This window comes from Pelobates fuscus, chromosome 7 (assembly GCF_036172605.1).
Source record: "Pelobates fuscus isolate aPelFus1 chromosome 7, aPelFus1.pri, whole genome shotgun sequence".
Taxonomy (NCBI): Eukaryota; Metazoa; Chordata; class Amphibia; order Anura; family Pelobatidae; genus Pelobates; species Pelobates fuscus.
The window spans coordinates 148,766,121-148,838,209 of NC_086323.1; the positions used below are offsets into that span (position 1 = coordinate 148,766,121).

The 72,089-nt window shown below is 42.4% G+C and overlaps 1 protein-coding gene across 2 annotated transcripts; it reads left to right on the plus strand.

Annotated features, from left to right (window-relative positions):
- Window positions 1-20,821: 20,821 nt before the first annotated feature.
- Window positions 20,822-56,926, plus strand: TMF1 (TATA element modulatory factor 1). Of its 2 annotated transcripts, none has more exons than XM_063426799.1 (17): window positions 20,822-21,058; window positions 29,514-30,721; window positions 32,020-32,123; window positions 40,699-40,825; window positions 42,441-42,546; window positions 44,079-44,221; window positions 44,811-44,977; window positions 45,976-46,132; window positions 47,351-47,443; window positions 48,939-49,095; window positions 50,458-50,650; window positions 51,693-51,762; window positions 52,666-52,758; window positions 53,275-53,394; window positions 54,264-54,416; window positions 54,767-54,892; window positions 55,981-56,926. In XM_063426799.1, exons 1-17 carry the CDS (start codon window positions 20,917-20,919, stop codon window positions 56,122-56,124), a joined length of 3,303 nt encoding a protein of 1,100 aa, XP_063282869.1. In that variant the 5' UTR covers window positions 20,822-20,916; the 3' UTR covers window positions 56,125-56,926. The 2 variants fall into 2 exon arrangements, with proteins under 2 accessions (XP_063282869.1, XP_063282870.1); XM_063426800.1 differs by lacking the exon at window positions 20,822-21,058 and adding an exon at window positions 24,898-24,970.
- Window positions 56,927-72,089: the final 15,163 nt, after the last annotated feature.

A 72,089-nucleotide genomic window follows, 5' to 3' on the forward strand; every position in this document is an offset into this window, starting at 1 on the left:
ACATGCCATTACTTCCTTTTGCACAATCGAGTACAGGTTGGGGATTGGCTTTTGTGCAAAGAAATTTCGGCCGGGTACCTTACACTGCGGTGTCCCAATAGCTACAGATTTTTGGAACGCCTCAGACTCCACCAGCTTGTATGGTAAAAGCTGGCGGGCTAAGAGTTCAGACAAGTCAGCTGTCAGATGCCGGGCAAGGGGGTGACTTTGTGACATTGGCTTCTTACGCTCAAACATGTCCTTGACAGACACCTGACTGTGGGCAGATGAGCAGGAACTGCTCAAGGCGAGAGACGGAGTGGCGGATGGTTGAGTGGGGGCAAGGAGGACAGCAGTGGTTGACGTGGCTGAAGATGCTGGACCAGGAGGAGGATGGCGGCTTTGAGTTTGTGTGCTGCTTGTACTCATGTGTTGATCCCATAGGTGTTTGTGATGTGTGATCATGTGCCTTCGCAAAGCAGTTGTACCTAGGTGGGTGTTGGACTTCCCACGACTCCGTTTCTTTTGGCACAGGTTGCAAATGGCATCGCTGTTGTCAGAGGCAGACACACAAAAAAAATGCCACACTGCTGAGCTCTGCAATGACGGCATTCTGGTGGTGGCAACAGCATGCGTTGATTGGCGTGCTGTCTGGCTGACCCCGGGTGCCGATGCATGCTGTCTGACTGTGCCACTAGCTCCTTGCGACGACCTCCCCCTGCTTCCAACTCCTCCTCCTCTCTGTCTTCCCATCTGAACTGTTCTTCTTCTCTTCTAGCGGGCACCCACGTGACATCCACGGACGCATCGTCATCATCAACCGCTTCACTTGTATCTGACAACTCAGCAAAGGAAGCAGCAGCGGGTACAACATCATCATCATCACACCGTACGTCAATATGTGTAATGGTGTGACACTGTGCCCTGGCAGGCCCTGAAACGCACACGTGTGAAGGAAACTGACTGCTATTATTTCACAGTCAAATTTCTAGTTTTTTTTGTATACACCAGATATGAGTTGCACTGATGTGATACTGTGCCCTGGCAGGCCCTGAAACGCACACGTGTGAAGGAAACTGACTGCTATTATATTACAGTCAAAAAAGGGTTTTTTTTTGTTTTTTTTTAATGCAAGCTATTGTGACACCAGATATGAGTGGTGGCACTGGGCCAGTGGAAACAGTATACGCTGTGATACGCTGTGAAAAAAAAAAAAAGCAGACTGATGTTCTAGCCCTAAAAAGGGCTTTTTGGGATGCTGTCTTTACAGCAGAGATCAGATGAGTCCTTTAGGACTGTAGTGGACACTGAATACACTAGCCTAGCTATCGATTTCCCTATTAAATCAGCAGCAGCTACACTGTCCCTCCTCTCACTAAGAATGCAGCTTCCGAATGAATCTAAAATGGATGCTGTCCAGGAGGAGGGAGGGTCTGCTGCTGATTGGCTGGAATGTGTCTGCTGACTGTGAGGTACAGGGTCAAAGTTTACTCAATGATGACGAATAGGGGGCGGACCTAACATCGCATATGTTCGCCCGCCATGGTGAACGCGAACAAGCTATGTTCGCCAGGAACTATTCGCCAGCGAACTATTCGGGACATCTCTATTTGTTACACATGTGCACAATGGATGTGCTTGTTTCATTGTTGCAAAGTTTATTTATTTATTTTAAATTCTTTATTTTTTGTGTGCAAGATTTCACAAATGAGCCGTGATGCCACAATAGCAGTCACGTGCACAATTTCAACATACATTTCACATATGGCACATGTAATGTCTGCACAATTTTTATAATGATAATGGTAGAGTATTAAGCTTAAGCATGTGGTGCTCCCGCTATATTCGTCGCTAGTATTGTCAGTTTTAACAATTGGTGCATAAACACAGGTATACTTAAGATTACGGTTTGCCTGGCATATAGTTAAACATATACAGGTTCTAATCATATGATTGTACAGTCGGGTGCCACCTTGGAGTGTGTGGAGTTCAGTGGTGTTAGTCTGCCTTCACTCCTCCGGACAGGTCTGGGGTCTGCTTGGTTAGTATCAGGTGAGTTTGTCAGGGCTTGTGTGTATTGTAGCTGTCTGCGGTAGTGTGTGTCTGCCTTGAGTAGTGTCTTTGTTTGCGTGTATGTGTTTCTCTCTGCCTATTTTTGTGCTGGTTGGTTGCTGTGTAAGTCCTGGTGTGTGTGGGTCTGTGGGTACCGTCTGTTTCAGTATGTGCAGGATTGGAGCAGCGTCCCAGTGTCCAACATAAAGTCCAGAAAAAACGGTGACTAGCCTCTGTAGTGGGCATATAGGGCATCCGGGGGACCCGGTAGCAGAGTCCAGTCAAGCTTTTCTCGTAGCCGTGGGCACTCCTGGGGGTCTGCTTCTGCGGCTCGTGGTTTGAGTGCTTTCTTTGGAGGCAGCGTAGGGGCTGTCATGGATCTCAGCGTGGCGTTTCCTCCTGTGCTTTCGGGTTCGCCGCTTCTGAAGCTGAAGTTTGAGGTTGAAGTTTCTGGGCAGCTGCAGTCTGGGAGGGCTTGTCCGATAAGGTTTCATGGTATGTGTGCTACAGGCGTCCGGGGAGAATTCCCTTGTTTCCCGCTCTTTGTCTTTTGACATGCGGCTACTTGCCGGTGTTTTTTGCAACTTAGGGTAGGTTGCTGGTTTATTCTGGGAGCCTGTGCGGACTGCTAACCGGTTCTTCCATTTGATGGTCCTTGCAGGACTCGGTGAGTCATTCTTTATTTGCCCATGTGGTTGCAGGCTGTCTGCCATTTTGCAGCGCAACGTCCGGGTTGTGCTCTGTGGCCCTGTTGGCGTTTGGGCTCGGCAGATTTCATTGGTGGTCACCCGTGGGGACCGGGATGACCCCCACCGGTCCAAAGGGGGGGGGGGGAAATCGCAGGACGCCGTTCAGAGACCCGGGGGAGCAGCCGTCTCTCCCCGGCTCAAGCTCTCGTAAGCCCCAGGCCTTGGTCGGGTGACTCCAGTGCCGCACCAGACCGTGAGTGGTATCATCTTGTGTGTCCCCATCTTGTGGGCAGTTTGGGGGCCGGTTTGGGTTGGTGGCTGCTTGTGGCACTGAGTTGGCTCCGATTCTCTGGCCCAGATCCTGGACCTCAGACGAGACACGTCTGATCTGTTCAGCGGTCAGGCTCCACCCCCCAGAGTTTATTTTTAAAAGGCAATCTTGTGTATAGTCATGGTCTCTGATCATTACCTCGTCTTATTTGCCACTTTCTTCTTGAACATCTGATGATATTCCACAGTCAGCTATTTTAATGTCATCTTGACCTTTTGGCTCCCCATCATCTATTTTGCGTAAAATCTTGGGTTTATGGAAAATTGTTTGATTTTGCCATAAACTTTAACTTTCTACGCTTTACTCCCCCGCTGCAAAACATTTCAGGTGCAAAGTTTAATGGGTTTAATGTCAGCATCAATATTTTCAAATTCATCTCCAGTTGCTAACAGCCATTCCTTTATTCTTACTGGCATGCCCTAAAGAATGTGCAGTCTTCTGCTGTTCTGACTTTACTGTTTCTGCAGCCCATTACAATACACCTTGGCATTTTTGGTCTGTTTAAAGATAAGAAAGTGAACTTTGGTTATTTTGAGCCTGTGATTCAAAGTCACACTACAGAGCTTGGAATACAAATGTGTATTTCAAATGCTATAGTTCCCTGGTGTCTGTTTCTGTGATAGGTTACCAATTTCAGTGATTTAAAAAATTTGTAAAATAAACACTGTAGTCACCCAGACCCCTTCAGCTCACTGAATTGGTCTGGGTGCAGAGTCCTTTTGCCCTTAGTGCTGCAATATTAATCATTGCAGTTCCAGAGAAACTGCAATGTTTCATTGCAGCACTAAGTCTAGCTACCAGACAGCCACTATAGGCGCTTCCTGGATTGAAATGGACCTTTGGTCCGGTAACTGATGCTCGATGTCCTCACGCTCTGCATGAGGACATCTAGCATCAGATTTTTACCCATACAAAAGCATTGGTTCATTGCTTTTCTATAAGAAGGTCCAATATGTACACCATCCTCACTTATGATTTCTCCGGAGAGGCCACCCTCAGTTATGTGAAGTTCAAAATGGATGACGCCCTTCACAGCACTGAACATGGCAAAAGCCTCCCTCAGCAAGCCTGTTGTGGTTTAATTGGATACTACAAGACGCAGCTCGATGAAATATTACAGCGCTTTTGGGTAAAGATAAGTTTACACTGCCCATCTCCCAAGCCTAAGAGGAGACCTGATGACCGCAGCAAAAAGCAGCAGGGAGAGCTGAGGCACCCTCAAGGAAAAAAAAAACGCGACACAACCCAAGTGACTAGTTAATCTCCAACATGGTCCGAGAGCCAACTGAGGCCTGCGCAAGTAAAATCGCCCACAGGCATAGTATCACCCGCGAAAAGCGGCGTTAGCTACATTAATCCTCCGTCCTCCCCCTCAGGGGAAAAGACTTTGCCTACTGCAGCACCCAAGTTGGTGTAACCATGATGTGAGCTCTACCATTGGCCTGGTGCCAGAGTGCACTATAGAATAGAACCTTTTCAAATAATATCAATTTTAATTACATAAAACAAAAAATAAATATAGAATGTTTGCCTACCGTTATTCCAAGCACACGTGTCAAATATAGAAAATGATAAATAAATTCCCTGTAAGAAAAAAATGGAAATATCTGTTTAGAATAAACAAATATGCATTCTTGCAAAAAAATTTTTAACTTTGCTGTAATAGACAGTTATACTCAAAAACAAACAAACAAACAAACAGGGAAAGCCAAGCATGTCTGCCACTAAGCAAATGAGAAAGGCTGCACTGGACTTGTGGCAATCCAGGGCAGCACTTTTCAGGCACTGAGCAACAGTGAAGCTTTGTCCTGAAATATTCATAAGGATTTTAACAGCAGCAGGGGCATTTTCGTACTGCCACAAAGGGAATGCACAAGAGAGGAGCCAGTGCCAGCCTGCTGCACAAGATGCCGGCAAGCTCCACTCCTGAGCACCCTGAGGGGGGGTCACGAAACGGCACAACTGCAACACTGGAAGATTTAGATATCACTAGACAAAAAACAAAGAACATGACAAAAAACAGCAAAAGTACATGAAAGCACCAGACAACACAACCAAACAGGAAAAGCCAAGCATGTCTGCCACTCAGCAAATGAGAATGGCTGCACTGGACTTGTGGAAATCAAGAGCAGCACTTTTTAAGTGCTGAGCAACAGTGACGCTTTGACCTAAAATATTCCTAAGGATTTTAACAGCAGCAGGGACATTTTTGTACCGCCCCAAAGGGAACGCACAAGAGAGGAGCCAGCGCCACCCTGCTGCACAAGACGCCGGCCATCTCCACTCCTGAGCACCCTGAGGAAGGTGCATGAAACAGCACAACTGCAAGTTGTCTAAAAATAAATAAAAATATAAAAATATTTTTATATTGAATAAACTATAACTTATAATATATATATTAAAAAATTAAATGAGGGAAAAAATTACTGAAACTCAAGAAAGGGATAACAATTAAATATATGATAGATAAAAGTCATACAATCAAAAAAATAATAATATTAATAATATAATAAATTATTACAAATAAAATTAAAAAAAAAATTTAAAGTACAAGAGATGAATGTACATTATAATATGTAATATTTATAATATAAATTATTTTAAAAATTAATAAAAATAATAATTATATAAATATATAAACAATTGTTAATGGTTAAAAGGGTAAATTAAATTAGAAAAATGATTTATTATATATTAACTCATAAAAACTAAATAGGTATTCAATAATAAGAAAAAAGGGTACTTGCTGTCTAATGCAGGCGCGCTCACATCGGCACTCCCTGCATCAGACGCATGTGACGTTAGACGTCCTCATGCAGAGCGTGAGGATGTTGAACGTCATTTAAGCCACTTTTAGTCCGGTAAGAGAGACAGCAACTAGAGGTGGGATTAGCCCTGTAATTAAAACACTGTGGTTTCTCCAAAAGGGGAGAGGGGCAAGGGAGAAGTGGTCTGGGTGCCTACAGTGTCCCTTTAACAACCAGGAAGTAACAGGACTGGTGGTCTGCTTGAAAATTAACAAGGTTAATTAAAAAATGTACCAATTTCTTTTGAAATCTGCACTTTTTGTAAAATGAAAAAATAAGACTTTTCACACACAAACCACTTCAGCAAGCTGAAATCCAAGAGTTCAGTTCCCCCTGATGCCCTCACAACTATTTTCAGGCCCTGGGATACTCTTTAACCCCTTGAGGACCGATGACGGTTCAGGATCGTCATCGGAAACATCCCCTTGAGGACCGATGACGGTCCTGGACCGTCATAACGGTCTTGGGGTACTTACCTGATCGCCGTCGGTCCCCCGGCAGCGATCAGCATTTCACCCGGTCTGGGGGGGGACTGCCTGTCTGCCCAGGCAGTCTCCCCACGGCAGATCAGGACCCCGCGACCACGTGATCGCTGATCTCATGGCCGCAATAGGTGACTGTGTATCTGCCTGCAGGGGGACTGTCTTTGCTGACAGGCAGTCTCCCTGCAAGCAAAAAATCCTATAATAATGTTTAAAAAATAGCAATCAGGGGGGCGGGGTCTGAGCACGGAGCTGAGCGGACGCATGCAGGCACAGCTCCCGCTCTGCACGACACTCAAACCGACTAAGAGACATATTACAGACCAGAAACAATGTAAAATGGGCTACCGGCAGAAAGGCGAAGCAACACTGAACGTTTCGGTACCTCACACGAAGCAATAGCAGCCGTCTGGCCGGGAACCGTATTTGAGGCCTAGCATGACAAGCAACCTGATTGCCGGGGGGGCGGCCGACCTCCCGACACAGGGTCAGCACTGCATGGCAGCTCTCCTGTTCCCCTGCAACCCCCCCCTATGGACCGGTGGGGGTTATCCCGGTCCCCGCTGGAAACACATTCTCGCCCGACAAGGGGACAATCATTGTCTGACGGCAAGTCACGAGAGGTTCCCAAGATGGCCGCCATACTACACCCTGAGCAAACAACGGAGGATCCAGGGCTCCAGCAATGGAGACGGCTCTTCGAGGCTAGGTTCAATCAAATTTGCCAAGCATTTTGGAGAAACCTACAACACAGGACTCCATCTCAAGCCTCACTCGTGAAGCAGCAGAACGTACCGGCAGCGGTCCGCCCGACCCACTCCAGGCGGGGGGACCCACGCTGGGGCGCACTCACACCGCCACCCTCTCAGCCGGAAGGCCCCTCGCAAGCCGAGGAACCCCGAGAACCTGGCACACACTAGGCTAAGAACTGCCGCACTTAAATCAACCAGGCGACACCTCACAAAGCAGCAAACCACTAAGAAGCAACGGAGAGTAGTCGGTTACAGCCAGCAAAGGAGTCTCCACTACAAACGTACCTCTGACTACTCAGACCAAATGGAGGTCTACCGGAGAGACCCGAGCGGCAACTCCCGCCAACGGGCCATCCATCAAGCGTAGGGACCCTCCACGGAGGAGAACAAAGCAGCCACCTACCTCTTCACATGTCCTAAGAGCTTCCCGAGTCAGGGGATTGGCTGAGTCAGAGACTCTCTCAGGACAGCGGACAGTATTATTTAACTCTGAATCCGCCATGATACAGATGGACACCATTTTACCTGAACGCTTTACCATGCCGTAAGGACTAAACCGTATTCCAGCGGTCACTCTACCCAATATGCGCTGATTGTGTGACCTTATGTCTCTCACTACTATTTGCCTATGAATGCAGCACATTTTAATGCTAGTTAATGTAGCCCATTGAAGTATATACAGCAGGTTGTTAATCCCATACATAATCCAATGAGCCTGATTATAACGCCTACAAAATGTACACTAGCTTGGTAAATTAAGCATACACTTAGTTACCTACTGACACAGCAGAGCATTAACATGTCTAGAGAGACTAGCGATGTGACTCTATATGGAAGGCAAATCTTAGCACTGTTAGCCACTATCTAGCCTATAGACCTCCTAGCCTATACACTCACAGCATGACTACCATATTTTAATTAGCTACTGCTAAACTAAAAAACAGGCTCAAGCATTGTGACTACGCTAGCATAGCAAAATTAGTACCGACGAGCAACTACTATGTTATTTTATTTCATTGTATTCTAGTTAAGCTTACTCTATCACTTTAGATGTTTAATCGATATACCTAGAAAATATAAAATTGTGCGACTTATCATGCCACTGTCTAACTGATATGAACCTTTAAGTACGCTGTTGTGGCGTCAGCTGATAACGTGTAACCACCTGCACAACAAAAATAAAGAATTTAAAAAAAAAAAAAAAAAATAGCAATCAGTGTTAAAAAATAATAATATATGTATCTTATATACATAATGTCAAACTAAGTGTATTTTTATATTTATATACAGTTGCAAGAAAAAGTATGTGAACCCTTTGGAATGATATGGATTTCTGCACAAATTGGTCATACAATGTGATCTGATCATCATCTAAGTCACAACAATAGACAATCACAGTCTGCTTAAACTAATAACACACAGAGAATGAAATGTTGCCATGTTTTTATTGAACACACCATGTAAACATTCACAGTGCAGGTGGAAAAAGTATGTGAACCCCTAGACTAATGACATCTCCTAGAACTAATTGTAGTGAGATGTCAGCCAACTGGAGTCCAATCAATGAGATGAGATCGGAGGTGTTGGTTACAGGTGCCCTGCACTATAAAAAACACACAAGTTCTGGTGAAAAAGAGGCACAGCACACCAACATCAAAACCTAATCCCAACTGTGAAGTATGGTGGTGGGGGCATCATGGTTTGGGGCTGCTTTGCTGCGTCAGGGCCTGGACGGATTGCTATCATCGAAGGAAAAATGAATTCCCAAGTTTATCAAGACATTTTGCAGGAGAACTTAAGGCCATCTGTCTACCAGCTGAAGCTCAACAGAAGATGGGTGTTGCAACAGGACAATGGCCCAAAGCATAGAAGTAAATCAACAACAGAATGGCTTAAACAGAAGAAAATACGCCTTCTGAAGTGGCCCAGTCAGAGTCCTGACCTCAACCCGATTGAGATGCTGTGGCATGACCTCAAGAAAGCGATTCACACCAGACATCCCAAGAATATTGCTGAACTGAAACAGTTTTGTAGAGAGGAATGGTCAACAATTACTCCTGACCGTTGTGCACGTCTGATCTACAACTACAGGAAACGTTTGGTTGAAGTTATTGCTGCCAGGTTCAACCAGTTATTAAATCCAAGGGTTCACATACCTTTTCCACCTGCACTGTGAATGTTTACATGGTGTGTTCAATAAAAACATGGCAACATTTCATTCTTTGTGTGTTATTAGTTTAAGCAGACTGTGATTGTCTATTGTTGTGACTTAGATCACATTTTATGACCAATTTGTGCAGAAATCCATATAATTCCAAAGGGTTCACATACTTTTTCTTGCAACTGTATACATATATTAATATAAAAATACACTTATGGGGAGGGGCCGGACCGCCGAGCGGGATGGTCGCATGTCTAAGCGGCTCCTGTAACCAACCGCAATATACGCTGTGTAAACCATGTCTTACCGTCAAAATATGGATCGCCAGTACAGTTACCCAAAGCTGAGAGACTACGGGACCCGGGGAGAGACTGGCTCAGTGAGCTTCAGTCCCCTGGGGGAGGACAACACGCTACCCCAAATGGGGCCTTCTCCTGCGGTGAGTGGGGTAGACGGCCGCTGCCCCACTATCCTGCACCACGGAGCCCAGCTAGGGATGCAGACCGGCGCAGACCCGGCCCCGTTCCCCCCCCCTTTGGACCGGTGGGGGTGATCCCGGTCCTCACCCTGTGGCCCTGGCCATGACACCGCAATTGAGGTTGTAGAGTCCAACCGCTGCACTTAAAATGGCAGGCGCCATGTGCGCAGACGGCGAGGGGAAGGCCTGCTCCCAACCCGCGCAGACGGCGAGGGGAAGGCCTGCTCCCAACCCGCGCTCACAACCACCAAGGCTCCTGCCTCCCACTCAAACCGCACAGAGAGACGGCAAAAACAGCACGATTTAAGTGCGCGAGGGACAACAGCTGCACTGAACATGCATCACACAAAGCAGCAAACATACCCATCGGCAGCTACCGTGCAAGCCGTCAAGAAAGGCTCCTCTATTGGCGGACTGCCCGGCAATCACCAACACTCCAGCCCACAACGGGAAGATTCAGCAAGCGGCAGCACTCCGCAGTATACACCCAGCTCCCGATAAGGGCAGACACCAGCATGCGGAGGACCAAGGGAGGCAAGCCCATTAACCTGCATCGGCAACACTGGGAAACCCTGCGAGACCCACATGATAAGCTGCGGACCAACTTCGCCCTGCAGCCTGCTCGGAAGGACACTCACCCCATGCAACCAAGACCCAGCAGGGCAGGTATGGGATTTAAAAACAGGACTGCCCCTGTCTGTCAAGCCTTGAGCCCGCCAGGACACTGAAATCTTCCCACTGAGGCGGCTTGGGAAACTCTGCTTAATCAGGGTGATAACTTCACTATGATCTTGCTTTGTATAAGAAGTCCTACTTAGACCTAGCTTAACTTGCAGCTACATCTAATGAAACAAGTCCAAACAATATATTAGATATGTGTAATCGTTTATGTCAGCCTCATAACAATTAACTCATTAACTGTTTGAAGCTAGGATGCAGATGCATGTCATGTTTCCCCCCTTTGTCACTCCTCTGTTTTCGACCTTCTGACATGTCCTTCCTACTATCTATCCAAGCGAGAACCTACACCATTATACATTGTCTTTCCTAATATTACCATGTACCTATTTAGCGAACGCCACGACGATTAATGCTATGTTTAACAAAGTTTAAAAAATGTGCTTGTACCTTAATGCCACATAAGTATAAACCTGTGAACTTACTGTGATTATGTTTGCTGCTGTGGCAACGTACATCATTTTGTCAAACCATGCACGACAAAAATAAAGAATTCAAAAAGAAAAATAAACTTATATTTAAATTACCGGTGTATATATACAATATATATAATAAGTATATATATATATTATTATAAAATATAAATAATATGCAAAAAAAATGTAAAAATTTTTTTTAATAATTAAAACAAAAATGATATATATATATATATATATATATATATACAAATCCAGAGAACCCCTGCACTCCAACTTCAATAATGGAAAAAATTACCTGGTGCTCTGGTGGCTAAATAATACAAGATACAAAATTACCGGCACTCAAGGATTGACAGTACTTCAAATCTTCATTTATTTCGAAGACAAAGATCGACGTTTCAGCTCCTCACAGGAGCTTTCATCAGGACACAAAATATCAAAACACTGAAAACACTCTTATATAGGACAAACAATTACTACTAATGGGTACTTACCACCAGGTGCACTGCATTTGCGCTCGCCGCCGGAACCGCCGAGACCGCCTTCACAGACAACCTTACTTCCGGGTTTACGGTCATGTGACCCCCTAGGACGTGTCAATTAACCAGGCTGTGTACGTTGCTGGGGCAACACCAATGAACAATCTCAGGTGGTTGCTCCCAAAGTACCAGCGCCGGCGAGGACCAAATTTCTTTATGACACTTAATGTTGTCATGGCGACCAGGACGCGTTTCCGGCGAGCGTGCCAAAACGCATAGAATCTGAACGAAAAACCTACAAGACACATATCTGCATATAAATGTATATACATATGTAAAAAATGTGTATGAGTAGTGGTGAAAAATGGAAAATGTTAATAAACAGTAGAGAGTGCATATAAATCCTCGAAACAGCAAACATAAAACTTGTGTAAAATATCAAAGTGATGTGTCTAGTATGTTGAAGTGATAAGTGGGGGGAGGCCCAAAGGCTGCAGAAATGTGAACAATATGTGTGTGAAGATAATCTTACTCCTAAGTGATAATACTAAATCTGAATATGTGAATAAGATGCATATATAGTGCTCGGTAATTGCGCACCTGGGGTAAGTCCCTTAGATACATACTTGTTACATATAACATTAAGTAAGGTTAATATGGAATTAAAAGAATAGTCAGCAGTACTGGAACATAAGAAAAAGACAGAAAAACGCAAAATAAAATTAAAAAAATAAAAATAAAGATCAAAATAAAAATAAACATAAATATAAAAATAAAATAAATATAAATAAAAATAAAATAAAAATAAAAAATAATAAAGAACAAAATAAGAATAAAAATTAAAATAAAAAATAAGAATAAAAAATATATGAAAAATAAAAAATAAAAATAAATATAAAAAATAAATAATAAAAAAATAAATAATAAAAAAATAAATAAAAATAAAAATAAATATGAAAATAAAAATAAACAAGAAAGTAAAATGAAATGATACAATAAAAAATAAATAAAAATAAAAATGAGGAATGAAAAATAAAATAAGTCAGAATGAGAGTAATAACGAATAAAGTAATAAACAATGATAATATACGAATGGAAAAAAAAAAAAAATAGCAAAATGACGGATGTGGAGGTAAACAATCCCATGACATGTAGATATTGATAGTGAAGGTCAAGGCTCAGATCCTTATAGGAAAGAAGCAAATGAACATTTCTCATTGAGGCCTCGAGGTGCTAGGGTTCCTAACTGGCAAATCCAGTAGGTCTCTCTTTGTAATAAGAGCCTAGCTCTATCACCCCCTCTGGCAGACAATGGAACATGTTCAATTGCAACGCATCTGAGTGAAGCTAGTTGATGCTTAAGTTCTAGAAAATGTCTGGCCACTGGTTTGTCCGATTTGCCATCACGGTAGGCAAGCCGGATACTAGACCTGTGGCCTCTTATTCTTTCACAGAGTGCGGTTTCTGTTTTACCTATATAGTTGAGCCCACAAGGGCAAGTCAATTTATAGATAACAAACTCAGTTCTGCAATTAATACGTTGTCTGATCTTGTAGGACTTGCCTGTAAACGGGTGTGTAAAGGTTTTGGAGGGAATGAGGTGGCCACACGTCACGCATCCCAAACCATTTCATTTTTCACCACTACTCATACACATTTTTTACATATGTATATACATTTATATGCAGATATGTGTCTTGTAGGTTTTTCGTTCAGATTCTATGCGTTTTGGCACGCTCGCCGGAAACGCGTCCTGGTCGCCATGACAACATTAAGTGTCATAAAGAAATTTGGTCCTCGCCGGCGCTGGTACTTTGGGAGCAACCACCTGAGATTGTTCATTGGTGTTGCCCCAGCAACGTACACAGCCTGGTTAATTGACACGTCCTAGGGGGTCACATGACCGTAAACCCGGAAGTAAGGTTGTCTGTGAAGGCGGTCTCGGCGGTTCCGGCGGCGAGCGCAAATGCAGTGCACCTGGTGGTAAGTACCCATTAGTAGTAATTGTTTGTCCTATATAAGAGTGTTTTCAGTGTTTTGATATTTTGTGTCCTGATGAAAGCTCCTGTGAGGAGCTGAAACGTCGATCTTTGTCTTCGAAATAAATGAAGATTTGAAGTACTGTCAATCCTTGAGTGCCGGTAATTTTGTATCTTATATATATATATATATATATATATATATATATGTAATTTTATTCTAACGGTATTTTGATAATATATATATATATATATATATATATATATATATATAATAAATATATATAAAAATACACTTAGAATGTAATGATATATATCTATGTATAAATAAAAATAATACGAAATATACTCCTCTAGACTCTAACTGCAGAAAAGAGTCTATCGGATATGGGAGAAATGCCTCTTGTGCTCAAGTAGTTGCTAAACAGCACACCAGTGTGGTTGCAGAACTGCTGCACTAGTAGTAAAGAGACAAAGAATGCCTGTGAACCAGGAGGTATAAGAGGCAGTGGACCGCTAGGATTTGTAGTTGCTATCAATAGAAATATAAAGAGTTGTATAGTCCTAACGCTGGCTTTAGGTAAAAAGTCCAAGTGCCTTCGAGGGCACCCCTTAATAAATACCTATACTGCTCCTCTTAACCCTCCATAGAAAAATGGTAGACAGAGTACAGGACTAAGAGAACGGATGCCTAGATGTAGAAGCAGGTTCGCTGGTGAGATCGCAGCTGTGTGAATACAGCAGCAGAGGTGTAGCTGACTAGGCCTGGTTCACAGGCATTCTTCGTCTCTTTACTACTAGTGCAGCAGTTCTGCAACCACACTGGTGTGCTGTTTAGCAACTACTTGAACACAAGAGGCATTTCTCCCATATCCAATAGACTCTTTTCTGCAGTTAGAGTCTTGAGGATAGAAGCACTCTACACTCCCCTTTACCATCTCAGCTACACTGTTTATAGCAAGTGTCACATTCTATATTATTCATTATCTTACTTCTTCTTACTAATACTTTCCTTGCTATATTTCTTATTGGAGGGTGTAGTGCCTTAGCCAGATTATAGGACATAGATTTAGCCTTGAGCTTTTTGTTTTTATCATTTCCATTTTAGTATATCTATTAAAAGTTATGTTTGAACGTTCATTTCAACTGTGACAATATCTATCATGATGTTGAGACACTTAATGGTAGGTTTTTCCTTTTTTTATTCATACCTATATATATTGAAACAACAATTTCCTACTTGTATTTACATTGTATCTATAACTTGCAAAAAAAGCAATAAACCATGTAAACACTGGGTGTTTTTAAACTCAGGACAACATTTTTAATCTATTTAGCAGTTTTTTTCATTAGCTTTTGTAGATAAGTAAAAGATTTTTCACCATATTTTATTATTTTTTTAAAGTAAAATATATGACATGATACAATTAGTGGTATGTAAAGAAAGCCCTTCTTGTCCTGAATAAAACAGTATATAACTTGTATGGGAACCGTAAATGAGAGAGCGGAAACCACAAAAGTGTCAAAACTGCTCTGGTCCTTAACGTACATCACAAAAACAGGCCGGTCCTTAAGGGGTTAATTGCTGTTATTTATGGAGTGCCGAGTCTTATTTGTAGGTGCTGCCATCTTCAATCTTCTATGGTGGAGATGCCCGGAAATCGAGAAATGGAATTCTTTGCCATAAGCTGGGCGTGCAAGAGTCAACACTGAGGAGCAGTGGCATGCCGCTAGAGGATGTGATGCGTTGCTGGAGGGAGGTGAGTATATGGATCCAGGGCCAATGACAAAGTTGACAAAGGCAGTGAAGCTTGACTAAAGTTACACCCTTTGTCAGGCTTCAAGTGTTGTATGAGGAAAATAATCCATTACTTTTCCTTATGTATAACTTTGAAATTAAGCATTTCTGGGGGAAAAAAGGGACCAACCACCTAAGAAGGAATTTGGTACATGCTTACATAAAAAAAAACACACACAAAAAAAACGCTTTAAAGCAGATCTATCAATTTCGGGGGTCTTTGCATGTTTCACAAAAGCACATAAAAATAGAGAGATCTGGTCTGGGTCCGGTGGCCGTGGGGTGCAGTGGAAGTTTTACTTCCCTCCGGCTGTCCCTCATGTCCACCGCCATCTTCACGATACAAGTTCTCTTGAGCTCCTGGTGCTTTAATCTTCATAGATAGAGACTGAATCCTACAGCCCTCATTTGTGATAGCTACTGGAGCTCCCATATTGTCAACCTCAGGATTTACTATAAGACACAGTAGTCACCCATTGTACAGCACTACGGAATTTGCTGGTGCTATATAAATAATAAAAAAATAATAATAGTCCATATTTAGTCTAATGATAACTTTGGATTCGAATTTAAATTAGTTAACTAAGTTAATCAGTATTTTCAATATTGAAAAGTGACAGATCTGCGTTAAACTCTGCCACTTCCATTGCCTCTATCAGCTGGCTAAGGATACTGGAACTGACAGACAGTTATAGCTGATGGAAGAGACACACAATTATAGCTGATGGGACAGACAGACAGTTATAGCTGATGGGACTGACAGACAGACAGTTAAAGCTGATGGGACTGACAGACAGACAGTTATAGCTGATGGGACAGACAGACAGACAGTTATAGCTGATGGGACTGACAGACAGACAGTTATAGCTGATTGGAATGACAGACAGACAGTTATAGCTGATGGGAATGACAGACAGACAGTTATAGCTGATGGTGTGATGGATAGAAACTAACGCATGTAAAATTTCTATTTACTATGTGTACCTGTGCTCATTCATTACTCAAAATGGCGGCTAGAGCACCCCCTCCCATCGACCAAAACCCTCATGTAACAAGATGGCGTCTCCATCCGGAGCTACACCTAAGATGATGATGACATCACACCTTGGAGGAAGTACATCAAGATAAAACACTTAGCCAATTAAAAATGTATGCTTAATATTTGCACACAATGCATTATTTTGCATTTTTTAAGGGGCTGTGTCCGCCCCCAATAAACACTTCAAAGTTTTAATTTATCTGAGCTTGTTGCCAGTGTGATTTCTTCAGTGTGCACACGTTACCTTACTTTAAAAATCTGGACAGGGGCAGATACTCAGGCAGACACTTGATCTGGTCCAAAACAATGGGACAGACAGACAGGTATAGCTGATGGGACTGACAGGCAGACATTTATAGCTGGTGGGACGGACAGAAAGACAGTCATAGCTGGTGGGACAGACAGACAGACAGGTATAGCTGATGGGACAGACAGACAGGTATAGCTTGTAGAACAGACAGTTATAGCTTGTGGGACAGACAGACAGTTATAGCTGATGGGACAGACAGACAGTTATAGCTGATGGGACAGACAGACAGGTATAACTGGTGGGACAGACAGGCAGGTATAGCTGGTGGAACAGACAGACAGGTATAGCTTGTAGAACAGACAGTTATAGCTTGTGGGACAGACAGACAGTTATAGCTGATGGGACAGACAGACCGTTATAGCTGATGGGACAGACAGACAGGTATAGCTGGTGGGACAGACAGGCAGGTATAGCTGGTGGAACAGACAGACAGGTATAGCTGGTGGGACAGACAGACAGACAGGTATAGAGGGTGGGACAGACAGACAGTCATAGCTGGTGGGACGTACAGACAGACAGTTTTAGCTGGTGGGACAGACAGACAGGTATAGCTGATAGGACAGACAGTCATAGCTGATGGGAGGGACAGACAGACAGTCATAGCTGATGGGACAGACAGGTATAGCTGATGGGACAGACAGACAGACAGGTATAGCTTGTGGGACAGACAGACAGACAGGTATAGCTGATGGGACAGACAGGTATAGCTGGTGGGACAGACAGGCAGGTATAGCTGGTGGGACAGACAGATAGGTATAGCTGGTGGGACACACAGACAGTCATAGCTGGTGGGACGTACAGACAGACAGTTTTAGCTGGTGGGACAGACAGACAGGAATAGCTGATGGGACAGAGTCATAGCTGATGGGAGGGACAGACAAACAGTCATAGCTGATGGGAGGGACAGACAGACAGTCATAGCTGATGGGACAGACAGGTATAGCTGATGGGACAGACAGACAGACAGGTATAGCTTGTGGGACAGACAGACAGACAGGTATAGCTGATGGGACAGACAGGTATAGCTGGTGGGACAGACAGGTATAGCTGGTGGGACAGACAGGCAGGTATAGCTGGTGGGACAGACAGATAGGTATAGCTGGTGGGACACACAGACAGTCATAGCTGGTGGGACGTACAGACAGACAGTTTTAGCTGGTGGGACAGACAGACAGGAATAGCTGATGGGACAGAGTCATAGCTGATGGGAGGGACAGACAAACAGTCATAGCTGATGGGACAGACAGACAGTCAGTTATAGCTGGTGGGACAGACAGACAGTTATAGCTGGTGGGACGGACAGACAGACAGTTATAGCTGGTGGGACGGACAGACAGACAGTTATAGCTGGTGGGACGGACAGACAGTTATAGCTGGCGGGACGGACAGACAGTTATAGCTGGTGGGACAGACAGACAGTTATAGCTGGTGGGACAGACAGACAGACAGACAGTCATAGCTGATGGGACAGACAGTCATAGCTGGTGGGACAGACAGTTTTAGCTGGTGGGACAGACAGACAGACAGTTATAGCTGGTGGGACGGACAGACAGTCAGTTATAGCTGGTGGGACGGACAGACAGTCAGTTATAGCTGGTGGGACGGACAGACAGTCATAGCTGGTGGGACAGACAGACAGTCATAGCTGGTGGGACAGACAGACAGTCATAGCTGGTGGGACAGACAGACAGACAGGTATAGCTTGTGGGACAGACAGACAGACAGGTATAGCTTGTGGGACAGACAGACAGTTATAGCTGATGGGACAGACAGACAGACAGGTATAGCTTGTGGGACAGACAGACAGTTATAGCTGATGGGACAGACAGACAGGTATAGCTGATGGGACAGACAGACAGGTATAGCTGATGGGACAGACAAGCAGGTATAGCTGATGGGACAGACAAGCAGGTATAGCTGGTGGGACAGACAAGCAGGTATAGCTGGTGGGACAGACAGGCAGGTATAGCTGGTGGGACAGACAGACAGGTATAGCTGGTGGGACAGACAGACAGGTATAGCTGGTGGGACAGACAGACAGGTATAGCTGGTGGGACAGACAGACAGTTTTAGCTGATGGGACAGACAGACAGGTATAGCTGATGGGACAGACAGGTATAGCTGGTGGGACAGACAGGCAGGTATAGCTGGTGGGACAGACAGATAGGTATAGCTGGTGGGACAGACAGACAGTCATAGCTGGTGGGACGTACAGACAGACAGTTTTAGCTGGTGGGACAGACAGACAGGAATAGCTGATGGGACAGAGTCATAGCTGATGGGAGGGACAGACAGACAGTCATAGCTGATGGGACAGACAGACAGTCAGTTATAGCTGGTGGGACAGACAGACAGTTATAGCTGGTGGGACGGACAGACAGACAGTTATAGCTGGTGGGACGGACAGACAGACAGTTATAGCTGGTGGGACGGACAGACAGTTATAGCTGGCGGGACGGACAGACAGTTATAGCTGGCGGGACGGACAGACAGTTATAGCTGGTGGGACAGACAGACAGTTATAGCTGGTGGGACAGACAGACAGTTATAGCTGGTGGGACAGACAGACAGACAGTCATAGCTGATGGGACAGACAGACAGTCATAGCTGGTGGGACAGACAGACAGTCATAGCTGGTGGGACAGACAGACAGTCATAGCTGGTGGGACAGACAGTCAGTTTTAGCTGGTGGGACAGACAGACAGTCAGTTATAGCTGGTGGGACGGACAGTCATAGCTGGTGGGACAGACAGACAGTCATAGCTGGTGGGACAGACAGACAGTCATAGCTGGTGGGACAGACAGACAGACAGGTATAGCTTGTGGGACAGACAGACAGACAGGTATAGCTTGTGGGACAGACAGACAGTTATAGCTGATGGGACAGACAGACAGACAGGTATAGCTTGTGGGACAGACAGACAGTTATAGCTGATGGGACAGACAGACAGGTATAGCTGATGGGACAGACAGACAGGTATAGCTGATGGGACAGACAAGCAGGTATAGCTGATGGGACAGACAAGCAGGTATAGCTGGTGGGACAGACAAGCAGGTATAGCTGGTGGGACAGACAGGCAGGTATAGCTGGTGGGACAGACAGACAGGTATAGCTGGTGGGACAGACAGACAGGTATAGCTGGTGGGACAGACAGACAGGTATAGCTGGTGGGACAGACAGACAGTTTTAGCTGGTGGGACAGACAGACAGTTTTAGCTGATGGGACAGACAGACAGGTATAGCTGATGGGACAGACAGACAGGTATAGCTGATGGGACAGACAGTCATAGCTGATGGGAGGGACAGACAGACAGTCATAGCTGATGGGAGGGACAGACAGACAGTCATAGCTGATGGGACAGACAGTCAGTTATAGCTGGTGGGGCAGACAGACAGTTATAGCTGGTGGAACAGACAGACAGTTATAGCTGGTGGGACGGACAGACAGTTATAGCTGGTGGGACAGACGGACAGACAGACAGACAGTCAGTTTTAGCTGGTGGGACAGACAGACAGTTATAGCTGGTGGGACAGACAGACAGACAGTTATAGCTGGTGGGACGGACAGACAGACAGTTATAGCTGGTGGGACGGACAGACAGACAGTTATAGCTGGTGGGACGGACAGACAGACAGGTATAGCTGGTGGGACAGACAGACAGTTGTTTTAGCTGGTGGGACAGACAGACAGTCGGTTTTAGCTGATGGGACAGACAGGCAGTCAGTTTTAGCTGGTGGGACGGACAGACAGACAGTTATATCTGGTGGGACGGACAGACGGACAGTTATATCTGGTGGGACGGACAGACAGACAGTTATAGCTGGTGGGACGGACAGACAGACAGTTATAGCTGGTGGGACGGACAGACAGACAGTTATAGCTGGTGGGACAGACAGACAGTTTTAGCTGGTGGGACAGACAGACGGTTTTAGCTGATGGGACAGACAGACAGTTGTTTTAGCTGATGGGACAGACAGACAGTTTTAGCTGGTGGGACAGACAGACAGTTTTAGCTGATGGGACAGACAGACAGGTATAGCTGATGGGACAGACAGACAGGTATAGCTGATGGGACAGACAGTCATAGCTGATGGGAGGGACAGACAGACAGTCATAGCTGATGGGAGGGACAGACAGACAGTCATAGCTGATGGGACAGACAGTCAGTTATAGCTGGTGGGGCAGACAGACAGTTATAGCTGGTGGAACAGACAGACAGTTATAGCTGGTGGGACAGACAGTCCATCCTTCCTGCAGTGAGGGTGATGGAACGTGAGAAGCCACGCCCCCTGGCTGCGGTTGCGGTAGTCGCAGGGTGATGACGTGGAGGCTGGGTTTGTTTACTGCTACGTGTTCGGGAAGTGCTGGGGGTTCGGTCGCGGTTGGCGGTGTGGCCCCCGGGAGCCGGTACCGGCCGCAGGATGAGCTGGTTTAACGCCTCGCACCTGTCCAGCTTCGCCAAGCAAGCGCTATCCCAGGCACAGAAATCCATCGACAGAGTGCTGGACATCAAGGAGGAAGAGACAGCCTGGGCCGACTCCATCATAGGATCTTATACTGAGGGTGAGGGAGAGAGAGAGAGAGAGAGAGAGAGAGAGAGAGAGAGAGAGAGACTCCATCATAGGATCTTATACTGAGGGTGAGAGAGAGACTCCATCATAGGATCTTATACTGAGAGTGAGAGAGAGACTCCATCATAGGATCTTATACTGAGGGTGAGAGAGAGACTCCATCATAGGATATTATAATGAGGGTGAGAGAGAGAGAGAGAGAGAGAGAGAGAGACTCCATCATAGGATCTTATACTGAGGGTGAGAGAGAGACTCCATCATAGGATCTTATACTGAGAGTGAGAGAGAGACTCCATCATAGGATCTTATACTGAGGGTGAGAGAGAGACTCCATCATAGGATCTTATACTGAGGGTGAGAGAGAGAGAGAGAGAGACTCCATCATAGGATCTTATACTGAGGGTGAGAGAGAGAGAGACTCCATCATAGGATCTTATACTGAGGGTGAGAGAGAGAGACTCCATCATAGGATCTTATACTGAGGGTGAGAGAGAGAGACTCCATCATAGGATCTTATACTGAGGGTGAGAGAGAGAGATTCCATCATAGGATCTTATACTGAGGGTGAGAGAGAGAGACTCCATCATAGGATCTTATACTGAGGGTGAGAGAGAGACTCCATCATAGGATCTTATACTGAGGGTGAGAGAGAGACTCCATCATAGGATCTTATACTGAGGGTGAGAGAGAGACTCCATCATAGGATCTTATACTGAGGGTGAGAGAGAGACTCCATCATAGGATCTTATACTGAGGGTGAGAGAGAGACTCCATCATAGGATCTTATACTGAGGGTGAGAGAGAGACTCCATCATAGGATCTTATACTGAGGGTGAGAGTGAGAGACATAGACAGAGGCAGACAGACTCCATCATAGGACCTTATACTGAGGGAGAGAGAGAGAGACTCCATCATAGGATCTTATACTGAGGGTGAGAGACAGAGACTCCATCATAGGATCTTATACTGAGGGTGAGAGAGAGAGAGAGAGAGACTGACTCCATCATATGATCTTATACTGAGGGTGAGAGAGAGAGAGAGAGACTCCATCATAGGATCTTATACTGAGGGTGAGAGAGAGACTCCATCATAGGATCTTATACTGAGGGTGAGAGAGAGCGAGAGAGACTCCATCATAGGACCTTATACTGAGGGTGAGAGAGAGAGACTCCATCATAGGATCTTATACTGAGGGTGAGAGAGAGAGAGAGAGATACTCCATCATAGGATCTTATACTGAGGGTGAGAGTGAGAGACTCCATCATAGGATCTTATACTGAGGGTGAGAGTGAGAGACTCCATCATAGGATCTTATACTGAGGGTGAGAGTGAGAGACTCCATCATAGGATCTTATACTGAGGGTGAGAGAGAGAGAGAGAGAGACTCCATCATAGGATCTTATACTGAGGGTGAGAGAGAGAGAGAGACTCCATCATAGGATCTTATACGGAGGGTGAGAGACAGAGACTCCATCATAGGACCTTATACTGAGGGTGAGAGAGAGACTCCATCATAGGATCTTATACTGAGGGGGAGAGAGAGAGAGACTCCATCATAGGACCTTATACTGAGGGTGAGAGAGAGAGACTCCATCATAGGACCTTATACTGAGGGTGAGAGAGAGAGACTCCATCATAGGATCTTATACTGAGGGTGAGAGAGAGAGAAAGAGAGACTCCATCATAGGATCTTATACTGAGGGTGAGAGACAGAGACTCCATCATAGGACCTTATACTGAGGGTGAGAGAGAGAGAGATACTCCATCATAGGATCCTATACTGAGGGTGAGAGAGAGTGAGAGACAGAGACAGACAGACTCCATCATAGGACCGTATACTGAGGGTGAGAGAGAGAGACTCCATCATAGGATCTTATACTGAGGGTGAGAGAGAGAGAGAGAGAGAGAGAGACTCCATCATAGGATCTTATACTGAGGGTGAGAGAGAGACTCCATCATAGGATCTTATAATGAGGGTGAGAGAGAGAGAGACTCCATCATATGATCTTATACTGAGGGTGAGAGAGAGAGAGACTCCATCATAGGATCTTATACTGAGGGTGAGAGAGAGAGACTCCATCATAGGATCTTATACTGAGGGTGAGAGAGAGACTCCATCATAGGATCTTATACTGAGGGTGAGAGAGAGACTCCATCATAGGATCTTATACTGAGGGTGAGAGAGAGAGAGAGACTCCATCATAGAACCTTATACTGAGGGTGAGAGACAGAGACTCCATCATAGGATCTTATACTGAGGGTGAGAGAGAGAGAGAGAGAGAGAGAGAGAGACTCCATCATAGGATCTTATACTGAGGGTGAGAGAGAGAGAGAGACTCCATCATAGGATCTTATACTGAGGGTGAGAGAGAGAGACTCCATCATAGGATCTTATACTGAGGGTGAGAGAGAGACTCCATCATAGGACCTTATACTGAGGGTGAGAGAGAGAGAGATACTCCATCATAGGATCCTATACTGAGGGTGAGAGAGAGTGAGAGACAGAGACAGACAGACTCCATCATAGGACCGTATACTGAGGGTGAGAGAGAGAGACTCCATCATAGGATCTTATACTGAGGGTGAGAGAGAGAGAGAGAGACTCCATCATAGGATCTTATACTGAGGGTGAGAGAGAAACTCCATCATAGGATCTTATAATGAGGGTGAGAGAGAGAGAGACTCCATCATATGATCTTATACTGAGGGTGAGAGAGAGAGAGACTCCATCATAGGATCTTATACTGAGGGTGAGAGAGAGAGACTCCATCATAGGATCTTATACTGAGGGTGAGAGAGAGACTCCATCATAGGATCTTATACTGAGGGTGAGAGAGAGACTCCATCATAGGATCTTATACTGAGGGTGAGAGAGAGACTCCATCATAGGATCTTATACTGAGGGTGAGAGAGAGACTCCATCATAGGATCTTATACTGAGGGTGAGAGAGAGAGAGAGACTCCATCATAGAACCTTATACTGAGGGTGAGAGACAGAGACTCCATCATAGGATCTTATACTGAGGGTGAGAGAGAGAGAGAGAGAGAGAGACTCCATCATAGGATCTTATACTGAGGGTGAGAGAGAGAGACTCCATCATAGGATCTTATACTGAGGGTGAGAGAGAGAGACTCCATCATAGGATCTTATACTGAGGGTGAGAGAGAGACTCCATCATAGGATCTTATAATGAGGGTGAGAGAGAGAGAGACTCCATCATAGGATCTTATACTGAGGGTGAGAGAGAGAGTGAGAGACATAGACAGAGGCAGACAGACTCCATCATAGGACCTTATACTGAGGGTGAGAGAGAGAGACTCCATCATAGGATCTTATACTGAGGGTGAGAGTGAGAGACTCCATCATAGGACCTTATACTGAGGGTGAGAGAGAGACTCCATCATAGGATCTTATACTGAGGGGGAGAGAGAGAGAGACTCCATCATAGGATCTTATACTGAGGGGGAGAGAGAGAGAGAGAGAGTGAGAGACAGAGACAGACAGACTCCATCATAGGACCTTATACTGAGGGTGCGAGAGAGAGACTCCGTCATAGGACCTTTTACTGAGGGTGAGAGAGAGTGAGAGACAGAGACAGACAGACTCCATCATAGGACCGTATACTGAGGGTGAACGAGAGAGACTCCATCATAGGATCTTATACTGCGGGTGAGAGAGAGAGAGACTCCATCATAGGATCTTATACTGAGGGTGAGAGAGAGAGACTCCATCATAGGACCTTATATTGAGGGTGAGAGAGACTCCATCATAGGACCTTATATTGAGGGTGAGAGAGACTCCATCATAGGACCTTATATTGAGGGTGAGAGAGAGAGACTCCATCATAGGACCTTATAATGAGGGTGAGAGAGAGAGACTCCATCATAGGACCTTATAATGAGGGTGAGAGCCAGGGGGAGCACTGACAGGGGGCCCAGTCTTTATACGGCTCTTTAATAAGGATTCGAACTGTCTCCAGCATGGGCACCATGCCAGCCCTCACTGATCCCTAGCAGAACCCTGTAATTCGTTATTGATGGAGAATCCCATCATAATGCCTCAGTGAATATCGCTCTTTAGTGGGACTGTCTTCCACTCACTGGTCAATCTGGCAACCCGAGCACTGACAAGCTGTCATAGGCAGATGTGTTTCTGTCACTTCCATGTGTGTCAGCTTATCTGCCTCCTGCCTGTAGGTGAATCACCCACTAACTATACGCCAGGGGTTTTACTTTGTGTGTGTTGAATCACTTTGTGAATTTTGTGTCACTGTGCCAGCGCATCACTTCTTACCAGGACTTGGAGAGAACCTGAAAAAAAATCATCTTGCGTGATATCGCTCCTGTATATATTGATCACACTATATATCACAAAGATAGATGGTGTACTCAATGTAAAATATAGAGATTTAATCCCATGTTCCAGCTCTGCAATATTCAAGCTTTGTGGGTGTTACTCTTCATGTAACAGCCACTTCTCGGCTGTCCACCGCTCTGCCTCCTGTCTTCATAGATTTGCCCTGCTTGGGGATGCATGGCTAAGCAGGGCAAACCTTCTCAGTGACCTGAGTCGTAACAGAGTGACTACATGTCACTCTGTTCCTATACTCCCTAGCCAGCTCTAGAACTGCAGGCTAGGGAATCTCCATAGCAACCACAGCATATATGCTGTGGTTGCTATTCTTAACAGAGCTGAATAATTAAAAAAAGGTTTTTCTCTCTCTCTCTCTCTCTCTCTCTCTCTCTCTATATATATATATATATATATATATATATGTTTGCTAGCAACACTTCTAGCACAATTTATAGATATAATTGTATGCTCAATCTAATGAGTATACATACATTTTGTTGTGGCAGGTCCCATTTAAAAGTTACTCACTACTGCAAGCTTGGAGTGTCAATGACACACTTACCAGGGGTCAACTACTTGTACTCTCAAGGGCAGAATTTGCACTTGCCAGTAGCTATGGTGAATGCAAATGTTGAGCCCTGAGTATGTACATATGTTGTATAATATATACATATCTTCTATGACATGTACTTGTTGAACCCGTTGACGCACACTGTAATTCTACTTTATCAGTTAGTCGCTATCCTGTTTATCAACTATTTATGATCTTCCGCATGTCTTTATAGCCATTGTAATGTGTCAGGTGTGACCCTGCCTTTCATATTTATAGTTATTGTAAGAATGATGTGGATAGAATATTTAGATAATATAAAGGGTTTACTTTTAAATATCCTCTTTACAGGTCTTTTTTTTTTTTTTTTTTTAAATTCTTTATTTTTTGTGCTCGGTATTGCATGTTGACAGGATACATTTCAGAGCAAAGTTGTAAATCAATTGTAAGATAGGAGCAAGCAGGTACATGTATTAACGATTACATTTCAATTTTTAAGCACATTTTCTTTTTGCATAAAGGTTTATTGACATGCCCAGGGTGGATAGGATTGTGGTTGGTCTCGTAGTGTGCATTTGTGCTCCCCATGGGATACTCCAGGTATGTGAGTGATGTGATTGTGTTTCAGGTTAGTGCAGGTATGTGGGTTTAGATGCCTGTGTGTACTCGCTAGTGGAACTCAGTGGATTCTTGTGGTCTGCCTAGCGTGGTAGTGGTTCCGGAATGCTAAGTACCTTGTGCGGCATCTTGTGTGTCCCCTGTAACCCTGGGGATGACGGGGGGTGGGCGGAGTGGCGAGGTTAAACTTTAAGCGCCTGCAGTCTTTCTATGGTGTGTGGTTGTAGTATAAGTGTGTCTCAGTGACATGTGCGGAGAGGATATTATCGCTCCCAACCTTTACATATGAGTTAACATTTTAGATAACGAAGGAATGAAAGCATGGTAGTGCTGAGGCTCATATACAGTACAACAAAACATGAAGAACATGAAAAAAAAGGAAAAAGAAAAAACAAAGGAATGAACTAGAGAAAATAATGTGAGGAAACCCAGGGGGACGCAGAGGTGTCATTGATATGGGGACTTAGTCTCGGGTGTGAGTGGTTATTGGGGGTTGCCCCTTCTCTCTCATGGGTATCAGGTCTCCACATGTGCAGTCCCCGCACCGCAGTATATAGTGCCCCTGGTTTCAGTCCCTGTACGGGGTCAGGTGGTAGGCGTCGGTGACTTGGTTGTTTGCTGGTCGTGGATGGAGCCGTCGTCCTGCTCCCAGCTGTCTGGTTGGCTCGCTGTCATGGAGGTGAGTTGTGGGGGTTGTAGTCCCAGTGCCCGCAGGAAGGTGGGCGCTCCGGTTGGGGTTGTGAGGTGGTGAGCTGTCCCGTTATGGTGGACAAGTAGAGCGCCCGTGTTACCCCACCTGTAAGTGATGCCGGCCTTCCGCAGGGTCGTTGTCACAGGGTCGAATGTCTTTCGCCTTAATAGTGTGGCTCTGGTAACATCCTGGAAAAAGGAGAGCTGGGAGCCCTCAAAGGCCAGAGGAGTTTTGCCTTTTATTGCGTTCATTGTTTGAATTTTGTCAGATGTTGTCGCCAGGCGCAGGATAACATCTCTAGGCATGGTGGGTGGTATGCGGGTAGAGCTGGTCACTCTGTAGATCCCGTCCGGGGTTATTTTTTTTGTGGCTAGCAGTGTTGTGAGTAGTCGTCTTACATACTGCGGCAGTTCCTCAGTTGTGACTGTGTTTGGGATGCCCCGGATTTTGATGTGATTCCGGCGCTGTTTGTCTTCCAGCGACATAATTTGGCCGGCGAGAACATGCTGTTCTGCCTGTAGGCGTTGTATCGATTCCTGGAGGGTGGACACTGTGTCATGGATGGTGGTAAGATCAGCTTCCACTGTACCCACTCTCTCCGTGACTGATTGTATGTCCTTTTTGACCATGGCGACGTCAGCCGCCAACAGTTGTTGTATGTTGGTCCAGAGTGTTTTCAGGTCGCCTTTAGTCGTGGGGGCCAAGTCATCCTGGGCCTCGTGTGGCAGTATGCAGTCTGCCGGGGGAGTCATATTAGTAGTCGGCTCCTCGCGGTCAGGTCCGGATGTTTGCCTGATAGGTGAGCGGTGTGTGGTGCGCGCCATTTCGGTTTGTGCCGGTCGGAGCCACATCTCGCCAATGTCCCTGGCTTGTGTGGTCGCGCTTGCCGTGGGTTTGTTTGATCGGCGGCCCATACTCGTGGAATCTGGGTTCAAGTTGGGTGCTTGGTACCCGAGTAGGCTTCCGTCAAGGTAGGCCTCCAGGCCCTGGATTGGCGATGCGCGGTAGGCCGCGGATTTGCGCCGTTGCCTATGCTGCTTGGGTGGTTGGAAAAAAGGCATCAATCGATGCGGTAGGGAGCGCTGATCAACGCTGGCTATTTTTCTCTGCTGGATGGTGCTTGGTGTTGGGGATAGTCGACGGATTGTTCCTGGTTATGGGAGAGCAAGTTTAGATGGCGTCTGTACAGGATGGCTGCCAGGCTCCGCCCCCCCTCTTTACAGGTCTTGATAAATAATAAAACAATTTAACCCCTTAAGGACCAAACTTCTGGAATAAAAGGGAATCGTGACATGTCACACACGTCATGTGTCCTTAAGGGGTTAAAGCTTTCTGTATAATACTTCAGTGATATTATTGTCACTGAATCAACATAGTGAAAACGTGGCGCTACAGCAACAATATAACACGTGATAGACGCTGCACAAGGTTACTCCCTCTCAGGTACAATGGAACACAACACAAGACAAGTGGATGGTGTGCTAACGGTATAAAACTATATGTATACTTATCAGTAGAGTAATTAGCTGGTATATCCTTGTCAAACTCAAATATACATGTATGCATGTGGAAAATAAAAATACCTAATAGCTCACATGTTGCACTATTAGGCATTTTTCATTGGAGTGCTGAGAATAACCATTTATTAATTGAACTAATATTTAATTTGTGTCTTTTGGAAATCAAAATCTTGATAACTTTTTTATTTTTGTTTTTCTCACCTTGTCACTCTTTTGGAGGTGACCAGAATGTTTGATGTGTATATTACAGAACCATACAGAATACTGCCTGTAATATGCCGTTGCCTGGGGTTGCTTCAAGTGCCTCACTGTGTGACTAACAGTAGGGCATAAAGTCGCCTAAAAGAAATTCCTACACTAGTTATTCTTGCTGAGCTCTCCTCTAGCTATCCTCCTTAGAGCAGAAGTGACCCCCTTTTATACATGTATTTTATTTTATTGAATTACCAGCACAAATACTATGTCATTGTTTTATATAATCATTTAGAGGTTTATTAGCAGAAGCACAGATATTTGTTCATTTTTATTTTGAATGTTTCAAATTGTGACACACACACACACAACATTATTGAATTATGAGTTGCCTTTTTGGAGTGGTAATGTGTATATGCACTAAACGCTTTGTTTTGATGACTGTGCTGAAAAACATGGGCCAATATATCATTTTCGTTACACAAAAAAAAAGTATTTATATCACAATTTTTATCTTTTTAGGCAGTGGTTCTTCGATTAAGGGCAGCTGGGAAACTTCGAACTGGGGAGTTAATTCAGAAGATTCAGAAGCACAAATTGTTTTATCTCCTGCTGCAATTACCAAGCCTGTTAGAAGGACTGTAGTGGACGAGTCTGAGAACTTTTTCAGTGCCTTTCTGTCCTCACCAGATGGGAACACTGTTACAGATAGTTCTGTTGTATCTACTGCTCCCACCAAATCTCAAAGGCCCAAAGAAGAAGTAAAAAGTACTTCATGTCCATTGCCACCTAAACCCAAGCAGGAAGAGGAAACAACTTTTCAACTACAAAATAAACAACTATGTATGAGTCTATCACAAGATCCTGAACTGACCAATATAACAGCAGACAAATCTATACCTGGCAAATCAGAGACGACTGTAACTGAGAAATGTGATGAGCAATCTTCAAATTCTGATGGCAGTTCAGATGACCTGAAGGACCATGAAGTTCTAGAATGTAAATATGAAAGCATATCTTCAAGCCCTTCTCCTATAGCTACTCCTGAAAATAAGGACCTATCACTAGATACTAAAGAGCAAAAGCCGGAGGATAGGCAAAGCAACACTCCTTCTCCACCTATAAGCACTTTTTCCTCGGGGACCTCCACGACTAGTGACATTGAGGTGCTGGACCATGAGAGTGTGATTAGCGAGAGTTCTGTCAGTTCAAGGCAGGAAGCTTCTGATTCCAAATCAAGCTTACATTTAATGCAGACATCATTTCAGCTTCTTTCTCCTTCTACAGAATTCAGTCGCTTAGATGAGTTTCCCAAGCTTACTGAAAGCTCCTCTTCCTCTGATGCCTTTGAGAGAATAGACTCTTTTAGTGTACAATCCATGGATAGCCGGAGTGTGAGCGAAATCAATTCTGATGATGAACTTCCTGGCAGACAGTGTACCCTGGTTTCAATTGCGGTTGGCTATTCCTCTTCAAACACAGAGGGTAACAGCTCCAGGGAAAGCTATTCGGGGCAATGCCTGAATGATACCTTACTTGTGCATTCTTCGGATGATATAGAAATGGAGGAAAGTGGAAGGAGTGCAACCCCTGTTAATGCAGAGCAGCCGGATCTGGTTGTAACTCCTCATGCACCAGAAACTGATGAAGTTGACCAAAATGTGCCTGAAATATTGTGTGAGGCTGAAGTTGAGCCAAAAGTGGAATACACTGCTGAAGATCTACAAAAGGTAATGACAGCACATCAAATCCAGGAATAACATATGTCTTTGTTAATTCTAGTTAGCTTCTTATTACTTTACATTCCAATTTAGGTTTTACATTTTATATACATTTAAATGTCAACTTGTGTTTATTTAGATTTTATACAGCAGTTACAATTCACACTTCATTCATATGCACTGACACTTCATAAAAAGAAAACACACCTTTGTTGTCACACACATTCACATTCAATGCAAACACATCTGTGTATTGTAACACACATTTATATTGCATAAAAAAACACGGCTTCGTTCCCACAATAAAAACTCCCAACACAAATGCACTTCGGTTCTTACACAGACTTTCACCATTCGCAGAAATACATCTGATTTATTTGCAGAAACACAATTTTATTCACATAGAACCAATCTCTGTGCTCATATACACCCCTATATTGGCACCAAACTGATTCGTCTCTCACATTCTTTTCTGCTTTCGCACTCAATGATACATTACCCACATAAATTGTTGGACTGCCATTCCAATAACATTTTGCTAGGCAGTGGGTACCATTTCATAATTGTACGGAGGAATACAAACACTAAAATCACTATTCATATCCTTAGTTGCAAAACCTCATACTTAACAATATAAGGATGCACACTAATATACCAGCAAGTAAAATTTGCTTACAAATCCTTTATTAAATATACCAAACCAAAATACAATAACATATGACACCCTTGATAAAGGAAGCAGAAGTGTTGGTGGGATTGGTGACTTGTGTTCTGTCCCATTAGGCTTGATTACTGGTGGTAATTATACTTGTATATGGGCCTTTTTTGGTCGCTTAATTTATTGTATGTCTGTTATTGTATTTTTGTTGGTATATTTATTAAAGGATTTGTAAGCAAATTTTACTTACTGGTATATTGGTGTGCATCCTTATATTGTTGAATATATAAGCAAGTAGGGTACGCACATTTCTTAATTTCGTCATATGACGAATCTGCTGTGATGTTACCTGTTTAGAAGAAAGTTGAGAAACACGCTCTTTGAGCATACCATGCCAACTAGTTTTGGTGCTGGCCAAATTCAATAACTTACGTCAGAGCTAATAAACTGCAGGTGTAAGCCAAATGATTTCTTCAGGAGGACAACAAACTAGATTAGAATTAAATGGCAGTAACCGTGTATAGCTTGTTTTCACGGTTTCTTTCAAAAGACGAAGATTTATTTCTGGTCAACTATCTACATGACGATTGGATTAATGCATAACTAGTGTTAGGTCATAGTTCTTTGTTTTCTTCTGTTCTGTTTCAAGATGATCGAAGAACTTACTGCCAGACTGGAGAAAAGGGAAACTCAGCTGCTATCAGTGAGCAAGGAAAAGGCCTTTCTAGAGGAAGCCTATGATAACCTGAAAGAGTGAGTTCCTATACTAACCTAGCGAATTTTGAATGATATTGTTGTAGATATTTTTATAAAGTACATGGAACAGTCCTTTTGGCTGAAAGGACTTAAGTTTAACCTTTAGTCCATCAAGATTACCACAGTTTTACTTTACTGCAGTGCTCGACAAATCCCGGGTTGCCATGGCAACTAGGCATTATGTCCTGGCACCTCGGTTTTTGCCAGCCCTTTCAGCACTGGCCACCATAGAACCCCACAACCACTTCACCTCACATCACAACCACTTCAGCTCACACCATACCAATTGACATCAGGGTATTGCTGGCAGTGATAGGCTGTAAACACTCAGCTGACATTCTCAGACTATCACTGCCTGCTACACGTGGTATGGTGTGAGGAATAATACAACTCTGCCTTTTCCATTTAGTAATTGGTAAGTAAACTGTTTGACAGCAGAGGTGGGCGACTGTGTGGAGTGGAAACGCGCGGCGAGGGTGCTGTAATCTTCCTGCTCTTTTTCCTTGAGCTCTCTGTTGTGAAGCCAGAATATGACGTCACGGCCATGCATCACAAAACAGCAAGCGAGAGAGCAGAGCAAGAAGAGCTTAAAGATTACAGGATCACAGCAGCTACACTGGACCCCAAAGAATGGGTCCACTACAGCTCTCCCAAAAGCAGGGAGTCATGGTGGATGTAAATCAGCAACTCCTCAGAGCGATGATGCATTGACTCAAGTTTGTAAAAAAAAAACAACAAAAAAAAAAACCTGGCTCCTAGATTTGTCAAGCCCTGCTTTATTACATTTGCAAATGAACGTATTTAGGGCAGTACATCATATGGTACTAATGCACTTCTCAGAGAGTCTCTGGCATCTGAAATATTCTTTGCAAATTTATGCTTCATAAAAATATTCTATGTATTCATCATTTTTCATACTACACTGAGTAACTTTACAGTGAGAGTAATGAATGGATTGACAAAGCCAATGTGACAGGGACCGTGGCAAAATAGATATTAAAACTGGAAGTGAGATTATTCTTTTTTTCCTCTGTTATTCTAAAGAAATATAAAGATCTTCTCTGACAAGCCCTTGTAGACTACATGGAATTGCATGTTGTCCTCGCTGCAACAGACAGTTTTCGCTGCTCCTTGTGCTTTTCTCACATAGGCCTCCGTTTAATATTGTTGAATAAACTTTGAAATTGATTTAATATTTAAGAATAAAAAAATTACAATGATGTAATAGTAAGAAATATGAGGCAAATGGAAATTTGGTTGTAGATATTAGGGAAAGGAAATAGAGAAAGCAAGGTCATCTCCATGTATCCATCCTGGTAAAATATTTTCTAAATAAATCAAGGAATGATGTAGTGGTTATGGTGCAGGGAGAGCCCTGGAGAGGCTCCAATGTAACTAACTGTTACCTGTGGTCTACCGGGTAACGTTCCCTGAATCCTCTTTATTGAGGTAAGCCCTGAGTTGCAGGGTTTAGATCTGGAGAGCTAACGGACGTTCCTAGCAGGAGTAGGCCCCCAGGCAAGAAGTCAAACTGCTAGCAAACAGTTTAACTGCTTATGCCACTACACTCCTGGTACCATCAGCACTTCACAGTGCCATTTACTCTGATTTTATTATTGTGAGATTCATATCTATTTTCCTCTTTCTGAAATAATTGGCCATGCTATTTAATGTGACCTTTACTTTTTATAGCTCTTACCGTATTCAAGTTTTTTTTATTATTTTTTTAGCAGAACAAACATGTTGCTATTTATTGCATTATGAAGAACTGGCAGAAAACCCATACTACAGCTGCATGATTCTCCTTACTTGTGGTTTTTCTTTTTTTTTTTTTTTTTTCTTTCAAGGTCAGCAAACCTACGACATTCTTCAGAATTACGTTTTTCATCATGCAGGAAAAAGGTTTTTTTTTCCCTTCAGATTAGAGGCAGTGCTTATACCACAGGGATATCCAATCTGGAGGGAAAAAACAGGCAGGCAAATCTCCAAACATTTAAACCCTCCCCTAATTACCTCCTTTCCCATAAGTAGCAGCTCCTCCTGATCATACCCAGTTCTTTGCCTGCCTCCGGCAGGGGAGGTTAGACAGGAGGTTCTCCAGGAAGCAGGTGAGAAGGGCTGAGGCTCTGGGGGCACTGCTTCCTTCATGTCCGGGTAAGTAGCCTTTAACACGCCGGACGGCGTGGTCCCTCAAGTTTTATGTTGCCGTCTAATGCCGTGCCAGGTGCCGGTCTGACGAAGGACGCAGGCGTGCGTCGGCTGGGAAGTCCTACGGTGGAACGCACACACAGGTTGCGTTGCGTTCCACTAGGGAGTCGCGGAGCGCTATGCGCATGCGCAATGCGAACCTTGATTCAGGCGCCAAATTTGAACTGGGCGTTCTCTTTGGTTTCAGGACTTATATGAGCATTTACCAGCAGCAACCTCTGTTTGCCAGGAGCTCTCAGATCGGTTGTAAAGAGTGTTATCTCACCTGCCCTCCAACACACTCTCAGGCCATTTAAGGTAAGACTGATTAAGTTTTTAATTAAATGGGTCCTAGCCTGAATCGATAAGGACAAAAATTTTGATTGTTTTCCCTTTTTTTGTTTTCTCTTTTCAGTATGTCTAATCCGGAAAATTTGGATAAAGTTGCTGAAAAGGGGAAATGTTCATCTAAAGCCAAGCATTTAATCTGCTCTGTGTGTAGCCAACCTATGCCAGATGGTTACAAAAAGAAACTTTGCTCAGTGTGTTCTAAAGAAGCTTCAGAGGAAGCAAAAAGAACAGAAATGTCTACTTTCCTCAGCTGGTTGCAACAAAGTATGCAGCAAACATTTGTGGATATGCAGTCGGCTGCATTACAGTCAGTCCAGGCCTCGGTTGCCCAAGATTCGCAAGTTGTAAAACATGCTAAGAAAAGACTAAGATCTTGGGAAGCTTCTGATACTAGTTCTGTAACTAGTGGTTCTGAGTATGAGGAAATTTCAGGTAGTGATTCTTCAGACGAGGAGTTTGCCTTCCCAGATGAAGCAATTGGGAAATTGATTAAAGAAGTGCAGTGCATTTTTGGAATTGAGGAAACAGGGAAAAAGTCCAAAGTATTTCCTTTTCTCCCACAGATTAAGGAATTGATTTTAAAAGAGTGGAAATTCCCTAGTCACAAGCCGTTTCTGTCTAGACATTTTAAAACTCTTTTTTCCTTAGCATCGGAGCAAGACTGTAAGCTGGATACGGTCCCTGTAGTGGACGTTCCTATTGCTCAAATCTCTAAGAAAACTACTTTACCGATTGGAGACACAAGCGGGCTCAAGGATGTCATGGACAAACGCATTGACTCCTCCTTAAAAAAGTTGTTCTTATCTTCTGCAGCCCAAGCTAAAGCTTTGATTACGGGGTCATCTGTTGCCAAGGCCCAAAGACTTTGGTTGGAAGAACTTGAAAAAGTTTATACGGGAGAAACTAAGGAAGACCCGGTAAAGCTATTAAAGAATATCAGGATGGCATCTGATTTTTTGGTAGATGCGTCTGCAGAAAGCCTAAAAATTTCGGCCAAGAATATAGGTACTTCAACAGTCGCCAGAAGAGCGCTTTGGCTCAAAAATTGGTCAGCAGATACAGCATCTAAGAATTCACTGTGTGACCTATCCTTTGAACCAGGAAGACTTTTTGGTTCAAAACTGGATGAATTGTTAAAACAGATGAAGGAAGGAAGGAAAGCTTTACCAGAATCATTTAAGAAGCAGTTTAGAAGACGTAAAGCGGAGTCGCTTCCCTCATTTAGAAGTTCCTTTCGTAGAAACTATTTCAGGGGTCAGCATAAAAAAACCTTTGATTATAGGAAGAAGGAAAGATTTTCTGACAGAAGAAATAAAAAGTTATGACGCCAGGCCTGTGGGTGGAAGGCTGAGTCACTTCCTAGAGCACTGGAAAGGAACAACATCAGATCGCTGGGTTCTCACAGTGATAAAACACGGATACGCTCTAGAATTATCACAAGCCCCAATGGAAATGTTTCTATGTTCCGAGGTTCATTCTCTAGAGATGTTTTCGGGGCACCTATTCAAGACTTTTCTTGGTTTCAAAGCCAGATGGTTCGTTCAGACCCATTTTAGATCTAAAAGCCGTAAACAGGTGGATTATCAAAAAGAAGTTCCTCATGGAAACAATAAAGTCCGCTACTCTGCTTATTCATCCAAAAAGTTGGTTTGCGTCCCTGGATTTAAAAGATGCCTATCTTCATGTGCCCATAGCAGAATCCAGCAAAAGTCTTCTAAGGTTCGCTGTGTGCTGCCGATCAGTAATCAAACATTACCAATTCAGAGCATTACCTTTCGGCCTGTCATCAGCACCCAGGGTATTCACAAAGCTGCTAGTAGTCGTTTCAGCTTTTCTAAGAGGTATGGGCATCTCTGTCATTCCATATTTGGACGACTGGCTGTTGATTGCAGAGTCCCAAGGTCAACTACAGCTAGACCTGGGGACAGCGATAGAATCGCTAGAAAAGCATGGCTGGCTAATAAATTTCAACAAATCGGAACTAGTGCCAGTTCAAAGGATCCAGTTCCTGGGTCTGATTTTGGATTCTATCGCAATGAAGATATTCCTGCCAGAAGAGAAGAAACTAAAAATCAAGCGATTAATTCGGAATCTCAGAAGAAAAATTGTGTTTTCAATCAGAGAAGCCATGGGCTTACTGGGTCTGTTTACAGCCTCAATCCCGGCAGTCGGTTGGGCAAAATCCAGAATGAGACCTCTACAAAGAAACATTCTGCAAGTCTGGAATCGACAGGAACTCGGCCTGGATGGGCTTATGAGGTTCAACAAGCTAACTTTGAGAAGTCTGCAGTGGTGGACATCTTCTCGATTCCTGCACGAGGGTCTCTCATTCCGGATGAAGTCCTTCACTATAATTACGACAGACGCCTCTGCCCTGGGCTGGGGGGCCCATCTGGGAGACATCAAGAAGCAGGGGTCCTGGCAAGAGAAGGATATGAAAAATTCCTCGAACTTCAGGGAATTAAAGGCCGTGTGGATGGCACTCTTGGCATTTCAGATGCTTATCAAAGATCGACATATTCAAATCCGCTCAGACAATCGAACGACAGTGGCATATTTGAACAGACAGGGAGGTACGAGATCAACAAAGTTAGAAAGCCTTTGTTCAATGATCATGCTGTGGTCAGAAGTGCACCTGATGTCAATTTCAGCAGTTCACATTTTAGGGAAATTCAATGTGGTGGCAGATGCCCTGAGCAGGCATCATTTGAAACAAGCAGATTGGTCCCTGTCATGCAGAACTTTCAAGTTCATCACAGACCGCTTCGGTGTTCCGGAGATAGATCTGATGGCTTCCAGAATGAACAGGAAGACAAGACGTTTTGCATCCCTAAATCCAACAGACAGGCCAGATATCATAGATGCCCTGTCAGTTCCATGGAAGTTCTATCTGGCTTATGCCTTTCCGCCAGTAGTGCTTATTCCCAGAATACTTCAAAAAGTAAGACTGGAAAGTGTACGTATTATCCTTATCCTTCCATGGTGGCCAAGAAGAAGTTGGTTCTCGGTTCTCCTGAATTTTCCAGGGGCCACATTTTGGAAGCTCCCACTTTCAAGAGAAATACTAGAGGACGCCATGGTGCCTCTGCCGACCCTTCGAAGATTCCATTTGACGGCCTGGTTTCTGAACGCCAGATTCTAGAGAGCAACGGTCTGGATACTGAAGTGATAAATATCCTGTTGGCAACTAACAAGGAATCTACTTCAAAGATCTACGCTAGAATTTGGAAGATATTCTGTCAGTGGTGTTGTAGATTTAAAATCAACCCTGTTTCCGCATCCATCCAGAAGATTCTAAGTTTCCTTCAGATGGGATTTGCTAAAGGTCTTAAACCTGCTTCATTGAAATTGCAGGTTTCTGCTATCAGTTTCTTCTCCCTCAGATGCTTGGCCTCTAATATTCTGATTTCGAGGTTCTTCAGAGCTCTAACTCGTTTGGTGCCCTATGTTAGGGAAACCTATCCTCCCTGGGATCTTAACTTGGTTCTTTCAGCGCTTTGTGAGCCGCCCTTTGAACCATTGGAGGAAGCTTCCCTGAAGATTATTTCGTTAAAAACTGTCTTTTTGGTGGCTATTACATCAGCTAAAAGAATTTGTGAGATTCAAGCTCTTCGGGCGAATTTTCCTTTTTTAGTTTTCCATCAGGACAAGGTGGTTCTAAAGCTCGATCCTTCTTTTATACCTAAAGTTTTTTCGGTTTCGAACGTCAACCAGGAAGTGGTCTTACCGACTTTTTGTCAGAATCCATCTAATGCCTTGGAAAGCAAATTTCACTGCCTAGACGTAAAGAGATGTCTGTTACAATACCTAAAATCTACGGAATCCTTCAGGAAGGATAATAGTCTTTTTGTCCTATTCAGAGGCACTAGGAAAGGCATGAAGGTTTCGAAGAGTTCTCTGGCTAGATGGCTGAAGGATTGTATCCTGTTGGCTTATTCCAAGAATGGCATGGAACATCCAGGCCCTATAAAGGCCCACTCTACTAGAGCGGTTTCGACGTCTTGGGCTCTCCGAGCAGCTGCATCTCCCTCTCAGATTTGTTCGGCTGCTACTTGGTCCTCTCTCCATACTTTCTCGAGACACTACAAGTTGGACATACTGGCCTCGGAGGATGCTGCTTTTGGGCGCAAGGTGCTTCAAGCTGTAGTGAAATGAACCCGCCCTCAGGATCTGCTTTATTATATCCCTGTGGTATAAGCACTGCCTCTAATCTGAAGGGAAAAACATAAATTTTACTTACCGTAAATTTCTTTTTCCTGAAGATTAGAGGCAGTGCTACATTCCCGCCCCTTTTTTCTAATAAACTCAGTAATTTTGCAGCTATTTGGCTTATGTATTTTCTGGGTATGATCAGGAGGAGCTGCTACTTATGGGAAAGGAGGTAATTAGGGGAGGGTTTAAATGTTTGGAGATTTGCCTGCCTGTTTTTTCCCTCCAGATTGGATATCCCTGTGGTATAAGCACTGCCTCTAATCTTCAGGAAAAAGAAATTTACGGTAAGTAAAATTTATGTTTTTTTTTTTCTCTGATAAGCAATAACCGCACACTTGCTGAAAAGAGCACATTAAATGATGGGAAGTTATTTATCAATGAGGAATATATGTTAATCCCTCTTTAATAAAACCGATAGGATTTTCAGAAACCGATAGATAAGGAAAAGGCCTTGCGGTGTGGATGCAGATTTCCTTATAAGCAACTCTTCTGCTGCATACATTTCCCCTATTTGAAAGGTCTATAAAATTATTATTGTAATTTATATAGTACCAACATATTCAGTGCCTTACAATTTTAATGTGGAGATAGTAAATAAGACACACTATTACAAATTTTAAAAAGAAACACTGTAGGCACCAACTGATTGTAGTGGTTATGGTGCCTGGAGCCAGATCCCGCATCACTGGCAAACCGTTTACTAAATGGAAAAGGCAGAGTTGTATTATTTCTCAAACCATACCACGTGTAGCAGGCAGTGACAGTCTGAGAATGTCAGCTGAGTGTTCACAGCCTATCACTGCCAGCAATACCCTGATGTCAATTGGTATGGTGTGAGCTGAAGTGGTTGTGATGTGAGGTGAAATGGTTGTGGTGCCTCCAGTGTCCCTTTAACAGGACCAATGGGTTAACGAGGACCTGCTCAAATGAGCTTTCAATCTAGTGGAAGTGAGATATAAGAGGAGGAATATAGAAAGATCAAAATGTTAGTGTGTGGGAAAGTAGTGGAGTAGACTTTGGAAACCACTAATGGCCTCTATTTAATATTTTTGGATATGCTTTTCAAATAATTTCATATTTTTGGATTCACTTTTTAAAATATATTTTTTTTTAAATCCTAAAATATAAAAATATATCACATATATATATATATATAACAAACATATACCAACATATAAGAATAATAAATGATTTTAAGTGTGAAATAATTTTAAATCTTTCTAAAAATATGAATTAATTTCAAAACAATTGCCGCGCATGTGCATTTGGTCTCCCCCCGGCGCTGAGGGACATCGGCGCTGGATTCAGGTAAGTCACTGAATGGATTTTAACCCCTTCAGCAACATGGGATGGGGTGTGGGAGGGAGGGAGGGAATTTGTTTTCCTGGCACTGGAGAGCCCCTTTATAGTATTGAAGACTAGGTGAACGCCTGATGGGGGCAGGCAGGTGATTATGTAGGTATGGAGCTGCCTATGAGAAATCGTGTAAGCATGTGTTAGCAGTACAGGTGTGGAGTGTTGTGACCGCGAAAAGGTAGTGCGTAAGTTAAAGGGATACTCTGGATACTAATACAATTTCAATGCATTTAATACATTTTGACAAATATGTATTATTATTATTTAGCAAATATTTATTATTTGTATTGAGGAATGCGACAGTAGTGTATCTCCATGAACTATTTATTTTAGCCAGTTGTTTGACTGTGCTTTAGTTTACATGGCATTTCACCTGTTCCTCTGCTGGTATTTTAAAAATGTTTGCATAGTAGAATAAGCATGGCCAGCATTTCTGTGTACATTAAAGTATTCTCCTAATTTGCAGTGAAATGGTAAGCATCAAGGAAGAATGTAGTAGTGTTTCTGTGCTGAAAGACGAGTTTACACATCGTATTGCAGAAGCTGAGAAGAGAGCCCAGCTTGCATGTAAAGAGAGAGACCTGGCAAAAAAGGTAATTCCACTTCTGTACTCTAGCCTTATCATATCAGAAATACATAAGTGTGAAAAACATGCATTCATTACACAAAGGAAGTACAAAAACATATTGCACACTACGTAAGGTATTCAAGATTGACTATAGTTGCATCTGTCATTCTATTTCAGAACATTCAGGTTAGCCACTAAATTGTGATCTGTGTGGAATTCAGAATTTCAGAAAATAGCCAAATTTAAAAAATATATAAATCACTATAAATTCCTGTGCATTTTTTCACCCCTCCTTCAAGATGTTTTTAGGCAGGATCACCTCGAGCTGTAATGGTAATCCTTTTTTAACCCACGTACATAAACTGCAACACAAAACCAACTCCAAACCCATAAAGCACTTGATCTTGCTTTTTCATTTGACAAAAAGTGCAGCTTTCAATAGAAACTGGCACTTTTATAAATGAAAGGTATTCTATAGTGTTAGGAATACAAATCTGTATTCCTAACACTTTTATGCTCTCTGGTCCCCATGTCTCTTGTGCCCCCCTTTAGTTACTTACACGATTCCAGCGTTGATGTCCCTCGGTGCTGGGTTGGCCCTCCGACGTAATACGACGGGAATTAATGCGCATGCACCGCAAGCGCATTAGGCCCTCCCTATAAGAAAGCATTGAATAAATGCTTTCCTATGGGGTTTTCACTGACATTGGATATCTTTATGCAGAGTGTGAGGAAGTGGAGACTTTGTGTCGGAAGGTAGACAGCCATTGGAGGCAGTCTTAGGTCTGTAGTAACCATTGTTACAATTAACCATTGTTGCAGTAAAAACTGCAACGGTTTGCAGGAATAAGTGGGACAGGTACACTGCACCCGGGACCACTTCAATGAGACAAAGTGGTCTGGGTGCCTATAGTGTCCTTAATTGCTCAGACACCTGTATTGCAAAGATGTCTCATTGAGCCGCATTAGGAAGTTTGTGTTTGGACAGCCACAGAAAGTTTAGGCTGGGTTAGAAGGGGAGGGCTTGCAAAGGATTCAGGTAAGAGATCCGCAGCTTTTGCAAGCTTCTCTCATATAGGGCCCCAATAAAAAAAATGCATTCATAAATGCTGGCATGTTTTCATGGGGTATATCTACTAAACAATAGTTTCATTTATTTTTAGGGGGATTTGGGCAGTGCAGTGCTCAATTCTTATTATTTATTTATTTTAAATATAGAAAAACTCGAACTAATTACACACTTCATTATAGCCATTAGCTATGCGTGTTGCGATTGGCTGAAAGTGATTAGCGGACACTCTTAACCAATCACAGACACAACCCATTGCTGCTCAGGTTAATGCTTCCTCATTAGCCCAGGCAACAGAGAAGGGATTTGGCTAGAGGGGTCTCTTTATTTTGGATAGAGGGGGCTCTTTATTTTAGCATTCAAAATGGTTTAATGCTGAATATAAGGATGGTGAATGGGGATACCAGAGTTTATAACGACTTTGACGAGATGACTCACTACAGTGTCCTTTTCATATTTTTCCATTGGAATGTATTGCATGTATGTTAAAAAAGATCAATAATTTTTTATTTACGCTCCTCTGAGTATGTACAACTAATACATTTTCTGCCTCTTTTCCCCAAATCCCTAGGAGGCAAAGACTATGAAGGAGGAATTAGCTACAAGATTACATTCTAGTGAAACTGCTGAACTAATGAGAGAAAAGGATGAACAGATTAAAGGATTACTGGAGGAAGGTTTGTGACCTGTTTCATTTTCAAACGTGCTGTATATGTGTGTATGTATATGTTCTAATTCAGCTTAAAGGACCACTATAGTCAACATATAAAAGCAAGAAAGACAGGTCCCAGAGCCCTCTTTCTTGCTTTTATATTAGTTTACCTCTAATAAAAAATAAATCCGAGTGCTTTTTATCGTGTAAACTTACCTCTGTTCCAGCGACGAGATCTTCGGCAGACCACGCCCCCATTTTAGTCAAAATGACGAAATAGCAGGGCTCAGACGCTTCTCTTAGAGAAGCGTCATCAGTATGTGGTGCGCATGCGTGGCTGCACCATTGCATTGTTCTTCATAGAGTGACATTGAAATCAATGCTGCTCTATGAATGATCTCTGAGCGTTCTACTGCGCATGTGCACGGTATGCGTGTTCACGAGCTGCGCTGACTGCTCAGCTTGCTGTCTATGCCCGCCCCCTCCTACTGCAACCCTCCTAAGCCCAAAGTTTGTGTCTTTGCATAGAAACACTATATATAGAGAAATCTCTATATATAGTGTTTGTATACAAACACAAAAATTGTAAACATACACACACTCTTTCTATCTATACATCTATATTTATCCCTCTCTATTTCTCTCTATCTATCCATCCATTCATCTCTATCCATCCATTCATCTCTATCCATCCATTCATCTCTATCCATCCATTCATCTCTATCCCTCTCTATTCATTCATCTCTATCCCTCTCTATTCATTCATCAATATCCCTCTCTATCCATCCATCCCTCTCTATCCATCCATCCATCCCTCTCTATCTATCCATCCATCCCTCCCTATCTATCTCTATCCATGGATGAATGGATGGCTAGAGAGGGAGGGAGGGATGGATCCATCCATCCCTCTCTATCACTCACACTCTCTCACTCATTTTTAAAATAAGTTTACTTACTGTTTGAAGTCAGTAGATTCTCCTGCCTTCAGCTGCCTCTGAGCTATAGCTGATGCTGTGTGTTGCAAGAGATCTTCTCCCACACTATCGCTCTAGCTGCTGACAGCCTGCGGGTTACCACAGGACACAGGAGGAGCGTTCACAGTGCCTCCTGTGTCCTGATAGCCAGTTTGTCTTCAGCTAAGCGTAAAGACATCAAACGTGAGTACTGTGCATCAGGCAGCACTTAACTCGGAAGTCCCTCTGGTGGCCATCTGAGTGACTGCCACTGGAGCTGTTCCTAGGTTCTAAGGTAAACACTGTATTTTCTCTGAAAATACAGTGTTTACATGAAAAAGCCTGCAGGGAGCTATTGTACTCACATGAACAACCCCATTAAGCTGAGGTTGTTCAGGTGACTATAGTGTCCCTTTTAAGTAACTGATTACTTATTGTAAGATATTGCTTAAATTGGTAATAACTAAATATGTCAATTTCTTCTTTAACAGTCAACAGCTTTGTATTCCTTTAACTTTTTTAGTGTCCCTATTAGCTTGTGGATAAACACTTTTTTTTTTAATTGGTACCAGGAAAGGCTTTTCACTCTTTCTTATTGCCATAGGAGAAAAACTCTCCAAACAACAGCTGCACAACTCCAACATTATTAAGAAATTACGAGTAAAGGAAAAGGAGCATGACCAAACTATAACCAGACAGACAAAGAAGATCCGGGAGCAGGAGGAGGAACTGCAGCTGTTAAAGCAGGTTGGTTTTTGTTAGGACTCATTTTGTATTGTTAGTGACTTGTTCACTTTGTTACTTCCAAAAAAGGGTAGAGTGCTATTAGATGGTTTTTAATATTTGTTCAGCACACAGATGGAAACAATTGTGCTAATTAAACTTTACCTTTGCCAATTAATCACTTAAATATAAAAAATAAAAAAAGGTTTAAAAACTACATAATTACTATTAGTTGCTGTCGTTTTAGCTCCTTTGTGTTTTCAACCTCGTGTTTCCCATATTTCAAGCCTTTATTTACTTACATTTGGCCTCTTTTAAAGACATCCTTCTCATATATTTATAGCTTGTTTTCTGCATTACTCCTTCATTTCTAGACTCTATTCTTTTACCAGTGTTTTACTTTCTGTAAAAAAAAAGCTACTGTGTATACAGAATGCTTTTTACAGATAAAATCTCGTTTTCAAATATTCCTGTTTTACAACCAAATCAGGACATAGATAAAAAAAATAAAAATAAGCAAATGTAAACAGGAATAATAAAAATCAAAGATTCTCTTTTCCTATTCATAACACCGTTCTAAATGCATATATAAACATATGATTTATATTTACAGACTTTAGATGCCAAGGAAGAGGTTGAGAAACAACACAGAGACAGCATTAAGAAACTGAACTCCGTGGTGGAAAGGCAAGAGAAGGAGCTAGCTCGTCTTCAGGCTGACATAGAGGAATATCAGGAGAAGAATCGCAGTCTTCAGTCTGCCCTGGACAACTCTTACAAGTAGGAATGAGGCTAACTGACAGTTACTATACTAATATGACATGTTGGCACTTCATTATTCAATAAGAGTTTGGGTTATACTTCTATGTTGTTAGGATAGCAGTATAAACTTCTATAGGATACTTGAAATGATAGCTCATGAATGTGCATTCTAACATTTCTGACTTTGGCATCCCATAATGCCTGATGTGCACCCATGCAATAGTCGTTATGCAATAGCACACTGGATAGTGTAAGAGGGATACACTCTGAGAGACAGTTTGCAACCTTCAAGTAAGTCAGAAATGTATTCTTTACATTTGTGAGTTATCTTGCAGACACAATGTATAGATTACATTTTACAATTTGACTGAAGTTTTTTTCCATCATTTTACCTGGTGGATTTAAAGTATCATCAACTTTGAGCCATGATCTTGCCACACATGTGCACACAAATGCCTTGAGAGTTAGATATCAGCGTAAAAGTGTTATATTTATACATTCTATTGTTTAAATCCACCATAGGTAACCTACAGAAGCAGTATACTTTAACCGACTCCATATCTAGCCACTAATAGGCTGACTTAACCAGATGGATATTGTAGACCAAAGGAGTGAGCATTTTTTTTGTAAGGGTGGATGGGAATTTTTAATTTGTGCTGTATATATTCACCTAAAAGTGCAAATTACCTTTTCCACAGTGGGCAGGAAAAAAACATTTTCCACTTCCGTTGACTTCTCTCTACAATTCATGGCTTAGTAAATCGCTAATTAAATATTTATGTAATTTCCTTTAATTTTGTAGCCATAAAGATAAACCTAACTATTATTATTTATTTTATTATTTGATTCTTAAATCTCCTATTAAGGGAACTGTCACTTGGGGACCTCCAGGCACCATAACCATTTCATTGAGATGACGTTGTTATAATGTCTGGAGTGTTCAGTTATGGTCCTTTTTAATATTTTTACATTGTCTAAAATAATTAGTACACTTATTTGGATGTGTTTTTTTTTAGAGAGCTTGCAGAATTGCACAAAGCAAATGCAACTAAAGCCAGTGAGGCCCAAGAAGTTGCATTAAGTTGTGAGATAAAAGCTAAGGAAGAGATGTGTTTTGCATTGGAGAAAGCCAAAGAGGAGTCACAGAAACAGCAAGAGTCTTTGGCCATCCAGGTGAGTTACTTAGAATCCAATTAAAGGTAGATCTACTGACTGCACCAAAACAACTTTAGCTTAACGAAGTGGTGTTGGTTTATAGATCATACCCCTCTAACTACTCAATTGTTTGCCATACGGGAGTTCAATCACTTTGCTTCATAGCAGCATTACCGGTGTACTGCATGCCATGTATTGTCTCTGCCATGTATTGTCTCTCTTTTTCCTTCCCCTGTGGTGTTCACATTTTCTTTCTGATTTTGAATTGGTTAAGTATGGTTATGTGCATTTACAATCACTAACATGATGACGGTGATGATGGCGTGTTTACTTGGCCTCTAGGTAACCAATGAGTGCTACATGTGGAAGTTGCTCAATGCCATATGTTCACCACTGATTTCCTAGGATCTCAAATCCACATTTAGTGAACAAAGAAAACAAGCTAAAACATGGAAATAGAGTTAGAATGACGCAGTAAAATAAATAAAAAAAAAATCATCCTTGTCCTGTGTTTTCATTCTGAATTGAGTTGTTTCAAAATAAATGTATCTGTACATCATGAATAGCACAATTTGTAAAATTTTGCATGATGACTGATGTCTTTGGCGTCTCTTACTACCTGCACATTTCTTTTAAATTTAGACTGCTGTGTGTGGTGTGAGAGGAAGACCGTGACGTACAAATTAAATGATTGACAGCTTACACAAAGGGACTTTCAATCCAAATTGGTTGCTTTGCCCTTTACCTTCAATATACAAATGCCACTTTTAAAGTGGCCCATTTGATGATCAGTATTTTTATCCAGTGTAGTGTGTATATTTAAAAACTGCATGTACATTCAATTTGTGTCTTCAAATTATACTACATCAAATCTTAAACAAATTCTAGAAAAAAACAATGTCGGGTAGGTTTTTAAATGTTCTATGCAAATTAGCCTCTTGCTAGGTCTTTTTAAACACTGGCTATTAGAGACAATGTCTCTAAAAGGCCCTTTGAAGTGTGAGAAAACCAAAATCTTTGATGTTTTAATAACGTAGAAATTCTAACTGTTCCAGCTTTGATTTTAACACAACCGATATGCTGTATAAATTGCAAGCAAAAATATTGTGTTAAAAAAGGCCGCTTTCCATAGCAATTATTAGTATTAGTAACAATATTTCTTATTTTTCTTTCACTCTGAATTACCATAATTGCAATATTGTATTGATGTGTTCCTTTGTTACAATAAAATGTTAGGTAGCAGATTTGAGGGTGACTCTTCAGAGAGCAGAACAACAGGCTGCAAGAAAGGAAGACTACCTACGACAAGAGATTGCTGAGCTACAGCAGGTATGTTCCTATTTACATACTTTAAATCTGCATACCCTAGCTCAGAGTAGGCAGTCTTCGGCACTCCAGATGTTGTGGACTACATCTCCCATGATGCTCTTTTAGCAAATGATCAAGGGAGATGTAGTCCACCACATCTGGAGTGCTGAAGGTTGCCTACCCCTGTCCCAACCACTGTATGGTTATACTGATTCTTGGGCTGCCAGTGTTTCTAAACATTAACAGTTAATAATTAAAACATGCAATTAACTGTGAACTGTCGTGATTTCATTAGTGAAGCCATTTTTAATAGTATGTTTATTTATCACCTGTATATAACAAATGGATCTTAACAATAACATTAAATATGGAAATCTACACTGCATCATTTACCTCTATCTTGGAACTGAGCACCTCCACCGTTTGCATATGTCGGTCAGCAAAGAGAGAGCAATATGCCCTGGCTGTGGATTGCAATGTAATTTACTACATTTTCAATATATATTTACAAAAGTAAACATCATATGAAAAAAGAGTAACGTGAGTTTTAGATTAATTTCTTCGTTTCATAGAGTGTACTTATGCAAATTTTTGACCACTCATGGTTTAGTAAATATACCAGTAAGGGTTTTTTTTTTTTTTCTTTCACGAAACATGAAATCGTGTAGAATTGACAAGGGAATTGTGACCTATCCGGGTTATTCAGTGAGAATTCAAAGTGAATTTCAAATGTAAGGCCAAAGTAGCTGAACTGGAACAGAATTTGGCTATTTTGGCCTTATTTGAAACTCCCTTTGAAATCTCTTTGATGTCAAATAGGTCGAAATAACTAAATTGGAAACATTCTCCAACTCCTACCTATTTTACAGCTATTTTCCCTAAAATGTGCAATTCTCTTGTCCTTTATCCACATTTCCTAGTTTGGTGAATAAATGACTAAACCAAATTTAGAAATATCACAGTTGAGGACATTCACAACGGAGATAGGCAGGCAGCTAGCTGTAATGATTGTGTGAAACAAAATCTGAACAACTTTGAGCATCCTAAAAATATAAATCTGTCTTTTTATAAAATAAGAGAAAATGAGAGGTGCTCTTAACCTCCAAAGCCAGTACAGCAAGCTTATCAGGGTTATTTACTAAACTAAGGATTCAAAGTGAGTTCCAAATTTAAGGTCAAAATAACCAAACTGGAAATTGTATCTAAATCCGCTCTTCTTTCAATTCAGATACTCTAGCCTTAACTATGAAATGTACTTTGAAATATCTCTTTAATAAATAACCCAGTATGTGTTTTAGGGGTGTAGCATGTTCCTTTATTCTTTTATATTGGTAACTATAAACTGCAATGTTTGACCAGCTGTGTTTTAATATATTTAGAAAATTTGCATCTCTGGATTATTACATTGGCTTATAGCTGTGTTATTGTTTAAGTTAGGAAGCCTAGTTCATATTTTGTGGAATAAAATTAACAGCCAAAATTAAGAGGCAAACAAATTTACCTTTCAATGCTGTAGAGACTCCAGGAAGGCGAGACACGGAACCAGGAGCTCAGTCAGAGTGTCACATCCGCCACCAGGCCACTACTTCGACAGATTGAAAATCTGCAAGCCACGTTGGCTGCCCAGACATCGTCATGGGAGAAACTGGAGAAGAGTTTATCCGATAGACTTAGTAAGAAACATTAGATCAATACTTTATATCTGCTTTTTATCCCAGGAAAACGTGGACTTATTCCAGTGTATTTCCAAACTCCTAATGCTTTAAAATGTATTGTGAGATTTAAAAACAAATATATATATATATATACATATACATATATATATATTTGTCTGTGCTACACTATATCTGCTCCAGATCCAATCAAGGTCCCCTTATGTCCTTCACAGCTATTATTCATTTATAAAAACTAAAAATTAATGTAAACAAAAAAACACAACAACCAACACTTGGCATAACTGTTACTTCTTAGAGTCAAATGTGAAAATGCGCTCCAAAAAGTGAAAAATAAAGTTCTGATAGCTGCAAAAAAAAACCCTAAGCACTGAGATTTCTCAACATAGCAATACTATGTATTGGTTATAACTGTTACTTATGTTACTTCATCTACACGTTGCACCTAACTTGTGGTTGCTTGCAGGGCTCCTTAAAATCTTGTTCTTTTGAATAGAGGTTGAAGAAGGACATTTGCCCACACGTTAGTATATAAGTAAGCTGTACCATAATTATACAGGGTTTGGCACACTTATTGGCACTAACTTTTTTTTCATTATGTACTTTATTACTTATGTAATTTTATAAATTGTTCAGAGGTTTTACTGTCATTTTAAGAGTCCCAAGTCTCTCTGTATGCTTCGCACCAGCCCTCAAGTGTGAAATAATACATAGTTTACAGCATATTCTTGGGCACCCTTTTCTCAACTGCCCTTTATTCAATTTAAGTAGCAAGACTTTCCAGGATTATCTGCTGCATCCTGTTGGCACGGTTTCCTCCATGCAGTGATATGACCACAGTTACTTGCTCTACAATTCTATCTGTGCTCCTTGCATTATAGTGTAATGGGCTCTATCCTTTGTTTTCCTTCAAATTGCTCATTATAGCTGCAGCCAGTAAGTCTTAACAAAGTAGCACAGGCTCTCTCGTAAAATTCTATAAGAGAATTGTGACTTGCATGACTGTGAAAAGCTTAATTCATAAACAAAAAAAAAGCGTATGTGATGTTCTATGGTAAACTAATATAAGCCGTGCGGCAGCTTCTCTTAGTTTGTACAGAAGTTCTGTTCATGCCTTTTCATAAATAAAACTGCATAGCACTACATGGAAACTACATTTTACTAGAATTGACAGATACATCATTTAGTTCTATACATTTTAATATATCATGGAGTCCTCTTGAAATGTATAATGATACTTCACAACCACCATAGGCTCTTGCCTCTATCCCCAAACCATATGTGGTGGTGTTCTTGTCATACCTTGGTCATTCTAAAAATGTTCTAAAGTGTTGTCATATGTTTGTTTGCACTTTCAAATAGCTGAATCTCAAACGTGGTTGGCATCTGCAGTCGAAAAAGAGCGAGCGTGTACTGAGGAACTGCTCTCCATCAAGACTCAGATATCGGCCATTGAGTCTCAGAACAGTCTGCTGAGACAGGAGAAAAGCAGATTTCAAGCTCAGTTGGAAGTGGAGAAAGCGCGTTTATCGAGGATGGAAGAAGAGCATGGCAGGTTTGTGGTTTCTTATTAGTTACTTTATAGACAACAGCCAGGATTATTTTATATAACATAGATTTGTCGCATTTGGTTAGTCAAAACCAGATGGCATGCCAAATATGTCTTTAACTTAATTGGCAATTCAAGTGTGCGCCCAAACGACCTGTTTACTCAGTCTATCTTTAATTCAGATGGTAAATTGAGTGGAAGGCAGGGTGTGTTCCCTCATTGTTTTTGATTCATGTACTGAGTTTGATGGACATGTTGTCTATTAGTGAATACACAAACGAATCATTTTCATATTTGCTGTGTTGGGTGGGAGCTGTGATTCGCCTCTAAAAATGCATCGGCTTGTTTGCTTTATTTCCCAGTGTGTCTCAGATCTAGCTTTTTATTTAGCTTCCAGTTTGATTGACAGCCAGGATAGCCCTTTATGCAATTTGCATGATTCAGCTACTGATTTTAGTGATAGCACTTAAGAGAAGAAGCATATTGAAAATGGTCCATTTATTTCCAACCATAATCTTGGGAGTGATTTGTGAATATGTGGAACCGCAGGATGCAACCTTGGTTCATGCCAGAGCTGAGGGTAGTTGGAGAGACTGTAGCAAGTATTCCGAATTGTGAAACATGTTTTGCCATTTCTCTAAAGGCTAAAATTAGATTGAATTATGTTTGCAATACCCTTTACGTGGCATTCACATTCAAATTTACATCTCTCTTTTTTTTACCTTGTGTTTATAGTGGCAGTTAGCTCTTGGGTATCTCCTAATTGATTCCCAATGGCTACCTACAACTTTATCTCTCCAAAAATGAATTCAGAATTGCCCGTTCACTTCCATATTTAAGTTTAGCCTTATTGAATACACCACCTTTTCATTATGTAATTACCCGCATCCTGAAATCCTGCAGCTCTGTCCTGGTTTATTAGCCAACTTGCTGTCTCTTACGTGTAATCTGTTCTAATGGTAAGACAGACAACATGATTGCCTTGTTTACTATAGTAAAACTAGCACATGTGAAATCCACTAATAAGCATTGTTTCTGTTTATTTAAGGAACCAGGTGGAATTGGAAAATCTAAAGAGCGAGTACAGGAGAACAGTCGAAGATGCAAGAAAAGAAAAGGTTTGATATATATAACCTATTTAGTGTTTAATTATATGAACCGATTTGCAGTGTGGATATGTAGTGTTATGTCTTTACATTAAATCAGCAGTGTTAAGGGACATTTTTCCGATTCAGTTAGAATTACAGGCTGCCCACAACTTGAACTCTTCATCAATCCACTTCCCAATAACACATATAATAATGTAAACTTTGTTTAAAGAAAACAAAGAAAAATGTAATTGCTGTTAAACTGTTAGTGGGGGGTGCCGGTTAGGCTTCTTAAGGAAACAGGAATCCTAACCACCTCAATGCTTACTAATAGGGCATATACAGTGTTCGGTCATGGTTATGGTGCCAGGAGTACCCTGGTGCATTCCCACATTACAAAGTCAAATTAGAGTCAAAATCTACTTTTCTTCTAGTCTTGAAGTAAAAGTTCCCACACTGCTTTAATAAAAAATCAATGTTGTCCATATTTGAATTTTCTTGATTGGAAGAAGGTATCCGCGCAGACTCTCAGAAGTACGGCAGGTGCCTGAGGGGCCTAGGTACCTCATGCCACCATAACCACAACAGTTCACATCAAGGATATGTCAGGATTGCAGTCATTGGGCCAAAGACTTGAGGATCAGTTCATAAAAAGGAGTTGTGGCCAAAGGACTGTTGTACAAATCCCATGATAATTTGCCAACCTCGTGATTAAACCACGAATTGCTGCTCACTGACTTAGCTACAACACTGCCAAAATTTGGTAGCTTTGCTATCAACTTCCCACAACACACTGTGAATACTCACCTTGTTTTAGATAAAGGAGATGCACAGCAAGTAGATTTCTGGCTGGTCTGTAGGTTGGATATCACTATGAGCAATTGTTTATCATGTTGGGTTCCTTACTTTAACATTGTACACTTCCATTTCCAGAATCTCCTGAACAGCCAATTGGAGATGGAGAAAATGAAGGTGGAACAGGAAAAGAAGAAGGCTTTGCTTGCGGTGGAAGCTGCTAAAGAGAAGGTATTACAAGTATTAATATGTTTTTGACGTGTTTTGTTTATTTTAACAATAAAACTTCATAATAACCCATTAATGCACAATTTTTATATCCAATCTTTTGGGACAAGTTTGCCCTATTTGTGGACTAATTGCACTGCAATAACGGTTTTATATTTTGCTCATATGCAATTTGCGCTTTTTGAAATAATTGTCCTTTAACTTCACAGAGGTGAAATCACTACATTGTAACAGGGTTATTTCTCTAATGAGAAAAGTGCTGGGAATTCAAAGACAATTTCAGATTGAAGACCAAAATAGTCAAACTGAAAACAGAATTCACTTTTGTAATTCTAATTATGCTATTTTGTCCAAAATGTTGAACTTCACCTTGAATTCCCAGCAATTTTCACTTTAGTGAATAACCCCGTGTTTTTTTTTGTTTGTTTATATAATATTACATATATAATATTAATATAATATTGTAGTATTAATTTTGAAAGTGGTGTATAATATATGTTGATGTTGAATTTCTTCAAGGAGCGCAAGTCATATGGACTTCCATCAATGGAGACTGGAACCACTACCCCAACATTGTCACGATCTAGTTCTATTAGTGGGCCAGACTTTTCAGGCCTTCAGACATCACTCATCTCACAGGTAAATATGTTTATCTATTTTACTTAACAAGTGCCTCTGTTTGTCAGTATAAGTATTGTCTGTTTTAAAATATATATATAATCTAATTACAGTATAACATTTTTGTATGTAAAGTAATATACTAGGTGTACGGCTTCTTATTTCACAGTCACTAACTAGGCTACCAGGGTACATAACCTGAACATAATCACAATTATTGATTAGTTTGAGAAATATTACAACTAATATACATTGTAGATTTATGGTAATGAAACAAACCACAGTGCTTCAATTTCAATATTACATTTATAAATAAACATACAGAAGTACAGACATCCGTGAGAGATTGGCTATTTTGACTTGTAATTGTGTATTATAAAGTGGACTCTAACTTACCATTTGTTTATCCTAATAATCTATGGATCACTGACCAGGATATGAATTCCAACTGGATTATTATAGGCTGAAAGCAGCTTCTGGTTTCCAATTGAGATAGATATGTATTTATCAATCTCAGTTGGAAACCAAAAGCTGTATACTAATGATAATTTTTTTTTTTTCTTTAAGATATATTGTTTGCTAATGGTAGTAAATGCATAGCAGGAAAATCCCATAACTTGCTCAATTTGCAGTTTCATATAAGAGTAGTTAATATTCTGGCATTACCTACCATTTAACGTTTGTTTGGACGACCACTGACTGTTGCAAAGTGAATATAGATTGGCCTCTATGATTAATTCAGAGTATAGAAATCAATGATTTGTAAATTACCCTCGTATGTGTCCTGAAATACTGAAAAATAAAAACCTCAAAATATAATTATCACTTTCTATTTGAAAAGTTGGAACATAATAATGGTTTGAACTTTATTTTTCTTGTTTGAAATACAGGATGATCCTCACGAGCATTCATACGGCTCCATGTCTATGTCCGTTAGTGGAAGCAATCTTTACGACGCAGTGAGAATGGGTGCTGGTTCTAGTGTCATTGAGAACTTACAGTCTCAGTTAAAATTGAGAGAGGGGGAGATTGCGCAGTTGCAGGTACAACACCCTTTTCCCAGTTACTTTATTTTTGTAATCACTCTACTAATACCTCGTCATCATTTGGCAACTGTACAAAGACACCGTTAGTGTTATCGACCAGGAGCTGAGGTGTGGAAGTGGGAGACACCAAGAAGAGCTTTGGGATATGTTCATTGTGTTTCCACTTCTCCCAGCTGCATATAAACCAGGCTCTCTACTGATGTGTGAGAGCCAAAAATCTGTGTCACTTTCAAGAATGGTTTTATGATTATTGTTATTATTATGAGTTATATTTTTGTAATTTTTTGGGTGATTTTTACTTAATTTCAGGTGACACTTTTGTTTAGCTAACAAATGTTTATTTACAGCTTGAGATTGTGAACCTGGAAAAGACACGCTCTATATTAGCAGAGGAAGTGGTTAAATTAAACAATATCAACGATGAACTTGAAGAAAAAGTGAAGGAGATCCCTAAACTGCAAGCACAGATGAGGGTTGGTGTCTTTTTTACATTTTTTTTTATTTATTATCTCTTTCTTTTGTCTAACTTAGTCGCTTGTCTTCCTGCTATTTGTAATACTTCCGCTGTCACCATGCTCCTCCGGCCCCTGTTATTTTACATAATTGTGGATGTCTGTGCCTATCATTACATTTAGTCCTGTTACAAATGATCACTTAAGTTGGCAAGCCAATCAGGAGTATTTACTAAAGTCCCAAAAGTTAAAGGGAAACTTCATGCTGGAGTTGACCCCTTTTTTAAATGCTTTAAAAAAAAATTCTCCTTTTAAGATCCTGCATTTCTTGCAATCCATGGTTTTCAGCTTCTACAGAATGCTTTCACCAAACCAGCACATGGCTAAGTAGATCCTGCCAATCTTATTATTTTCAAATTGCGCTGAGCATATCACATAAAACCTTCTGCAGTAGTTCAGTACTTGACACCAATTTAATTCATTAAATAAATTTAATGTAACTTCTGCCAAAGCTGATGCAAGCTGTAGTCTAAGTATTTTCAGTATATACTGCAGTACTGGAATACTTCCAGTAGATGGAGCGTAGGACACAGTAATGCAACGTGGACATTAGCATTGGGAAAGGGCTGCTGCTCGAAACGTTTGCCGTTTTACTTTGTCCTCAAATAAATTGTGGTAGCACACCTATACTGGATGCGCAGGACTCATGTTTGTTTTTTTGGTTGTATATACACTGTTGGGACTTCAGTATGGAGTATCTGCAGCACAGGTCTAACTTGTTCTTTGTTTATATTTTGAATTTTGTAGGCATTTTTTGCCTCTACCTCATCCTATATATAGTAATGCAACGTGAGCTGTTGGCTGCAGTTTCAACAATCACTGACATTTTTTGTATGTTATTTTAACACTTTTAAATCCACTGCTAGTAGTCATGTCACAATCATTGACTCATCCTTTTACATGCCCCACCATCTTTTTACTGTAATACGTGCTCATAATGTGATAATCTAACACTGCCAACATTTACTTCTGTGAGTTCTGTTAAGGTAACAATATAGGCCAAGGTTCTCCGTACAATGTATGTGAATCTCACTCTTTGTGTTTTATAGGATCTAGACCAGCGATATAACACCATTCTGCAGATGTACGGAGAAAAAGCGGAAGAAGCGGAGGAGCTCAAACTGGATCTGGAAGATGTGAAAAATATGTATAAGACTCAGATTGACGAACTTCTAAAACAAAGACAAAATTAGTTTCTGTTATAGTTAGAAAGGAGAGAAAATGTTTATGGAATTTATTCACTAAATGGTGTCTTGTGATGAGTTGATAAGAGTTGCAATACGAAGGCCAAAATAACAAGAGTTTGACATTTTTATTAACTCTAGTATTTAGACCTTATTCTTGTAACTTTGTTGTAAGCCAACCATAACTCACTATTTAGTGAATAAACCCCTTAGAGATTAACCCTTCAAGTGCTAAAACAGTTCTTGGCAAATTTTGGTTGTACATTTGTTGTTGCACTACAACCCCTATGATCCTCAGTTAGGATTGATGCTGGCTGACAATCATGGGGGGATGCTGTTACCCACCTCTGAAATGGAATTTAGCACAACATCGCTTTGCAATGAACTGAACAAATCGCTGGCCCGCCAAAAGGTTAACCATTTTAATGACAAACTTGTTTAATATGTAAATGTAGAAACTATCTTGTATAAAACAATAGTGTACATTTTTAATTATTATTTACTATCCTTTATGTTTCAAAACAAAATCACATTTATCTGTAATTTGTCCAGTCATAGCTGTAATTAAATTATTTGTTTAATATTTAAATAATCTTGTTTTTGCATTTTTAGATTAAGAGTTTGATGAAAGGGATTCTCTAAGCATCATAAATATTGAAGCATGCTACTGCAGTGTGGTGAATTGGTTATGGTGCTTAGTGTCTCTTTAAAATTAAATGATCAAATATTAAAGTTGCACTGTCACTGTCTGGGGATTTTTCAGAATTTGCATGGTGATATCGGCGCTGGGGGTCCAGTGGCTGGGGGGGGAGGGGGGAGAGGGGGCAAGGCAAAGGAGAGTTCTACTTACCTGAAGCTATCCCTCGTGGGCACCACCATCTACTCCAGGTGGGTCCTCTTCAGAAGCGCCAGGAGGCAACGTCACTGCTGAACACTCGTACATGCTCCAGCGTACAGCATTGAGGTTTGTCACTGGTGACGACAGAGAGATTGACACTTCTAGACTACAGTAGCACCTGTTGCCTAGAAGTGTCAGGTTTAGGAAATATATAGAGACAAAGTACTCCCTACTTTGTCTCAGTATATCTCTTGACTGGGATACAATTTCAGTGAAATTAAAACACAAAGAATTGAGAAATTAATATTTCATAAAGAATCTATCTTTACGAAATTCATATTTTTTCAGGGGGCACTATAGTGCTGCTTTAGGGCCAGATCACAGTAGTTAAGTGGTAAAACAATTGCTTAAAAGGTCACTCCAAAAAGCTAAACTTGTTAGCTGCAATGTGTCGTTTAGACAGCTGTTAGTTGTTCTGGGTGTTTTATTCTTTTTAATAATTTGCTTTACCTTTTAGTTAATTGGTTTTCTGCCTCTCCCAAACCGCAGTTTTTTCCCTTTTTTTAGAGTGAGAGAGAGAGAGATAAATACATTAAGAAAAATTGAGTAAGCATCGGCTTGGAGTGTCGCTTTAAAGGTTTAATGAATGAATAAACCTGTCAGTTCTTCCTGTGAGCCCCTTAAACTGCATACACAGAAACCTGTAAAATGGTTGGTTTTGAGAATTGTAATAAAAAAATCAGGGGTTATGTTATCCTGAAACATATGACATATTTCACCAGTGCTTGCATTCTCATATAGCAGAACACATTTAATTTAAATGTGTCTGTGCTAATGAAGCATCTATGTAGCAGGATTACTGCACATACATATTGCAGACCTCATCCTTCACAGATAGGATGCCCATGTACAAGTATGTTGAGTAAGATCTCACCATGTGTAATAACTCTCAGTACATAAGGGCACAAGATGAATTCTCCATCCAAATGGCCCGTAACAACAAAAAAATTTTGTTTTTGTTTTTTTAGCACAAAAAAAAAACACTTTATGGATTTCAAGCAAAATAGTCCTTTTTTTGACTAGTTTCTTAGAATAAGAGCTGGTTAAGCTGCAGTAACATTTTGTGACTTTAAACTTCTTGAGTGCAGAATTATTCAATTTGTTGAAACAGTTGCCTCACCCCTGCAATATGAGAGCTGCTCAGAACTGCATCCTGTATGGTAGTTAGGGCCACTTGGGAAGAATTTCCATAGGGCTTTATTTACTAAACAGCAAGTTGAGATCAGTCACAAACTAACTTTTATCAGTTTAGACCAAAATAACAGAATCGGGCAATAAACATTTCTTTCTTTCTTAATATTTGAGAGGGTGAGGAAGGATTAACCCTCTATAGCCACGTGAGGACTATTTTAGAATGAATACAGTCTTGACATGTTCCTTATGTTAGGCTACTTGTTAAAAGTTGTGAAACATAATATATTCCCTAATATGCAGCACAAAATGTGTTTGCTTGTAGCCCAAGTGAATATTAAAGTAACACTAAAGGGTCAGAAACACAAACATGTATTCCTGGTTCTATAGTGTTAAAAACAACATTTAGCACCCTGGTCTTCCCTTGCCACCCTAAATATAGTAACATCTTACTTTTATTCCAGTCGGCTGCTGCTGGCTCTGCCTCTGATCTGCCTGCTTGACTGACATCAGCAGTGTTGATAAAGCCGATCACAATGCTTCCGCATTGGATTGGCTGAGTCTGTCAAGTAGGCAGATCAGGAGCAGAGCTAGCACAAGTCAAACACAGCCCTGGCCAATCCGCATCTCCAAATAGAGATGCATTGAATCAATGCATCTCTATGAGGAAAGTTCAGTGTCTCCATGCAGAGGGTGGAGACACTGAATGGCACATTCTGCAGCTCTGCCCCAGGAAGCACCTATTGTAGCCACCTGAGGAGTGGCCAGTTGCGTTAGACCTAGGCTGTAATGTGAACACTGCAGTTTCTCTGAAAATACAGTGTTTACTGCAAAAAGCGTATTGATATTTTCTTTTTTTTTTTTGTGGGGAGGACTTATGAATTATCCAAACATTTGGCGTCTCTGTGCTGCAGGAATAGTGAAATCCATGGCACTTAGTTGAAATTGATTGATTATAAAAATATAATTAAAGAAATAAAAACATTTTAAAGCCAAAACCTACAAAAATCTAGTCTTTTCTTTGAATTGCACTTTATTTTTTATTTAAAGTTACAAGTCTGCTTTCATAGTAATTTCATTCTGCTGGACAGGTACTAACTGCTTTGTAAAATAAACTGTCATTTTCACAAAATTGCAATTTTATATAACTATATATAGTGTTTTAATGAATCAAAATTAAATAATCCTGTTTAAAAGTGTAAAAATCTCTCTTAAATATTGTACCTCCATGTTTTATGATGCTTTATTGTATATTTATTGTATATTTCATACATATGAATGTATTGCTGAACAAATTTGATGTATACAAAGAAGAGTTTAGAAGAATCTTAATTTGATGAATAATTCAGATGCACAAATTCTCATCAGTGCTACAAGGAGGTTATTATTATTTATACTGAAAATAAGCACGGATACTCCTATATAAAAAATATATATATATATATCAGTATTTTTGATATGTATTTTATTTCAAAAAAAGTCAATAAGCGGCAGTATGGCAAGTTGTATAGTTTTAGTGGCAAAAGACCCTTTGCACATTACTATAGTGAGTAGTCAAACTATTTTTTGAATGGCTTGACGCATACCTGGATAACCCTGGGCATCTGCAATTCAGCTCCACTCTTCAGTTACTAAAGCAGAAATTCCTGCTTCCACATTGGATATTTCAATTCCATCCCTATTTGGATGGAATTCTAATAGACACTCTCAGCTAATGAATTCTGTCCAAAAAGTGTCAGAATTGATGCAACTAATGTGGAAATATGGACTTTACCTTTAGTGATATCTGATGATTGGCTTGATCTGTCCCTGGGACCCAGATTAGTTTGGTTATAGTTTGAAACATCTCCCGGTAGTAGTCAAATAGGTATTATATATGTAAATTTATTACAAAATATGCAAAGTGTATTTAACATTCATAAAAATCCATTACTTGCACAGGCAAAGTGCTGCATTTGACACTTTCCCAGGCTGGAAGAAACTCTACGGTTGAGGATCCTCTCATTCTGGTTTAAGGTGGTGTTTTTTTTTTGTTTTGTTTTTTAAATGCTTTTCCTTTTTTTTATAGATTTGAGATAAGTAGTTCAGCCTCAGCTCTACCTCTCCCTTTAATTACTGCTAATGCTATCAGCCTATTCATTGTACTGTACATATTGCTCTTTCAAGCTGCTGATTCAGACTCGGGCTGTCTTTAGCAGCAGAGATGGGATGAGAGAGATTGTGACAATAAGAGACCCCAATGAGAACTATGTGTAGGGTAAACATGTAGATATTACCCTTATACTTCATAATGTAGATATAACAAAATTCCTCTAAACCAGGGGTACTTAACCTGGTCCCTACCGCCAACTAGTGGGCGTTTTGGAATTTCAGGTGGGCGGTTCTTCAGAAAACACCCAGTGGGCCTCGATGGCCATGGACTAAAGCCGGGAGATCCTTTCATCTCTTCTACATGCCCATGCAGAGCCAGCCTTGCTGTAAGCCCTCTAGGGCTGGTGAGGAGATCAAAGATCTCCCTCACCAGCCTGCTGGCACTTAGTTACAGTAGAGAGAGGGAAGGGCATGAGAGGAGCATTGCCATGTATTACCATGTATTACCATGTATTACCACATTTTGGACAGAATTCATAAGCTGAGAGGGTCTATTAGCTCGCAGGAGGACAGGAGAGTCAGCCTGCAGCCGTAGGCGCTGCAGGCTAAAGTGAACATACCACCCCTGACCACTATGTCCCCCCTCCCTGGTAAAAGGTAAGAAGAAAGGAGGTGGAGACATTGATAGATTTTCACATCTCACCCACTTACACACTGCACCCTTCACACACACATACAGACTGCCCGCTTCATACACATGCACTCCACCCCTCACACACGCACTGCCCCCTCTCACACGCACAGTACCTCTCCCACACACACACAAACAGCGCCTCACAGACACATATATAAAAAAAAAAAAGGATTAATTTAAAAAATACAAACAGTGATACCTCGGTTTACGAATTTAATGCGTTCTCTGGGACTTTTTGTATTGCGAAAAATTTGTAAACCGAAACATAGTTTGTCATAGGAATTCATTGAAAACCAATTAATCCGTTCCGGAGGTCAGAAAAAAGTCAAAATGAGCTGGCATGGAAACCAACCCACAATGCGGAACACACAGTAAAATGCATGCAAACGACGAAGCTCAGCATCCTACCTTTCCACCGCTTGATAACTGCACCCAAAACATTTCCAGAATGGCTCCAAAACTCAAAGCAAAAACCACTCCAACACCTCCACACTCGATGCTACGGCCCATCTAGTCTGCCCAATTTTCTAAATACTTTCATTAGTCCCTGGCCTTATCTTATAGTTAGGATAGCCTTATGCCTATCCCACGCATGCTTAAACTCCTTTACTGTGTTAACCTCTACCACTTCAGCTGGAAGGCTATTCCATGCACCCACTACCCTCTCAGTAAAGTAATACTTCCTGATATTTTTAAACCTTTGTCCCTCTAATTTAAGACTATGTCCTCTTGTTGTGGTAGTTTTTCTTCTTTTAAATATAGTCTCCTCCTTTACTGTGTTGATACTGTGTTTAGTAGTAGGCATATCACTCAAGGTAAATTCAAAAATGAATACTATGTATTTTTACTTTTAAAACATGTCTGCAATAGTTCTAAATTGTTATAAGGAATATCAAATGAAGCAATTTCAGCTGAATCTTTGAATATGCTTAAACTGCCTGCATAGATTGATGATCGAGGTTTACTCTCACATTCAATAAAAAAAAAAAAAAAAACAGCTGGGCAATAATCCCCTCAGAAATATTTTTTAAGCTATAACCTATTAAATGCTAAGTTTTAATTGAACTCCTGCCAGACGGGACTGTACTTTTTCTTTCTCGTTTTTGAATTTATCCTATTAGGGTTACCCCCTCAGTATTGTCCCAGTTAAAAAAATAGACTTGTTCTGAGCTTCCAACGTTTTTATTTTCTCTATCACTAAAGGTTCTTCAGCCTTCCCCAGGCACAATGTGTGTAAAAAGCTAGAAAAAAGGTAAGTACATTGAGCAAAATTATATTCTTTAACTCAAATTGCACTTACAAGATATCAAATGAATGAAATCATATCTCAAATACTCAGAAAACTATTCTACTACTAAACTGGTTCATGGATTGCAGGATAAAACTTACCAGGAAAGGTTAAAGGATCTTAACTAGTGATGTCACGAACATAACATTTACGCGAACTTCCGCAAATGTTCGCGAACAGCCATAGACTTCAATTGGCAGGCGATTTTTAAAACTCACAGGGACTCTTTCTGGCCACAATAGCGATGGAAAAGTTGTTTCAAGGGGACTAACACCTGGACTGTGGCATGCCGGAGGGGGATCCATGGCAAAACTCCAATGGAAAATTACATAGTTGATGCAGAGTCTGGTTTTAATCCATAAAGGGCATAAATCCTCCTCGACTGGTGGTCCGGTGGCACAGCATCACTGGGCAGTTTAGAGGGGCCCAGTATTCTCCATGCTCGTTAATAAGACTATCTACCCGAGTTTCCCATCCAGCAGCAGCAGGGTCCTCTGTTCTCGCGATCCGCGAGAGCGTTGCTATGGCAACCCACGATCGCGAGAACAGAGGACCCTGCTGCTGCTGGATGGGAAACTCGGGTAGATAGTCTTATTAGCGGCCGGTCCCTTTACACAAGACACAGGGCGGCATTTCGCCACCCCTGCGAAAGTTCGCCCCGGGCACCCCCCTAGTGAATGGTACCCGGGGCGGACCGCCCCCGCCGCCCCCCCTTAGTACGCCACTGCCTCTATATACAGAGTAACATGGCTCCCTCTATATACCGTGTAAACATGGCTCCCTCTATATACAGAATAACATGGCTCCCTCTATATACAGAATAACATGGCTCCCCTCTATATACAGTGTAACATGGCTCCCTCTATATGCAGTGTAAACATGGCTCCTCTCTATATACAGAGTAACATGGCTTCCCTCTATATGACGTGTAAACATGGCTCCTTCTATATACAGAATAACATGGCTCCCCTCTATATACAGAGTAACATGGCTCCCTCTATAAACAGAGTAACATGGCTCCCTCTATATACAGTGTAAACATGGCTCCCTCTATATACAGTGTAAACATGGCTCCTCTCTATATACAGAGTAACATGGCTTCCCTCTATATGACGTGTAAACATGGCTCCCTCTATATACAGAGTAACATGGCTCCCCTCTATATACAGAGTAACATGGCTCCCCTCTATATACAGTGTAAACATGGCTCCCTCTATATACAGTGTAAACATGGCTCCTCTCTATATACAGAGTAACATGGCTTCCCTCTATATGACGTGTAAACATGGCTCCCTCTATATACAGAGTAACATGGCTCCCCTCTATATACAGAGTAACATGGCTCCCCTCTATATACAGTGTACACATGGCTCCTCTCTATATACAGAGTAACATGGCTTCCCTCTATATGACGTGTAAACATGGCTCCTTCTATATACAGAATAACATGGCTCCCCTCTATATACAGTGTAACATGGCTCCCTCTATATACAGAGTAACATGGCTCCCTCTATATACAGTGTAAACATGGCTCCTCTCTATATACAGAGTAACATGGCTCCTGAGCTGCGGGTGGGGGCCCTATAAAAGAATAATGGGGGGGCCTACTGTCCTCCCCGCCACCCCCACCCCTGAGCGGCGGGTGGGGGTCCTAAGTTACAATAAGAGGGGGGGACCTACTGTCCTCCCCCCGGCCCCCACCCCTGAGCTGCGGGTGGGGGCCCTATAAAAGAATAATGGGGGGGCCTACTGTCCTCCCCGCCACCCCCACCCCTGAGCGGCGGGTGGGGGTCCTAAGTTACAATAAGAGGGGGGGACCTACTGTCCTCCCCCCGGCCCCCACCCCTGAGCTGCGGGTGGGGGCCCTATAAAAGAATAATGGGGGGGCCTACTGTCCTCCCCCCGGCCCCCACCCCTGCGCGGCGGGTGGGGGCCCTAAGTTACAATAAGGGGGGGACCTACTGTCCTCCCCCCCGGCCCCCACCCCTGCGCGGTGGGTGGGGGCCCTAAAAAACAATAAGGGGGGGGACCTACTGTCCCCCCCAATCCCCCACCCCTGAGCGGCGGGTGGGGGCCCTAAATGAAAATCCCCCCTCCCCCAAGCCCCTAGTCACACACCCAAATAAAAAAGCCCCTACCTACCCCCCTCACCTTAAAAAATAGTGAGGGGGGAATAAAATTACTACCCTGTAAAGTAAAATTCAACTTACTATTCAACGTCTTCTTTTTTCTAAAATCTTCATTTTTCAGGCGCAAAAAAGGGCAAATAAAAAGCCATCATACCCGTCGAACTTAAAAATAAAATAAAAAACCAGAGCGCAAAAAAAAAAAAATGAATCCATCTTCACCCATGGAGGGCTCTGCGCAGACTAGGGTATTAACATATACCCTATTGTTACAATTGTTACTTGAAAAGCATGAGGAATGCCGTTAGGGTACCACATGCTCATTTGTTATACCTCCATGCACTACAAAAATAAAGAATAAAAATAAATAAATAATAATAATAATAAAAAAAAAAAGTATGCAGCTTCCAAATGAATCTAAAATGGATGCTGTCCAGGAGGTGGGAGGGTCTGCTAGGGAGGGTGTGCTGCTGATTGGCTGGAATGTGTCTGCTTACTGTGAGGTACAGGGTTAAAGTTTACTCAATGATGACGAATAGGGGGCGGATCGAACCACGCATGTTTTCGCCCACCGTGGCGAACGCGAACACGCTATGTTCGCCAGGAACTATTCGCCAGCGAACCGTTCGGTACATCACTAATCTTAACATGTATAGCTTGGAGGAAACACGAGACAGGGGGGATATGACAGAAACATTTAAATACATAAAGGAAATTAACACAGTAGAGGAGGAGACTATATTTAAAAGAAGAAAAACTACTACTACTAAGATGACAGTCTTAAATAAGAGGGGCAAAGGTATAAAAATAATATCAGGAAGTATTACTTTACTGAGAGGGTAGTGGATGCATGGAATAGCCTTCCAGCTGAAGTGGCAGAGGTTAACACAGTAAAGGAGTTTAAGCATGCGTGGGATAGGCATAAGGCTATATTAGCTATAAGATAAAGCCAGGGACTAATGGATGTATTTAGAAAATTGGGCAGACTAGATGGGTCGAATGGTCCTTATCTGCCGTCACATTCTATGTTTCTATGTTATACAGCTCAATTTCCCAACTAAAGAGAAAACGGAGCACCAGAAATGTCTCTTTCTTCCAAAAATAAATACATAAAAACATCAAAAAACATAAAAAGAATTAAAACATGAAGAAATAAGTACACAGTTTCCTCAGCAAAGGTTGAGGGCTGCATACAGTTTACCGGTCAGACTGGGTCCATTAAATATGGTCCCAGCTGACTGAAGGAGCCTTCGGTATTGATTAATACCTATGTCTCCCTGGCATAAGCAGTGATTTAACCCTGCTCCCATCATAACGTTAGGATATGTCATCACGCCCTAATGGCCTTAAAGCCTGGGATTTGGAGGACGTACTGGTATATTGTAATGTTGTCAAGGCATTAAATGACTTTTGTTTCTTTTTATGCAGTTCTAGCCAAACCCCCCCTAGCAGCCTACTTGAAAAATGGTTTAATTTTTAATCCAGTCTTACAGAACAGAGTGTTAACTTTAGAAGTTATATCTTTTTCTATTCAAATCGTCCATAATTGCTAAGTTTTGACTTAACTCTGCGGCATCATTCACCCCAGTATATGCTTCTTCAGTAGTGTTTACAAGGGGGAGGAAATGAGAAACTCTCACTTCTGCTCTGCAAGTGACAGATCCTCTTTGGACAATCATATATATTTTTTTGAAGATCAGGGCTGAATACACCTACTAGCTCCTATGTAACCATAGTTACTCCAATCACCATGACACTGCAGTGATTTGAAATGGTCATAGTGGTAGGAGTATGTATGTGTAGGGTTTCTGCTTGAAACACTGCTCTTACAGAGATATTAGTAATTATGTGCTGGTAGCAAGTTGCACTCCCAGCACATGTGACTTTGGCAGCACAGAGCTAGTATCAATTCTGTGCATAAATTGCGTCTGTTGTCCACACGCACTGCATGTTGACAACAGATGTAGAAATCTTCCCTTTGCAGGCAGAGTGCCTGCAAGCGGGCACCTCCATCCAATGCTGGCAGTTTTTTTTGTTTTGTTTTTTAAAGCCCTCCCTCTATCTCCCCTCTCTTCTTACTGGCCCAAAGTACGCGCATGCACTCCAAGCAGGCAATTAGTGCAATCACAGATTTCTCTCTGGATTCCAGGTAAGTAAAAATCCCAGTAGGGCACAGCAAGGGTCTTCTCGCTCCAAACGGTTAAAAAAACACCCTTTAATAATGCAGAGCAGTAGATGTTCTAACACAGTAACCTAATATAGGAAATTGGATAGACTTTGCATGGCATGCTGAAAAGTCTTTTTCCAGGCCTAAAATATGATTTATACACAAGAAGTAAATATGTAAGATTTACAATCTGTGTGAGTGAATACTGAACAAATTGAATGATCTTTAATCTACAATTCATTGCAAATCTAAATCATCACACTGAATTCGTTTGATATTGCTTCCTAATAACATGACATTTCCCGATACTGCAGAGATGTCTCTCTTTTTTTTTTTGTTCTCAATTGGTGCAGAATCTGTTGTTATTCAATATTATTTTTCAAATGGAATTTGGTATAGTACAGATATTAATGGACACATTAAAGCTACTCAAATGTCAATGTAGTTTGATTTTACTACTATCCCATAACACCTGAAGAAAATGTATTTCTTCTGCCAGCTGTGTCATGTAAAGAGAATAAATCTCTCTCAATATGCGATCACTGAAGATAAAAAACAATCAAAGGTATTTGCAAGTTCAGAGTTACATTTCTGTAGAGCAATGAAGTTCTATTGTCATTAGTTTGGTTGGCAGATACAGTTTGAAGCTCCGAACACACACCCTTGGGGTTATTTAATAAACCGTGAAATGTGGAGAATTGACAAGGGAATGTATAAACAAAACTGTAAAGATAAAGAAATACTTGAATAAGGAAAAACCTTTTAAAACTGGCTATTGGTGGCCTAAATTATCCAACTGTTTTGTTCGTTTGTCCACAATTTCTGGATTAGTGAATAAACATCTATGACTTCTTTAAAGGGACACTATAGTCACCAAAACAACTTAAGCTTATTGAATCAGTTTGAGTGTATAGATCATGCCCCTGCAGTCTCACTGCACAATTCTCTGCCATTTATGAGTTAAATCACTTTTGTTTCTGTTTATACAGCTAAAGTCACACTTCCCCTGGCTGTGACTGACACAATCTGCTGGAAAAAATTGTTTCACTTTTAATCAGATGCAACTTGCTTTAAAAGTTTTTATCTCCTGCTCTCTAAATTGAACTTTAATCACATCCTGCAGTGTCTAGCAAGCTATTAACCGAGCAGGAGATAAGAAATTCTAAATTAAACAGAATTTGCAATAAAGGAAGTGTAAACATTAGAGGACTCTTTACAGGAACTGTTTAGGAAGGCTGTGTAAGACACATGCAGTAAGGTGTGGCTAGGGCTGCATAAACAGAGATTTAACTCCTAAATGGCAAAGAATTTAGCGGTGAGACTGCAGGGACATGATCTATACACCAAAACTGCTTCATTAAGCTAAAGTTGTTTTTGTGACTCGAGTCCCTTTAAATTATTTTGTCCTATCTGAGTCTGCAACCCTTCAACACAGATGCTTATTTTTGGCCTATATCCCTCTCTTTCTGGCACCATCTTAATATGTTGCTTTAGATCACTCCCTCTGCCTGTCACTCCGTGTAGAATGTCCTCGCTGATGGCAATAAAGGATCTTCATTATCCTCTACCCAGTCTGAGAAAGTGGTTGTTGCCGAGAGCTACTTTCTCGTCCAGGTATAGGATAATGAAACTTCTCGCAGTCTGTGAGTCCATGTCGCAAAAAAGTAATAAAAGGCATGGGAGCAAGAGACACAAGTATGAGGGTTAGAAGACACATGGGGTACGAACCACAATGGAGAGTGTAGGAGACACAATAGGGGAGACAGGAGATACAAGAGAATTGAAAGAAATGGAATGGGGGCACAAGAAGCACAAAATGCAGGTAAGATGCAAGGGGAGGATAAGAAACAAAATGGGGGTAAGACAGAACGTTGCTTGAGACACAAGAGAGGGGTAAGACATACAAAATGGGGATGGGAACACAAAAATGAGAAAGAGACTCACAATGGGAAAGAGACACCAGAGGGATGTAAGACATGAGGGGGTGCAAGAGACTATAGGGGTGCTCAGGGCCGTATTAACATTGGGGATGATGGAGCTGCAGCTCCAGGCCCAGGCCCAGGGAATAGGCCCATTTTTTTTTTACACTCTTCTCTTAGGTTTGCCACCTGACTGGTATTTTACTGGCACAGATGGTATTAGAGGCTGCCTGGCCGTGCCGGTATTGCAAAAATACCGGCAATACAAATGCAGATATTTGATATTTACTCTGCAACACCAGCGCCGGCCAGTAGGGGTCACTGTGTGTGTGGAGAGAGGCAGGGATATGAAGTTACAGCATATCCCTCCCTGCCTCTCTCTACTCAATGATCCGCGGGGGAGCAGCTACACAGCACAGAGAGTTCAGACAGCAGCTCCCAACCTGCAGAGACAGCCTACAGCAGGCATAGGCAACCTTTGGCACTCCAGATGTTATGGGGGATGTAGTCCACAACATCTGGAGTGACGAAGGTTGCCTATCCCTGGCCTACAGCATAGGGAAGTGAGGGATGAGGGGAAAGGCTGCAGGGAGACATTGGGACAATGAGACACTAATTGACACTGGGAGACCTGGCGACACAGACACTTGGAGACACTGGGAGACATGGGGACACTGAGACACTATGGGACACTGGGAGACCTGGGGACACAGACATTAGGGGACGCTGTAAGACATAGGGACATTCAGAGACACATTGGGACATGGAGACACTAATGACACAGTGTCTCCCTGTCTTCCAGTGTCCCCATGTCTCCCAGCCAGTGTCCCCATGGCTCCCAGTGTCTGTGTTCCCATGTCTCTCAGTGTCCCCATGTCTCCCAGTGTCCCCATGTCTCCCAGTGTCCCCATGTCTCCCAGCCAGTGTCCCTAGTGTCTCAGTGCCCCCAAATGTTTCAGTGTCCCCATGTCTCCCAGTGTCCCCTAGTGTCTGTGTTCCCATGCCTCCCAGCCAGTGTCCCTAGTGTCTCAGTGTCCCCATGTCTCCCAGTGTCCTCTAGTCTCCCAGTTTCTGTGTTCCCATGTTTCTCAGTGTCCCTAGTGTCTTAGTGTCCCCAAATGTCTGTGTCCCCATGCCTCTGTGTCCCTAGTGTCTGTCTCCATGTCTCCCAGTGTCCCCAAGTGTCCCATTGTCCCCATGTCTCTCAGTGTCCCCTAGTATCCTAGTGACACAGGACACACTGAGACATGGGGACACTGGGAGCAATGAGGACACAGACACCTGGACACTAGTGGACTGGGTGACATGGGGACACTGACACATAGGGACACTGATGCCAGGCTGGCCTTCCAATTCTTTAGGCAGACATGTCCCCTTTTTGGGCATTTTCGCTCCTTTTGGCAGTTCTGGTCACGTGATTCCAGTGGCCCACCCTTTTACACCGCCCATTGACTTCCTGCTTCACTGGACACTGCTGTTAGGGAGAATGGATTTACTTAAAAGATGAAAGCATTAATTAGAGAGAGATTAGCATATTTTAAGAAAATCTTCGTTTTCTTATAGCTGCATCCTATGAGTTTCCCTCTGGCACCATCTCCACCAGATACATAATGCTTGAGAGCAGAGGCGGCTCTAGACTTTATGAGGCCTTAGGCGAAATGCAAACATGAGGCCCCACTAACAAAAAAGTGTCACATATACACATTGATGCACTGTCTACCTGTGTATGTGCCTGAGAGTGTGTCTGACAGAGAGTATCCTTGTGTGTGTGAATGTATGTCTCTGTGAGCATGTTTGCGTTTTCGTCTGAGACCCTATGTGTATGGGGTAGCTGCTTGAAATGTGTTGTGTGTATAGGGGGGGGGTGATGGTGAGAGGGAGAGACGGGTGATGTGAGAGGGGGGTGATGGTGTGGGGGTGATGGAGAGAGGGAGAGGGGAGGGTAATGGTGAGTGGGAGTGCGATGGTGAGTGGGAGTGCGATGGTGAGAGGGGGTGCGATGGTGAGAGGGGGTGCGATGGTGAGAGGGGGTGCGATGGTGAGAGGGGGTGCGATGGTGAGAGGGGGTGCGATGGTGAGAGGGGGTGCGATGGTGAGAGGGGGTGCGATGGTGAGAGGGGGTGCGATGGTGAGAGGGGGTGCGATGGTGAGAGGGGGTGCGATGGTGAGAGGGAGCGCGATGGTGAGAGGGAGCGGGGGAGAGGGGGTGCGATGGTGAGAGGGAGCGGGGAGAGGGGGCGCGATGGTGAGAGGGAGCGGGGGAGAGGGGGCGCGATGGTGAGAGGGAGCGGGGGAGAGGGGGTGCGATGGTGAGAGGGAGCGGGGGGTGATGGTCAGAGGGAGCGGGGGGTGATGGTCAGATTGAGCGGGGGGGTGATGGTCAGATTGAGCGGGGGGGTGATGGTCAGATTGAGCGGGGGGGTGATGGTCAGATTGAGCGGGGGGGTGATGGTCAGAGGGAGCGGGGGGGTGATGGTCAGAGGGAGCGGGGGGGTGATGGTCAGAGGGAGCGGGGGGGTGATGGTCAGAGGGAGCGGGGGGGGTGATGGTCAGAGGGAGCGGGGGGGGTGATGGTCAGAGGGAGCGGGGGGGGTGATGGTCAGAGGGAGCGGGGGGGTGATGGTCAGAGGGAGCGGGGGGGTGATGGTCAGAGGGAGCGGGGGGGGGTGATGGTCAGAGGGAGCGGGGGGGGTGATGGTCAGAGGGAGCGGGGGGGGTGATGGTCAGAGGGAGCGGGGGGGGTGATGGTCAGAGGGAGCGGGGGGTGATGGTAATGTGAGAGGGAGCGGGGGGTGATGGTAATGTGAGAGGGAGAGGGGGTGATGGTAATGTGAGAGGGAGAGGGGGTGATGGTAATGTGAGAGGGAGAGGGGGTGATGGTAATGTGAGAGGGAGAGGGGGTGATGGTAATGTGAGAGGGAGAGGGGGGTGATGGTAATGTGAGAGGGAGAGGGGGGTGATGGTAATGTGAGAGGGAGAGAGGGGTGATGGTAATGTGAGAGGGAGGGGGTGATGGTAATGTGAGAGGGAGGGGGGTGATGGTAATGTGAGAGGGAGGGGGGTGATGGTAATGTGAGAGGGAGGGGGGTGATGGTAATGTGAGAGGGAGGGGGGGTAATGTGAGAGTGAGGGGGGTAATGTGAGAGTGAGGGGAGTGTGATGGTGAGAGGAAGGGGGGGGTGCGATGGTGAGAAGGAGCGGGGGGTGATGGTGAGAGGGAGGGCTTGATGGTAATGTGAGAGTGAGGGGGGTGATGGTAATGTGAGAGTGAGGGGGGTAATGTGAGAGTGAGGGGAGTGTGATGGTGAGAGGAAGGGGGGGTGCGATGGTGAGAAGGAGCAGGGGGTGATGGTGAGAGGGAGGGCTTGATGGTAATGTGAGAGGGGGTGATGGTAATGTGAGAGGGAGGGGGTGATGGTAATGTGAGAGTGAGAGGGGCGTAATGTGAGAGTGAAGGTGGTGGGGGGGTGATGCTGAGGGTGGTGGGGGGGTGATGCTGAGGGTGGTGGGGGGGTGATGCTGAGGGTGGCGGAGGGTGATGGTGAGGCTGAGGGTGGTGGGGGGTGATGGTGAGGCTGAGGGTGGTGGGGGGTGATGGTGAGGCTGAGGGTGGTGGGGGTGATGGTGAGGGTGGTGGGGGGTGATGGTGAGGGTGGTGGG

Coding starts and splice junctions, on each gene's coding strand:
- TMF1 (XM_063426799.1), top strand. CDS start 20,917: ATGAGCTGGTTTAACGCCTCGCACCTGTCCAGCTTCGCCAAGCAAGCG. Junction 32,124..40,698: donor GCCTATGATAACCTGAAAGA/GTGAGTTCCTAT, acceptor CCTAATTTGCAG/TGAAATGGTAAGCATCAAGG. Junction 54,417..54,766: donor GGGAGATTGCGCAGTTGCAG/GTACAACACCCT, acceptor GTTTATTTACAG/CTTGAGATTGTGAACCTGGA.